Raw genomic sequence first — 60,948 nt, 5'->3', positions numbered from 1 at the left:
TGCATTGTCCTTGTGTCCATCTACCTAATCCATATTTTGCTGCTGCCAATGACATCCTGTACAGTGCAGGGTCCATGCTCAACCAGTGGCTAAACTTAAGGTTTTGGATGATCAACCTCTTGGCACAGTACAGTATCCACGTTTCAGCTCTTGACCTGCTGCCTTGTACCCTTCCGGTGCTCCTTTCCACCTTTTTACTGCAGCGAAAAGACTCTCTCAGTTGAAAGGAAGCTCTGGATCGAGGGGGCACAGGATGACGGTAAAAGGAGACAAACTCGGGAAATAAGACAGAGGAACGTGTGAGTGTAGAGCATCGTGGCTGTTATGTGGCCTATCCAGTCTACCCATCCAACATACCAACTATGACGTTCTACGTTCCTCCGTATCTGAATTGCAGACAGTATGGGACAAGCACAGTCATCATCTCCACCAGGAGGCCATTCTATGAATTCACCACCCTTTCCATAAAGAAGTATTTCCTGTCTCCTTTTATCTTCAACCTCTGGCCCCTTGCTCCAGAGCTTCCTTTCAATTATGCTTCGCCTCCGGTGCATGTACACCATGGAGAAATGTAAACATCTCTATCGTATCTCCCCTCGTGCATTAATGCCTCAGATGTATTTAAATATCTCTATCATTTCTCCCACCTCCTGTGCATTTATACCTCGGAGGTAATTAAATAGCTCCCCCTGTGGGAAGATGCTCAGTCATCTTGATAATCATGGCTAATGCCAGCAGCAAGATCTCCAATTCATAATATTGCCTGATAGCTGTGGTCATTCTGTTGTGATTAAAATTTTTGCATGACTTCAGGTGTTCTCTTTGCCACCATGTCACTGGACAGAGGGAGGTAAGCATTCAGCTGGGTGTATAACTAACGTAAATGTTTTCAGATCATACCTATATTCAGTGATGCTGCCATTCAGTTTATCTGTTTACCAGCTGAATATCATGACTTAAATGAGCAAATTATAAATCTAAGAGCTGCTGCCCCTGGAATGTCCCTTTTCAGATGAATAAGTTAAATCATATAAACACCCCAGATTCTCTGCCCAAGGTCCCAGACTTCTTTTAAAGCACTGATGCCCTGATTTCATAAGTGCTTTTGAAATATTAGCCTCAGGCTATCTGGTGACCTCTGTTTGGCCAAGACTCCATCCCAGCCAGCAGCTAAAAATAGTGTGAGGCAGCTGTCATTCAGGATGCTTCCTTCCGCAGATTATTGAAGACCCATCTTTTTGAAAAAATTTACGGAAAGAAACAAAACACATAAAGTCCACACTTACTGTTCACTAATGCATCATACATTCACCTCTGAACTCCCATTCCCGTATTATCACATCACTCATACCTTTACTCACAGAAAGATATATACGATACGCCTTCATGCCTTTTTATCGCCCTCTAAGCTCCCATTGTTTCCTTCCAAAGTTGCAATGCCTATGTTCCATTATTACATTCCTTAACGACACCTCAATTGTTTCGCTTAACCCTGCACAATGTAATCTATAACTATCTGTAACAAATTGTATTTCCAACATTCAACTCATATTGTAAGCCACACTGAACCCGCAAAAAGGTGGGAAAATGTGGGATACAAATGCAATAAATAAATGTGGGGTTTTGGCTGGAGGTATTCGAAATGTTGTAACAGCATCTGCAAACATCCAGAGACAGCACCCACTCACTCACCCACCCACCCCTCACCTTCCAAATAACCAGTCAGATCTCTCTTCATGTGATAATACTGTTTATTATCCTATGACAGGCGTCCTACATATATATACTCAGGGACTCTCATGGGTTTCCAGCACAAGAAGTCACCAATTTACAAATCCCAGCACAAAACATCAAGAAAGCTTTAAATTATAAAGAAAGTTACTTATACCAAGCAAAGATTTCCAGAGAACTGTTATATAAACTAAGGCTTTGGGGTACATTTCTTTTTTGATTTAGATTTGCCTGGAAAGGAAATGAAAAGTGGAGGCACCGAACCAGGGTGAAAGGAATGTAGCACATAAATTAAAGGTGCCTGCTAGTCCAGAATCCTTCCAAAACTTTCAAGGGATTATATAGAGAGATGCTGCAGTTTCTTAGCAGAAGGGTCTCAGATCCTGCCAGCCCATGTGGTGCCTTGTGTTACCCAGAGAGCGTCAAAGAACAGCAGGAGCTGGCTAGGATTAAACCTCTAAGCTTCAGTCCCAGCAAACACATTTAAACCACCCTGCAGCAAGCAGAGAGACCGGCACAGAGACATGGCTTGGGCTAGAGAAAGTTCTAGAAGATTCATTCTTCCCAGCAGCCCTTCTGTGCCCTGCTGAATGCTTTCCACAGAGGGACCACTTCCAAGGAAAAAAGTGCAACTTACGCAAGACAATCACACAGGAAACTGCAGGCAGAGGGACACCTGGGACAGAAACCATACAGGAAGCAAAACGGGAGTGCTAGGTTCCATGGAGAGGAGGGGGTTCCTTGTATATACTGAAGCCACAGACTGGTCCAGTGTGACATCATAAGGACTGAGCAGAGACCAGCACGAGGGCAATGACCCAGAAGTGGGAGCGTGGCAAAACAGTCTGCGTGGCCAAATCCCGCCTAGAATCCAGGGCTGGTTGTGAACTTATTCGGAGAAAGGCTGAAGTAAACCCTTCCCTCGGAGTGCTTGCGCCATTCTTAACGGGAATGTACTCAGAAGGACCGGCTGGGAGCTCAGTGGCAGTCCTGTGTGCTGCCATGTGCAGGGACCTGGGTTGAATTCCTGCTTCTTGGGCAAGATGGGGCTGTCGAGGCCTTGGGAGGGAAATCCCACTTGTCGTGCGAAGGCGACACCTGTGGATCAGACTTGGGTTCCGTCAGGAGTCCTGACGGGTGGCCCTTAACTTAGGCTTCTTGTTGAAATGGTGATGCAGGAACTTGAGAGGGTAATAAAATTGGGGAAGAAATCCAGATAGTTGCGAAAGAGTTTCATGGCACCAGAGCTGAATAGAAGCCTGGTCTGACTGAACCGAATGCCCCAAAGGAGCAGGGGGAATCTGTTACAGCAAAAGTAAAAAGATGAAGTGAAGCTGTAACCAGGAAGGATATAAATGAGCAGAGATAGAGAACAGGTGTAGAAACATGTCCATGTGCAAACACACGTGTGAATGTCATCAGACCACAGAAGATGGAATGCAAACTGACCTGACGCTATTAGTACAGAGCGCAAAAGCCAACAGCAGTTGGCAAAGAGACTGTGCAAACGGCAGAACAGTGGCTAAGGAAACACTGCAATAAAATGGGCCCAGTGTGAAAGAGAAACGATAGCAAAATTCAGGTCCCAGACTGCGGATCCATCTCTGTACATCATCACCAGTTCATCAAAGAAAGTACACAGGGATCCTGGTCACCCTTCTGCAGGTGATCATGAATCTCAGGTCTACAGAGGTTTTGCAGTGAAATGAAGAAAATGTCATTCCAACCAATATCCTAATAAGTCATTTTGGATCAGATGCTCCCGGAAGCCTGGTTACTTGTGGGCAATAGTAAAATCAGAGATCAGTATATGAATCTTAGGTTGAGACCAGCTGAAAGGAGAAAGAAAATGGAAGGATGACTGGATAGGGGGCTGGAGAGGGTCCCACCGTGAGGACCACTCCCTCAGGCAAGAGGAACCTGGTAGCCAGCTACACAGGATGAAAGACTAGAGCCCTCCTCACTCCCTCTAAATTCTGCAAACATGGCTTCTGATTCTCTGGGTAGACTATGAGGGTGGGGTAGGCCGAAAATCCATAGCACACCCTCCATTCTTAGAACATATGAATGTAGTAGATCAGAGAGATGGTTCCACACCAATCCTAACCCAAACCTCTTCCTTAAGTGCAGAGATACTAATTATTTTCAGTCAAGTGGACCTGTATCCCACTTGGGTCACTGCAGGGTCATGCTGTTTCCAGGAAGTGATGTCAGAGCTGGAGCGGTCTTGCTTCTGGTGGCTTTGTCTATGGGAGTCAGGAAGGCAGGAGTTGGACTTATGGATCCTCAATGTCAAGGAACTCCTGTTTGGGTGGAGAAGACCCACGATACCAGGCACAGGACCCATCGCTTCTCTTGATGCACGCATAGTGCTTGGCTTGTCGCCCATTAATACTCTTCTCCGTCACCCAATCTGTCCACAGGCACTCGTCCGGGGAGGAGACATAACAGGGGATCATAGGGCAGCGAGAAATCTGTAGATAGAGAGACAGAGACCATTACTGAGCTAAAAAAAAAAAACAAAAAGAGACGGGTATGAGGAGGAGGATTTCAAAGCGCTTCCCACAGGTTAAAAGCATTTATTTCTTTAACTGACCATCCTCAGTCTGCTAAAAGTCATGCACTGTACTGTGGGTGATAAAACCAACAGGCAGATCTTGTGAAGATCATATTTTTTATTAATAAATTAAAAGCTCCCAGACAGTGCCTGACATGGCCATGTTTCGACAGAATTACAGGCTGCATCAGGGGCCATGGTTACTGCAAATATAAAATTACAAAAAAAAACCACTCAGACATTAGCCATAAGAGTAAAATATAAACATGAATCAAATAATTAAGAGGAACTCCTTCAAAAAAAACATCTTAAAATATGCACATAAGCACTGCCATGCTGGGAAAGACCAAAGGTCCATCAAGCCCAGCACTCTGTCTCCGACAGCGGCCAATCCAGGCCCCAAGAACCTGGCAAAAACCCAAAATTTAATAACGATCAATGGACTTTTCCTTCAGGAATCTGTCCAGACCCCCTTTAAACTCAGCAAGGCCAGCTGCCGTCACTACCTTCTCAACTCAACATTAAACCAGAACATCTAAATAATAGATGGTATAAAACAAGTACTCTTCAGCTTAAAGAGAAGGGACTGTGAAAATTTCATAAAAACAGTCTCCACATCCTGGACAGCAGAATGCGGAGTCCCACAAGGTTCACCACTATCTCCTCTACTGTTCAATATAATGATGACGCCCTCCCCCCAACACATTTGTGAAAAACAGCTACAATCATCTACGCCAACGATGTCACAATCTATATCCCATTCGAAAAAAATATTTCAGAAATCAAACACAGAATCCAATCAGGCATAAACATCATGGAAATCTGGACCTCAGCCTTCAAACAAACTCAACACAGACAAAACCCAATGCCTACTATTAACCTCACACCACCGCAAAGACACCACACCATCAATTGATCCGGAAGGACTAAGACTAGCGATAGCCGATCACTTGGAAATCCTTGGAGTCATTGCTGAAAGTCACAAGTTCTGAAAGTCACAAAAAGCATGTTTAATATGATGTGGAAACTAAAATGAGTAAGAAACTGTTTTCCTACATCCATCTTCCATACACTAACTCAGACTATGGTATGGACCCACATGGATTACTGCAATGGCTGTAAAGATTCAATCCTCAACATCTACAAATAGCCTAAAACACTGCCGCAAAACACATCTATGGCTAACCCAAATTCGAAAGAGACCACCCATTGTTAAATGCTCTCCAATGGCGCCCTATCAAAGCATGGATATCATTCAAAGTATGCATGCTAGTCTACAGAATAATCTATGGCTGAGAGTCAAATTACATGACAACTCTAATCAACCTTCCAACATGGAACGCAAAACAAGACACATGTAACTACCTGACTCTTCACCCCCCATAATACCAAGGTAGCAATACAAAACCACACACGCTTTGAACTTCACCTACCTAGGCTCACAACTCTGGAACACGCTACCTAAAGATCTAAGAAACACAACCAATTATATAAAATTCCGGGAACATCTAAAGACCTTCTTTAAAAACCACTTCCAGGAAGATGCCACATAAATGAACAATTGAATCAGCCAATCCTAACCGACCAACCAGAGGCCGCATCCATTTAGATCTATGACTATTTGAAGACCCCCAACAGCAATAATATATCATTTGTTGATCCGTCACTTCACTATTTCCATTTCAAACTGTATCTTTTATCTGTAAGCCACATTGAAACAATGAACTGTTGTATAATGTAGGGTATTAATGACACAATAAATATATTTAAAAAAGGAGTGAGAGCCTTACCCAGCTGCTGTACAACTTCAAAAGTCACCTGGGCTGGTCCAACTGAGAAAACGTGTTGAACTCCTGGGAGCTTTTAATTTACTAATAATGACTGTGGTCTTCACAAGGCCTGCCTTTGGGTTTTTATCTTCCACGTTGGATTTGGTGGACTGCCTGCTTTGTTTTCTGTACTGAGACTGTACATCCACTGCACTGACTGAGGCGATCTTGGGGGAATGTTTATTTATTTGTTGCATTTTCATCCCACATTTTCCCACCTATTTGCAGGCTTAATGTGGCTTACATTATGCCGTAATGGCAATCGCCATTTCCGGGAAATATGAGCAGAACTTGCATTTTCAATCTATGTGTTTACTATTTTAGTAAAATATTACCCATACAAATACAGGAGCTGTGCCTCATACCCAGAGCAATTTTCAAAGCAAAAGTTCTTGCATACTCCTCTTTTGAAAACGAGTGCAAAGCTTGATGCATGCATGGCCTTTTTGTGTCAATGAGGAAAGACTGAAAATTGCAATATTCATACAGAGCTCCTGATACAAACTATGTAGTGTTTTTCTTTCTTGCATTTAGTGCTGACGAATTGATGCATCTTTGCCAGACAGCTCAATATTCCAGTCAAATTTCATCTTTTGGATTTAGGAGGAACGAGAGACGTTCCAGGGATTGGGCCAAAATTTATCTGTTTAAGCGGAATGCACAAATACTAGTTCTAACTTTTTACACAGGTAAAAACCATTTCAGCAGTGCACATCAGCTTTTGGCCAGTGTTTAACAGGAGGGACCCCAGGACCTGTTTCAGTTGGGGCTGACAAACACATTACTGCATTACATTCAGTATTTAGCTGCTTCTATTGTGTACAGCAAAGTGATGTAAACATAACAGTAAGAAATATGTCACTGGTTCAAAGAGGGACTTGAAACAGGGCACAGCTCTCAGGTAATGTGACAGAGCAGCACCCATGGCATTTTTAATTCACAGGGAATGAGAAAAGGCCCCCTTAGGAGGGGAAGGGAAATGGGACTTGATATACCGCCTTTCTGAGGTTTTTGCAACTACATTCAAAGCGGTTTACATATATTCAGGTACTTATTTTGTACCAGGGGCAATGGAGGGTTAAGTGACTTGCCCAGAGTCACAAGGAGCTTCAGTGGGAATCAAACTCGGTTCCCCAGTATCAAAGTCCACTGCACTAACCACTAGGCTACTCCTCCAACCAAGGAAGACAAAGTAAACGTACTTCCAGCAAGTTCGGAAGGGAAGGCAAGTACATACTTTCACTTTCAAACTGGGGAGAAAATCCACGGGATAAACATTGCTCAAATGCAGTGTGAAAATCACACTGGGGAAGACGCTAGGGGACAAGATGAAGTGGTGAAGGATCCCATCACATCTCTGACTCCTTCTCACGGTCTGCAGCGATCTACTGCGGAAAATAACAGATACGAAAGAAGCCGCAAAACGAAGACCTACCTTGCACTCACACCCCATTTGATATCGCTGAGTAAGGCTCTTTTTCTGGGTAGCACTTAGTGACTCCCAGGGCATGATGAAGTCACACAATGTCACGTGCATTTTGCCATTTCCTTCTGATTTTCCTGTTTAGAAATAAGACACAAGACAGCAGTTACGGAGAGTAATATGGGTCTGCAGGAGGAGACAGATTTACAGTGTGGACTATAGCTTGCAAATATACCCGGATGGCTAAATACACGGACAAGTGCAGAAACTGTTGTACCTGCAATGAGATATTCCTTTTTCCCTCCCGTTTCTAGTGTCACTCCACACACGGCTGAGGAGGGGGCTGTGGAGATGAATTCTATGTCTGTGTCAGGTCCTTTGAACATCTACGGAGTGAGAAAAAAAATTATTTAACCTGAGTAAGATCCCTGGAAAATCAAGGCATTGAGGTGCGGAAGCCCACGGAGTGCACTGATAACCCAGAGTCACTTTAACAATGCTGGGTGAAACTGTGTGTGTGGGGGGGTCCTTCTGGGCTTCTGTGGCAGGAGGGGGTCTGTAAAATATCTGTGGCTTGCCCTCCACCCCCTCAAAAAAAGATTGCTTAGGTAAGCCAGTGGCAACCTCATAGAAACCCTTCCAGACTCTTGAACCACAGCCAGACCTCATGAGCTAAAGACATGGAAACAGAAAGTCACGGCCAGATCCCACCTGCCAGAGCCACGAAATAAAAAAAAATACAGGCTCTGTTCTGTTCCCTGACAGCCTTGCACTAGTTCATAACGTGATCCTAAAATGTGAGTAATGTCTTTACTGTTATTCTCATTTCTAAGAACTCTCGCTGCTGCAGTCTCTCATTGTAAAGATATATGAGCAATGCACTGTGGGTAATGTAGTTCACAGGCAATGCAACCACACTTGTTTGGCTGTGTAAGAACTGCTATCACTGGTTGTGAGGCTGCTCAGACCTTCTCTCTCTCCCTCTCCCTCTGCCAAGCTTGGCTCTTTTGTCTTCCTGTTCAGTCTTACTATCAGAGGTCAGCCAGGTATGACCCTTCCCTTCTATCTCTAGGACTACCCCTTGCTATCCGATAGCAGGCTCTGTCCCCCATTGGTCTCTGTCTGCTCCTCCCTGTATGAAGCCCCACCACTTCCTTGTCCTTTCAGCCACGTGGGGCTTCTTCCTCCATTATAGCCAGGGCATGGAGCCCACCACCATCTCGCTCCAGACAGCTCTGTCCTGCTGAAAATCCCTGTAACGTCTAAGCCCTCGCACTCCCTGTAACGAACCTGGATTTTTTACCCTGTAAATATCTTCTTCCAAATGAGATATTGCACATTGCAGTCACCCAGCTTTGGACTATTTCTACCTGTTCAACTACTTTCCCCTCCCCCTGCAATACAACTACCTCTCTTCAGATCTCCACCTCCCACAGCCTCCAGATTCAGAAGTCTCTGTATCCTGAACATCTATCTGTGAGTAAATTATCTGTGATTTATTCAATAAAAGAGACTTTACAAAATAATAGAGACTTCAGGTGATTGCTGTGCCAGGGTTATGCTCCATGATATTGGGGCTTCTTATTATCAAGCCCCGAGAGTCATGACAGGCTCCGCCCCTGAAAATGACATTGAACAAAAAGTTACACACAAAATCCATTTGCTAGTGGCACTGAACAAAAAACAAATCACAGGAAAACCCCTTTTTCTGGTGGGCTCCAGTTTTATGGAATCAACTTCCATTGGAGTTGACAGCATAACCTGCTTTTAAACAATTTAAGAGTTAAGCTTAAGGCTTTTTTTTTATGCTTCTGGGATTATTTGCTGATGGGATTTTATCGAAGGGTCTGAGGCTTTTAGAAGTGTGAATGGAGGGCGGGTGTCTTGCTTGAGTTCCTTTTCCTGGCTTATTTATCATGTATTTACTATTGTAAACCATATTTGACTGATTATGAAAATGGTATATCAAGATGAATAAACTGGTAAATTATTTAATTATCAGCTAGAAACACTGAACAGTAAATCTCAGACAAAACCAATCTGCTAGTGACACTGAACAGATGGTGGTGAATCATCCCAGTGAGTGAGATTTACTGTCCCAATGAGTGAGACTGAGGGCCAGAAAATGATTTCTCAGGAGCTACATGAAAGGTATACAACACATGGGCCCAGAGGCTAAGTTTTGTGTCCTCAGTATCCCCAAATCCAACTAACCAGGACCCCCTGCACCCAGAGGCTGTTTCATGTCCTCAGTATCCCCAAATCCAACTAACCAAGTCTACCTGTGCCCAGAGGTTGAGTGTCCCCAGTGTCCCCAAATCCAACTAACCAGGTCTACCTGCGCCCAGAGGCTGAGTGTCCCCAGTATCCCCAAATCCAACTAACCAGGTGAGTTTAGTATCCTCAGCATCCCCAAACCCAACTAACCAGGTCTACCTGTGCCCAGAGGTTGAGTGCCGTGTCCCCAGTATCCCCAAATCCAACTAACCAGGTGAGTTTAGTGTCCCCAGTATCCCCAAATCCAACTAACCAGGTCTACCTGCACCCAGAGGCTGAGTGTCCCTAGTATCCCCAAATCCAACTAACCAGGACTCCCTGACCCAGAGGCTGAGTGTCCCCAGTATCCCCAAATCCAACTAACCAGGTGAGTTTTGTGTCCCCAGTATCCCCAAATCCAACTAACCAGGTGAGTTTAGTATCCTCAGCATCCCCAAACCCAACTAACCAGGTCTACCTGTGCCCAGAGGTTGAGTGCCGTGTCCCTAGTATCCCCAAATCCAACTAACCAGGTGAGTTTTGTGTCCCCAGTATCCCCAAATCCAAGTAACCAGGTAAGTTTAGTATCCTCAGCATCCCCAAACCCAACTAACCAGGTCTACCTGTGCCCAGAGGTTGAGTGCCGTGTCCCCCGCGTCCCAATTTCAGCTGACCAGAGCAGCAGAAGATCTGAGCTGGGAACCAAACCAAGGTCTTATTCTACATAAATGTTTTTAACACAGATTTGATATTACATGTTTAACACTTGGCAGCTGAAATAGCAGCTTTGTATTCTGTGATATTTCAGAACTGCAGCTTTTGTTCTTTGGCATTTATTGAGGGGATAAGGGGTCATTTGCACCGTCCTCCCTCCTCCACCCAAATTCTATGTGTCTCCTTTAATTTCCCAATCCAAGGTTGTGCTGTGGAGGAAACCCTCCACCCCCCATTTATACAGAGATCTATCACTAAGGGAGGGGCAAAGGACACAAGAAAGAAAAGAGGAAATTAATGAAAATTAGACTGAAAAGGGAAGTTTAGGAGAGTTGCAAAGGGGAGGAGGGAGTGAGAGGAGAGAGAGAAGAGAAAGGAGTCCAGGAGACCATGAACCCCCTTCTCCAGCCAGTGGAAATGGTCCAGGTCCTCACCTTTATCTGTTTGATCTCATACTGGATCCTTTTAATTGGGTTTCCATAAATATCATTCCCAGAATCCACCTCTTTTCCGATAACAGCCTTTGCTCTGATCACTGGAATGGAGAAATCAGAAAGACAAGAATCAGGAAGCCCTCAGGACACCGCAGAGCTGAAGAGATGAAATTCTTACTGTCACTGTGGCAGCCATGAATGAGTCACATAGGATACATGGAGGAGGGGGGGGGGGGACACAGCTATTCAAATACCATCTCCATTTCCCCAAAGTAACACCTGTTTCACAAAAATACTGTAACTGAGCTTCCTGCCCGGGTCCTTCACAGGACTGTCCAGGTGTTACTGGCTACAGCGGTCAGCCAGCCCACCCCCAACAGCCAGAACCAGAAAAGCTGCAATGGTCAGACACAGGTTCACTGGCTCTGTCCCATGATAGGAATGGGTTCAAGTTCTGCCCAGGCTACGTCTCCTGAGTCCATCAAAGTCAAGAACCTCCTTACTGCCCAGGGGCCAAAAAGCCACATGAGCAGAGCAGGAACAAGGAAGTATGGGACCTGCAAGGGACACCTGTCACTGCTGCAACCTCAGGACACATTCCATCCCTAATCCATAAGAACTTTCTGGCAAAATGTTCACACAGCCCTGGGAGCTTTAAAGTCCACGAGTAACATAGTAACATAGTAGATGACGGCAGAAAAACACCTGCACGGTCCATCCAGTCTGCCCAACAAGACAACTCATCTGTGCTACTTTTTGTGTATACCCTACTTTGATTTGTACCTGTCCTTTTCAGGGCACAGACCGTATAAGTCTGCCCAGCATTATCCCCGCCTCCCAACCACCGGCTCTGGCACAGACCATATAAGTCTGCCCAGCACTATCCCCGCCTCCCACCACCGGCTCTGGCACAGACCATATAAGTCTGCCCAGCATGGGTCCAGGGCAGGAATTAGGGGAGCAGGGGGTCCCGTCCTTATTTGCCCATGTAACACGCATGGAGAGGCAGGTACAACTCTGACGGCTTTGCTGGGCAGACTGGATGGACCACACAGGTCCATTTATCTGCCATCATTTACTTTACTATGACATTAACCATGAGCACTTTCCCTTTTAACTTCTTCCTCACTATTTTCTGGTTTTCTTTTCTCTCTTCACTTTCTATCTATCTATAACCTTTTTATTTTGCAATTTCCTTTCCTTCTTCTAATTGTAATATTTTGTACATTGAGCAGTAGGTATCAGATGTGCAATGTGTGATATATGAAGCACTGTGAAGACAATTTAAAAAAAATGAAAAAAAAAAAGTAAATACCCCCCTCTTTCCCACCCACCCACCCACTCACACACTTTTCACCTGCTGAGAAACATGTGTCCATTTAAAAGCCCAGCCTAAGCCGGATATTTCCCTTGCCTGCCCTTGGCAAGGCAACACTTCACACGAATGTCCAGAAACGGAAGAGAAATGTTTGTAAAAACCCCAAATCCAAAAGGACACGGAGATGTCGGGAGAGGCCTCAAAACCCATTGCAGCAGCATCATCTGAACCGGAACAAAATGGACAAATGCCAGAAAACTGTACATTCGGCATAAACGGGGTGAAGACTCTTGATGTAGGGTCGTTAAAAGGAAAAGCTGGGGGGGGGGGACATTTCTTTGAAAACAGCTCACAGAGCTGCAGTACAGGGTAGCCTGGGCCTGGTCACAGACAGAGGCGGGGGGGGGGGGGGGAGACACTGATCCCAGATTCCTGTGGAAAGGAGGTACTTAGGGGACTAAGTTGCTGTGAATGAAATTTCTCGCACAATTTAATGAAAGCTGCAGAGGAACCAGGAGTTATTTAAAAAAAAAAATCAGTGAATATTTTTCTCAGCTTAGTACTTCAGCCCTTTCTGCTGTACTGAAACATGAACTTGTGCAGCTTTTCAGTGCTAGCTCTAGGAGGTATTAATTTATTTGGATTTTGCTCACACCTTTTCAGTAGTAACTCAAGGTGAGTTACTACATTCAGGTACTCTGGATATTTCTCTGTCCCAGGAGGGCTCACAATCTAAGTTTGTACCTGAGGCAATGGAGGGTTAAGTGACTTGCCCAAGATCACAAGGAGCAGCAACTGGGCACCTTTGGATGTCAAACCCGCTGCTCCAACCACTAGGCCACTCCCCCACTCTGCATTGGGGCATGTCCCCTGCTCACCGGACCCCTCATGCTATCTGTCCGCTTAACAAAAACATTTTCCAGGTATTTGGGAACACGGCAACCTGCTCCCAGACATAGCTGAGACACCAGTCCAAGCCCAGCTGAAAGCACTAGAAAGGGCCTTCAGCTCTCTTTCTGCCCTTTCAAGCACTGAAGACAGAGATAGAAGGGTCACAAATCAGAGTTCAGCCACCACCTGACATTTTTCTCACAATTACCAAAAAAGAGATTTTCCCATGACACAGCTCAGGAATCCATGTTTATCATTTGCAGTGCATTTTTTCTAGCAAAAAAGGTGCCGGTACTCAAATGCTAGGCCACCCTTCAGGGGTGGGGTGATCACTGAGGGACTCATCCCACAATAGCCAGGCCCCCTGGAACCAGTCACGGAATCTATGACAAGGCAGAATTGGTGTGTAGAGCCTGATCTCTTTCATTAAAACTTGGGGTCCAATAGGTCAATCTTAGCAGACAATGGAAAAGGTGCCGGTACTCAGTAACATAGTAAATGACGGCAGAAAAAGACCTGTACGGTCCATCCAGTCTGCCCAACAAGATAAACTCATATGTGCTACTTTATGTGTATATCTTACCTTGATTTGTATCTGCCATTTTCAGGGCACAGACCATAGAAGTCTACCCAGCAGCAGCCCCGCCTCCCAAACACTAGCCCCGCCTCCCCCACCGGCTCTGCCACCCAATCTCCGCTAAGCTCCTTAGGATCCATTCCTTCTGCACAGGATTCCTTTATGTTTATCCCACGCATGTTTGAATTCCGTTACCGTTTTCATCTCCACCACCTCTCGCGGGAGGGCATTCCAAGTATCCTCCACTCTCTCCGTGAAAAATTACTTCCTGACATTATTCTTGAGTCTGCCCCCCTTCAACCTCATTTCATGTCCTCTAGTTCTACCGCCTTCCCATCTCCGGAAAAGGTTCATTTGCGGATTACGGGACAAGATGAGTTAAGTCACTTTACTCTTTTGTCTACTGAATATCAGCTTGCAGGAGGGAAGATGGTTCACTTAATAATAATGAAATTATCTAGAAAACGAAAAGAACTCAAGAAACACAATCATTCTACAGTAGAAGTACAGGAAGCCGAACAGAAACCAGGAAATGTCGTTACAAAAAAGGAGATGTAATACTGAGATGTGTAAAAGGGGGTTTCCTTGCAGACATTGTTATTACATAGGTGCTGATCGTGCAGCACTGAGGTGTGTAAAAGGGGGGGGGGGGATTCCTTATAGACATCATTATTATATAAGCACTACCCGTGTAACACTCAAGTTTGTACGGTGGGGGGGGGGGGGGTTCCTTACAAATGTTGTTACTACACAAGCAGTGATCATGCAGCATTGAGTTCTATAAAAGGGGGGTGGTCCTTACAGACATTTTCCCACCTATTTGTAGGCTCAATGTGACTTACATAGTACCGGAAAGGCGTTTGCAGGCTCCAGTGTGAACAAATACAGGGTGATGTTGTGATAAGATCAAGTTCATGTGGTACAGCCACACTAGGGAATCGGAGAACGGAAGAGTTGCGTTATGTCCATTACGTGCTTTAGTTTGGTTGTGTTGCAGAGATTAGGCATTTAAGTTGGATCGGTAGGGTATGCCTTTTTAAACAGGTTGGTTTTTAGTGTTTTCCAGAAGTTTAGGTGGTCATACGTCGTTTTCAAGGCTTTTGGTAATGCGTTCTACAGTTGTGTGCTTATGTAGGAAAAACTGGACGCGTAAGTTGATTTGTATTTGAGTCCTTTGCAGCTTGGGTAGTGCAGATTTCGGTACGTTCGTGTTGATTCTGATGTGTTTCTAGTTGGTAGGTTGATCAAGTCTGTCATGTATCCCGGAGCTTCACCGTAGATAATTTTGTTATTACATAGGCGCTACCTGTGTAACACTCAGGTGTGTAAAGGGGGAGGGGTACTTTCAGAGATTAGGAAAGCTGGCAAATTGGGTAACACTATAATAATGGGTGATTTCAATTACCCCGATATTGACTGGATAAATGTTACACCAGGGAGGGCCAGGGAGATAAAATTTCTAGATGTAATTAATGACTGCTTCTTGGAGCAACTGGTCCAGGAACTGACGAGAGAGGATCTGGTCCTTGGTGGGGTGGAGTGCAAGGCATAGTGTGAGAGGTGGCGGTGTTGGGTCCCCTGGGAAACAGTGATCATAACATGACCAAGTTTCAGCTACTATCTGGCATGAACCCGCAACGGAAATCTACTGTAGCTGCATTTAATTTTCAAAAGGGCGACTATAATAAAATGAGGAAAATGGTTAAAAGAAACTAAAAGGGTTGGCTACTAAGGTTAAGACACTAAATCAGGTGTGGACGTTATTAAAAAAATACCATTTTGGAAGCCCAATCCAGATGCATTCCACATATAAAAAAGAGAAAACGACAGCCAGCATGGCTAAAAGGTGAAGTCAAAGGGGCCATTACAGCCAAAAGATTGTCCTTCAAAGAATGGAAAAAGGACCCAAATGAAGAAAATAAGAAGCAACAAAAGCACTGGCAAGTCAGATGCAAAGCATTAATAAAGAAGGCTAAAAGAAAATATGAAAAGAAACTTGCCTCAGAGGCTAAAACTCACAGTAACAACTTTTTCAGGTACATCAGAAGCGGAAAGCTTGCGAGGGAATCCGTGGGACTATTACATCACAAAGGAGCAAAACGGGTGCCTGGAGGAACTGAATCCAATCTCAGTTTTCCTGGAAGATGTACTGAGACAAACTGACAAATTAAAGAGTAGTAAATCACCTGGACCGGATGGCATACATCCAAGGGTACTCAAAGCATGAAACTGCTAATCTGCTGTTAGTAATATGTAACTTGTTGTTAAAATTGTCCTTAATACTTGAAGATTAGAGGGTGACCAATATGTGACCGATTTTTAAAAAGGGTTCTAGGGGGATCCGGGAAATTATAGACCGGTAAGCCTGATGTCGGTGCCGGGCAAAATAGTGGAAACTATTATAAAGAATAAAATTACAGAACATGTAGACAAACGTGGTTTAATGGGACAGAGTCAGCAGGGGTTCAGCCAAGGGAATCTTGCCTCACCAATCTGCTTCATTTCTTTGAAGGTGTGAATAAACATGTGGATAAAGATGAGGCAGTTGATGTAGTGTATCTAGATTTTCAGAAAGCTTTTGGTAAAGTTCCTCATGAGAGACTCCTGAGAAAATTAAAGAGTCATGGGATAGGAGGCACTGTCCTTCTGTGGATTAGGAATTAGCTATTGGACAGAAAACAGAGGTAAGGTTAAATGGTCATTTCTCTCAATGGAGGAGGGTGAACAGTGGAATGCCACAGGGATCTATATTTGGACCGGTGCTATTTAACATATTTATAAATGATATGGAAATTGGAATGACGAGTGAGATGGTTAAATTTGCAGATTAAACAAAACCATTCAAGGTTGTTAAAACACGTGCGGACTGTGAAATATTGCAGGAAGACCTTAGGAAATTGGAAGACTGGGCGTCCAAATGGCAGATGAAATTTAATGTGGACAAATGCAAGGTGATGCACATTGGAAAGAATAATCTAAATCAAAGTTAGCTGATGCTAGGGTCCATCTTGGGGGTCAGCACTCAAGAAAAAGATCTAGATGATGTTGTAGAAAATACGCTGAAATCTTCTGCTCAGTGTGAGGCAGTGGCCAAGAAAGCAAATGCTAGGAATTATTAGGAAAGGGATTGTGAATAAATCCGAAAATACTATAATGCCTTCGTATCACTCCATGGTGCAACAGTACCTCGAGTATTGCGTTCAGTTCTGGTCGCAGTATCTCAAAAAAGATATAGCAGAATTAGAAAAACGGGGATGAAACTCCTCTCGTATGAGGAAAGGAAAAAGAGGTTAGGGCTCTCTTCAGCTTGGAAAAGAGACGGATGAGGGGAGATATGACTGAGGTCTACAAAATCCTGAGAGGTGTAGAACGAGTAGAAGTAAATCGATTTTTTACTCGTTGCGAAAGTACAAAGACTAGGGGGGACACTCAAGGAATTTACACGGAAATATTTTAAAAACAAATAGGATGATTTTTTTTTCACTCAATGAATAGTTAAGCTCTGGAACTCTTTGCCAGAGGATGTAGTAACAGCGGTTAGTGTATCCGGGTTTTAAAAAGTTTTGAGCAAGTCCATAGTCTGCTATTAAGACAGACACATGGGGAAGCTACTGCTTACGGTAGCATGGAATGTTGCTGCTAATTGGGTTTCTGCAGGTACTTGTGACCTGGCTTGGCCACTGTTGGAAACAGGATACTGGGCTAGATGGACCATTGGTCTGACCCAGTATGGCTACTCTTATGTTCTTATCATTATTACATAGGCGCTACCTGTGTAACACAGGCATTGATCAGGCATGACCGAGGTGTGTAAAAGGTGGGAGGGGTTCCTTACAGATATCGTTATTACATAGGTGCTGATTGGCCATCACTGAGGTGTATAAAAGTGTGGGGAGGGGCTTCCTTACACTGTAAGACAGGAATCTGGTGCCCCCTTCTGCTTACATCTAGTATTACTGTTATTACTAAACTCTCGGAGGTTTATGGATAAGTTATGAGGGTGATTGTCAAAGGGGAGCTGGGATGCTGCGTGCTGAGTACAGATTCTACAATGGCAACTGCGCAGAACTGCCGCAATACAAGCGTAAGTTAGGCAGCAGCACTTATGCAGTCACATGCTGGGAGGCCATTAGACACATAAAGGCAGGTATAACCCGCCCGTGGAACTGCCAAACACACCCCTGACCTGCCCAAGCCCCCTCCCTCTTTGCAGTTGCGTTGCCTTATTAAGTTACGTGTGTAAGTGACCCTTTTTCATGAACTGTGGGTGTAACTCTGCAGGCTGGTCTGAAAGGTGGGCGAACGGCTTTCCGAGATCTGACTGGCACGAAGACGTTGTACCTGTAGCTACTAAATGTCACGGTTACTACTACTACTATAAATCATTTTTATAGCGCTACCAGTCGTACACAGCGCTTCAGAATTGAAGATGAAGAAAAGACAGTCCCTGCTCAAAAGAGCTTACAATCTAAATCAGGACTGACAGACAGGCCCAATAAGGGATAAGGGTTGGACAGACAGAAGGACACATTGGGAAAGGGTATATAGCCCCACCGATATTTTGCCTAACACAGCATCGGCTACTAAGCTCGTGGGCGGGGCTGCAGATTAGTGTGTTTGGCCTCTCCAACCAAAGATGTTCCACTGTCCCTGCCTGCCACAGGGGGTCTCAATTTATAGAAGAAATAGTTTACACGTGCTTGGGACCCCTGAGCCCGACAGCAACGTCAATTCTGGCATTTATCAAATGGATTGGGATCCTCGACTTCAACACCTGAAGGAAAAAGCGAGGCAACGCAAGGAATCAAGACCAAGGCAGCCTTAATCTACCAGAAGATCCCATAGACTACGGCTATCTGCTTATAGTTGCCAAGCTTCCTCTCCCGCCAGCCTTTATTTCTGACACTCTCAATCGCAAAGAACCGGATAAGTCTGGCCTTGCTCCTCGATCAACTCTTCCTCATCATGACATATAACTGTAGCCTATATTGCCTCATATGGACACAATGTTATCTGTTGAAAACTGTGGGAAATTCTTATACAGCCAGCAGTCAATGTTAACCATAAAAAGAGTTTTGGAAAATCAACCCCAGAATGTTTGCAGCCATTAGAAGAAAATAATCAAAACACTGACTGGATCTGAGCTTCCCAAACCTTTGCCAATGGAGACCCTATCCAAGCGCTCAAAACTACCCCCGACCCCAGTCCCTCTCTCTGTTCCATTTCTACACTTCCTTCTTGCCCTGCCTCAGTTCCAGGCCAGTCACAGCCCCTCCCTCACCCCATTAAGAGGCAGATGCAGCAACCAAACGTAAAAAAATCTAAATCGTTAAAGTCCCTAACGATTTTAAAATAACGAAAAATGCACCAAAAAAAAAAGTCACACATGCTGAGATCGGTATTGAAACGTACAATGTATTAAAGAATCACAATACACATCGTTAATCGGCCCCCAAATCATGCGCAGAGCAGCCAAGCGTTATGTTAGCTGCTCTGCGCATGCCACAAACAGTCAAAACACAGTCAAATCACAAGCACATGGCTCCCAAATCAAAACAAAAATAAAAAAAAAGGGTCGGGAGGGGGCAAGGGCGCTCATCAGGAGCGTCCTGTACGGACGGCCTTGCCCCCCCCCCCCCCGCTGCTCCCCACTTTCCGCCGCTCCCCCCCCCCCCGAAAAAGCAAAATTCTAGCAGCCCCTGCCCCCTCCCTTCCTCACTACTCTGTCTCACCTCAGCTCCGCCTCCCGACATCCTCCGCCCTGTGCCCCGCCCCCTCTTGGGGTCGTCGCCGCCATTCCCCTCCTCCATCGGGCCCCCCTCCCTCTTACCGGGCCCGTGCAGCGCCTCTCTCCTCTGTCCGAAGGCGCTGCAAGGGCAAGAAGAAAGCTGATGCCTGCCTTCGCCCAGTTTCTGTCGCGCGTCTCTCTCCTCCTGGGCCCGCCCCTGTCTGACGTCGGTAACCTACGTAGGGCCCGCCCCTGTCTGACGTCGGTAACCTATGTAGGTTACTGACGTCAGACAGGGGCGGGCGCAGGAGGAGAGAGACGCGTGACAGAAGCTGGGCGAAGGCAGGCATCAGCTTTCTTCTTGCCCGTGCAGCGCCTTCGGACAGAGGAGAGAGGCGCTGCACGGGCCCGGTAAGAGGGAGGCGGGCCCGATGGAGGAGGGGAATGGCGGCGACGACCCCAACAGGGGGCAGGGCACAGGGCGGAGGATGTCGGGAGGCGGAGCTGAGGGGAGACAGAGTAGTGAGAAAGGGAGGGGGGCCGGGGCTGCTAGAATTTTGCTTTTTCGGGGGGGGGGAGCAGCGGAAAGTGGGGAGCAGCGGGGGGGGGCAAGGCCGTCCATACAGGACGCTCCTGATGAGCGCCCTTGCCCCCTCCCGATCCTTTTTTAATTTTTTTTATTTGATGTGTTTTCTGACTTCCTTTGGACCAATCACAGCGCTTTTAGCTCTGCTAATGCGCTGGGATTGGCTCAAAGTTTGTTTATTTTTTCACTTAATGATTTTTCCTGGCACAGAGCTGTCCTAACGAGAGGTCCAGACCTCTCGTTAGATTTCCTGCCTTTTTCCTGCGTAAAGGCAATCGGAAAAGGTTAGTGCATGTCGTTTCAATGGGGTTTTCACACTAATTGCTCATCTCCATTCCGTTTTCGTTAGCTGCTGGCTTCCTCGGTAAAAGCCCTTTGATGCATGCAACGGATCAAATTTTCCTCGTTGGAGAGTCATTAAAGGCTCATTTAGCTTTAGTGCATCTGCCTCTAAGTCATGCCCACCAGATTGCTGCATCAGCCTGGCCTGCTCGGTTTTCTTACAGATGTGGGCATGAACCCACATGAGGCTTTTTTTGACCGTTGCAACCCAGTTTGGGCCAGATAATACCATTATTCAGGGCAATTTACAAAGGATTCCTTCCCCCTTTTGTGGGAAACAGGGTGGGGTGAGTATTTTGACATCTCTATGCACCATTCTCTGGCTTGCACTTTGTACGTGGTATAGAGCAGGTGCAAAATGCATGGGTACAGAGCAATTAAACTCTGGAATTTGTTGCCAGATAATTTGGTAAAAGCAGTTAGCTTAGCAGGGTTTAAAAAAAGGTTTGGATAACTTCCTAAAAGAAAATCCATAAGCCATTATTAAACTTGGGAAAATCCATTGTGTGTTCTGGGATAAGCAGTATAAAGTCTGGTTTGCTGTTCTGGGATCTTGCCAAGTACCCATGACCTGGACTGGCCACTGTTGGAAACAGGAAACTGGCTTGATGGACCTTCAGTCTGTCCCAGTATGGCAATGCTTATATTCTTATGAAAGCTCCATGGGGAGTGTCTCTTTCAAAATGTGCAAAGTATCCACAGGCCTGCACCCCAGATGGGTTAACAAACATCTAATTAGGACCAGCGTCCGAAAAGACACAACACAGTCAATAACACAGAAATTTCCCTTCCATTGCTCATGTGTGAGGGAGACAGGGTTCAGCTTAGAAGCTTGTTACTGGGCCCAAGGAAATGACGAATAGGCCCTGAGAGAAGAGAGCGGGATGGAGATTCATACCTGGCTCATCCCTCTGGAGTAACCAGGGCTCCTGTGAGCAGCAGTGGGCTCAGATGATATCTCTGTTAGTAAGAGTGATTAGCTCAGCGGGCTCCACCATTTCCACTCACGTGCTGTTGAATCACTTGAAAAAAATGTACCCAAATTGTGTGCGGATTTGTTCTGAACAGTGCAGCTTTGTGGAAGGAACTGCAACACTGCAGTTTCTTCGCCAAAATACTGGTAAGGAAGCCAAACTCTGCTCTGTAAACTCAAAAAGAGAAAGAAAAGGCCACATGAAGAACAGGAGAGAGGATGGGGAGAAAGAGAAAGATGAAATGAGGAGGAAGAGATGGAAGAAGAAGAAGAGAGGGGGGGGGGGGGGACAAAGAGGGAGAGGAAGAGATGGAAGCAGAGATAGAGAAAGTGATAGTCCAAAGAGAACAGGCTCAACTGAGTCTCTCCTTTCCACCATTGCTCAGACTTATGGGGGGGGGGGGGGTCCTGAGTCTCTCTTTCTCTCCTTTTCCTCAGAGCTTACACTCTCTTCCTTTCCTTTGTGCTAGCTTAGACTGAGTGGAGGGGGTGTCTCCTGAGTATTCCTCTGTTTTTCCTCAGCACATAAACTTGGGGTGTGGGGAATCCTCTCTTTCCCTTTCCTCAGAGCTTAAACTGGAGGGTCTCCTGAGTGTTTTTATTCTCAGCATTTACATTTGGGGGGGGGGGGGGGCTGAGTACCTCTCTTTTCTTTTCCTCTGTGCTTAAACTGGTGGGGGGGGGGGAGTGGGGACTCCTCTTCCTCCCTCTTCTATGAGCTTAGACTGAGAGGGGCTGTTCTCTCTTCCCTTTTCTCTGAGCTTACTGGGGAGGGGGGGGCTCCTCTCTCTCCCTTTAGACTGAGGGGAAGTGGTGTGTTCTGAGTATTTCTCTCTTTTTCCTCAGCACTTAAACTGGGGAGGGGGGCTCCTCTCTCTCTCTTTCCTCAGTGCTTAGACTGGGAGGGGGGGCTCCTGACTCTTTCTCTCCCCCTTTCCTCAGAGCATAGACTGGGGGGAGGAGAGTTTATCTGCTGAGTTTCTGAGGTCCTCAGTAGCTGTTGATGTTTCCTTCCAAGGAATGTGGGATGCTTTCCAAGGACATTGGATAATCAAATCAGTGCCGAAGCAACTCATACTAAGGCTGACAGCAGGGCACCCACCCGCCTCCTCCCTCCTTTCCCCCCCTTATGCAAACAAGAATCCAAGTAGTGGAAATTTACAGCCGGCAATCATTAGCTAATTATCCGCACTTGGCCTTTTGTAAAAGAAGGTGAGGGTGGGATAGAGGCCTCTTGTACCTACCATTCCTGCCCATCCTCTGTCCTGCATCTTTCTCCCTTCACAAAGTTACAGAATGACCTTTCTTTTTCCTCTTCTCTGCTTTGACCTTCTTTCCTTCTATCACATACGGATAGATCAAAGCATCATTTTCAAAGCCATTTGCATAGATAAAATAAGAAGAAAGAAACTACACTGACTCCCACTTAAAGAACGTATCGCGTTCAAGATCTGCACGACCGTCCATAAAATCATTTACGGAGATGCTCCAACCTACATGCTAGACCTCGTGGACCTACCACCCAGAAATGCTAAAAGATCTTCCCGCACCTTTCTCAACCTCCACTTCCCCAGCTGCAAAGGATTAAAATACATTTAACACACGCTTCTCCTATATGAGTACGCAGCTATGGAACGCACTACCAACTCACTTGAAAGCGATCAACAAATTAACTAACTTCCGCAAATCTCTGAAAACCTATCTCTTCAACAAAGCCTACCATGAAAATACATAACCAACATAACCTAACCACCTTTATTCACATTATACCTCTCTATAACAAGCTAACTAAATCTGCCTGTTTTTCCTTGACATCTCTGTAACAACAATTGTACTCTCTACTCTGGCATGGCGACGCCATAACAGGTCTCTGTAAGCCACATTGAGCCTGCAAATAGGTGGGAAAATGTGGGATACAAATGCAACAAATAAATAAATAAATAAATAAATACCCTACGAAGGATTGCCAGGGATGCACAGCAATACTATATTGCTCAACGATAAACGGACCTATTTTTCTAAGCGGATCCGATAGGCGTCTAGTTCTACATAGCAATTATTCAAAGTTTTCAATGCTCTTACTACTATCCCTTCACATTCGGAACCTAGAGCCCAACTAACTGGCAAATTATTTTGTAACTAGACTCCAGTGTTTCCAGAGGACTTTTCTTCCACTCGCTCCTCTCCCAGACCCTACTTCCGCACTAACTCTTTAATCTGTTTGCGAGTCCTCTGGCCCTGCTTATACAATCTTTGAGAATTAGTTCGTACTCCTATGCATATGACTTCCTTTTCATTCTTTACACAGATCCATTGTGTGTGAATTTAAAGCATGTGGAAGTCTGGTTAAAGGACCATCATCTAGTCCTACATCCACAGAAAACAATAGCAAACTGGATTACCGGTTCAGTTCCCACCTCACATCCCTTTAATTTTGTTGGATAGGCCTATTCCTCCCGTTTCATCTTCTGGATTCCACATTGTCTTTTGCTCCCTGGATATCAGAGGTTGTCAAATTAAGTTTTTCTTTTCTTTCTACGTAGACTGAGAGCTATCCGCAATTTTATGCTCCTTGTTCTACGCTTTCCTTCATTCAAGGTACAACTATTGTAACATCATTTACACAGGGATTACTAAATACAATATTAAATATCGCGACCCATCTTCTTTGTCGAGCGTCTCGTTATGATTACGTCTAACCACTTCTTCAGCGGCTTCACTGGCTCCCTACTGAATTTAGGATTAAACTCAAGGTTGCAACATTAACTCATAAGGTTCTACACAGTGGTCTTTCTGCTTATCTCTCCTCCGTGGTGATTCCTACAACCCCTCCCATACTTTACGTTCACTGCACGACAACAGGTTGAGTCTCCTTCACCCCTCTAAAGTTCGATTAGAGTCTTCAAGATCGAGTGACTTCTACCTAATTTCGCCTGCATTACGGAATCCATTACCACAACATCTTCACCTTGACACTTCATCATTTAAAACATCTCTAAAAACATATTTTTTCCAACAGGTCCTATAGCACATGACCAGGTTGGTTTCTACAGCGGGGAATTGGTGGGGGGGGGGGGGGGGGGGGGTTGTAAATGTTTGCTACAAATGTTTTATCTTGGTTTGAATTCTGGTCTTTCCTATCTACTCGTTGGTGTTCCTTTCTGATTTTATGTAAACCGCTTTAATTTGTGTGCAAGGAAAGCGGTATATTAGATTTTTAATAAACGATATTTGAACAAATTAAAATGGAACCATTCCCTTAAGAAATCTAAAAACAATAGGACATAGCTTAAATAGAATTCTGAATTTGAAAGCCAGTGAAGCAAGATGAAAAAGGGAGTGACCCCCATCCCAGCTTCTGGTCCTAAAGTGAACCATAACCTGGTCAGGGACTTTTCGGTGAACCCTAAATATATATAAGTACATAAGTAATGCCATACTGGGAAAAGACCAAGGGTCCATCGAGCCCAGCATCCTGTCCACGACAGCGGCCAATCCAGGCCAAGGGCACCTGGTGAGCTTCCCAAACGTACAAACATTCTATACAATCAAGCCATTGTGACATCACTAATGAGGTTGGCTCTTATTGGTGGAATGAACCACTATGACATCACAATAGGTTAAATCACTGCTCTATGTAATAAAAGTGAGCCAAGTAGAGGACATAAGTACATAAGTAATGCCACACTGGGAAAAGACCAAGGGTCCATCGAGCCCAGCATCCTGTCCCCGACAGCGGCCAATCCAGGCCAAGGGCACCTGGTGAGCTTCCCAAACGTACAAACATTCTATACAATCAAGCCATTGTGACATCACTAATGAGGTTGGCTCTTATTGGTGGAATGAACCACTATGACATCACAATAGGTTAAATCACTGCTCTATGTAATAAAAGTGAGCCAAGTAGAGGACATAAGTACATAAGTAATGCCACACTGGGAAAAGACCAAGGGTCCATCGAGCCCAGCATCCTGTCCACGACAGTGGCCAATCCAGGCCAAGGGCACCTGGCAAGCTTCCCAAACGTACAAACAATTCTATACATGTTATTCCTGGAATGTGGATTTTTCCCGTCCATTTAGTAGCGGTTTATGGACTTGTCCTTTAGGAAACCGTCCAACCCCTTTTTAAACTCTGCTAAGCTAACCGCCTTCACCACCCATAGCCTGCATCTCCTGCTTGACTGGTCCAGTTTAATCTTTAAAGGGCATTTTTTTTTTTTTTAAACACTCTCTCTCATGATTGCATCAACGTCATCTTCCAGAAAAGGGAAGGAGGAAATGGGCCTGAGGGACAGGGAAAATTGCCAAATTATTGAGGTCGTGCACTTCAATTCACAGAAATATAGCTGAACAAAGAAGCAGTGGATTGGTGTATGAGGAAAAGTGTGACCAGAGGCTGTCTCTGTCCCTGAGCAGCAGCACTGGGAGGAAATGGAGGGTAACTCCAGCAGGAAGTGAACTCATGCAGCAAGAAAGAGAGCATACAAGAGCGACAAGACCCACACCGTCTCTTAGCTGCCCCCCAGCTATGGCCTATTTCTGTGCTGTGTCTGTCTCAGGAAACCCTCATCCACTGTTCTGTTAACCAGCTTTATTAGTTCAAGCAATTAAGGTGTGAAAGAGGCCACAGTTGTACAATTTAACCCCCATCAAACAGACGCCAGGGTCTTTCGAGACCCCACATAAACAGGAGGCACTGAATAAAAGAGGTTAAAGAGCTCTTTGGGCACCAGACAGGCTGCGTGTGAGCACACGTGTGAATACGTGTATGCATGTGGATGCCAGTGCAGAATGACACAGCAGTAAGGGAAAATGGAGCAAGTAAGAAAGAAAGGTCTGCAGACTGGTGGCTGTTTTATTCTCATCCACATCGTCTTTGTATATCCAAAAGAGGCAGAAATATGGACTAGAAGGCTCCGGGGGAAACCCAAAGTACAGCCGCTGCATCCGGCATATGGGGGCAGCTTGGGGGTTTCTAGACTCGCTCAGAAGACATGCAGGTGAGTCAGGGGAGAAAGCTGCGATGAACATGAGGACTGAATGAGAATATTTTAACATTAGTGAACACATTCCTGTTCGGCACTTCCAAAACACTCAACAAAATCTCTCCTGGAATATTTGTTGGGTTAAGCAGAGAAATGTCTCCCTCAGAAAACCAGACAGATGAAAAGACAGAGAAACACACAGTGAGCGAGTGCAGGAGAACAGACCTTCAGAGTTAAGTGCAATGTTTATACAATGGGAGGGGGCCAGCAAGATCCAGGTGGTAAAGGAGGATCCTTGGTTTCTTTGGTTTTGACATGATAATTGTACTGGGCTTATTGCATTGATATCTCAGAGCTTCAGGTACCCAGAGAATGCATCATAATTGAAGCAAGATTAACAATAACTCAACTCTTTGTTAACACCATGTAAGTAAGTCCTACACCCACTTCTTCATAACCAAAGACTGGGAGGTAAAATACAAACCAGACAAAGACCAAAGAGAAGCCTGAAACCAATGTAAAGAGGATCTGCAGCCAATCAAAGAAGAGCAGGATTACCATAAGGAATCAAAATACACTGACTACATAGTTTTTACCTTTAGAGTGTAAGCTCTCTTGAGCAGGGACTGTCCTTCCCCATGTTTAAACTTGTACAGCACTGCGTAACCCTGGCAGCGCTATAGAAATGCTAAGTAGTAGTAGTAGTAGTAGAAATAATGACATCAAAGGTCAACTCAAATAGAGGACGGATCAAGGAAAAGAAGCCCCAGGACAACAGAAAGAGGCCACAGGTCAATCCAAAAACAGTCATTGGAAAGAGACCCCATAACAGTGCAGAGAGGCCACTGGCCAATGCAGATAGGTAAATGGAAATAAGTTCTACATCAATGAAAAAAGACCCCAGGGCAGCATAAAAAAGCCACAAAGTGAACTCAAGATTAGTACAAAAAGGTTCTCTGTCAATAGAAAAATGTTCTGGGTCAATAAAAAGAGGCCACAAGTCATAAAGAAGAAATAAAGTGAACGTTAAACCCCCACAAAATTAAGCCAATGTTGGCAACTGTCAGCTGAAGTAGAAATAACAGTGGAGCTGCTGAGAGGCAGGATGTACAGGCCTCGCTGGGAAGAAGCAGTGAAGACATCACAGTGGCCCCACCTAGAGTCTTGCATTGAAGGCCCACGATTGCATCACAGTTGACTGAGGACTCCCGTAACTGGAAGGGATAGAAAATAGAGGAACAATTCCTGGGTGTTTACAAATGAAACCTTATGTGGCCAGATTTCAGCCCTGGTTCCAACTGAGCTGGAAGCCCAAATGCAGAGAAGGAATGTTAGGATTGTTAAGAAAGTAACAGAGAACACATAATGCCTTTGTATCGCTCAACGGTGTAACCATACCTCGAATACTGTGTGCAATTCTGGTCACCACATCTCAAAAAAAAGATATAGAAATTAGAAAAGGGCGACGAAAATGATAAAGGGGATGGGATGATTTCCCTATGAGGAAAGGCTAAAGAGGCCAAGGGAAGTTTTGCCTCACCGACTTGCTTCGTTTCTTTGAAGGAATGAATATACACATGTGGATAAAGGTGAGCCGGTTGATGTAGTGTATCTAGATTTTCAGAAGGCGTTTGAGAAAGTTCCTCATGAAAGACTCCTGAGGAAATTGGAGAGTCATGGGATAGGAGGCAATATTCTGTTGTGGATTAGAAATTGGTTATTGGACAGAAAACAGAGGGTAGGGTTAAATGGTCATTTCTCTCAGTGGAGGAGGGTGAATAGTGGAGTGCCGCAGGGATCTGTACTGGGACCGGTGCTATTTAACATATTTATAAATTATCTGGAAATTGGAATGATGAGTGAGGTGATTAAATTTGCAGATGACAAAACTATTCAAGGTTGTTAAAAACTATGTGGACTGTGAAACATTGCAGGAAGACCTTAGGAAACTGGAAGACTGGGCATCCAAATGGAATTTAATGTGGACAAATGCAAAGTGATGCACATTGGGAAGAACAATCCGAATCGTAGTTACCTGATGCTTGGGTCCACCTTGGAGGTCAGCACCCAAGAAAAAGATATAGGTGTTGTTATAGACAATACGCTGAAATCTTCTGCCCAATGTGCCTCAGTGACCAAAAAAGCAAATAGGATGCTAGGAATTATTAGGAAGGGGATGCTAAATAAGACTGAGAATATTATAATGCTTCTGTATCGTTCCATGGTGTGACCTCACCTTGAGTATTGTGTTCAGTTCTGTTTTGTCGTATCTCAAAAAAGATATACCAGAATTGGAAAACGTTCAAAGAAGAGCGACCAAAATGATAAAGGGGATGGAACTCCTCTCGTATGAGGAAAGACTAAAGTTGTTAGGGCTCTTCAGCTTGGAAAAGAAACAGCTAAGGGATGATATGATTGAGGTCTACAAAATCCTGAATGGTGTAGAACGAGTAAAAGTGAATTGATTTTGTACTTTTTCAAAAAGTACAAAGACTAGGGGACAGTATGGCTACTTATGTTCTTACAAAACTAAAGACTGTAATGGACACAGCTTAACCCTCATCCCCCCTCCCTAACTTCCCCCAATGTATCTACCAAACACGAACCTCTTTTACCACAATAAACACCTGTATTTGTTCATACTGCAACTGGCGAACGCTGTTACAGTACCATGTAAGCCACATTGAGCCTGCAAACAGGTGGGGAAATGTGGGATACAAATTAAACAAATAAATAAATAAATGTGCATTAGGTTAGAGCTCTTCAGCTTGGAGAAGAGACAGCTGAGGGGAGATATGATAGAGGTCTATAAAATAATGAATGGAGTGGAACGGGTAGACGTGAATCACTTGTTTATTGGTTCCAAAAATACTAGGATTAGGAGGCATGCAATGAAGCTACTAAGTAATACATTTAAAACAAATTGGACAAAATATTTCTTCACTCATTGTGAAATACTTTGGAATTCATTGCCAGATAATGTGGTAAAAGTTGTTTGTTTAGCAGGATTTAAAAAACATTTGGATAATTTCCTAAAAGAAAAGTCCGTAACCTGGGAAAATCCACTGCTTATTTTTAGGATAAGCAGCATAAAATCTGTTTTATTCTTTTGGGCTCTTTCCAGGTACTTGTGACCTGGATTGGCCACTGTTGGAAACAGGATACTGAGCTTGATGGACCTTTGGTCTGTCCCAGTATGGCAATGCTTATGTTCTTATGTAAGGATGTTTATGTTATGATATCTTATGTTTTATGATTTTTTTTTGTATACTGCTTTCCTTGGCATAATCCAACCCTAATTTCAATTGAGCTACCACTGCTCTCCCACATACGTCAGACCCTGGACCTTGAGAATACCAACTTTATTAAGATGGCGAGCACTAGGGCACCGTTGGCAGGGTGGGAAAATCTTTCTTAGGGGCTCTGTTTACTAAAATGAATTAAATCAATTTAGATACTGCAAGATTTACTAAGTAGGTAAAGCAGTATCGTGCAGCTGGTAATGTGCAAATGTGACCAGTGGCAGAAGATCCAGGTATTTTTGGTTCTGAAACATGTGTAAACATTTGGACCATTCTGAGGTGGCTATTCCTGAATGCCCCCACCCCCACCCCACTCAGTAGAATATATCCCCTAACAACTTTTCCTCCAAGCAGACCCTCCCTTGCAATGTATTCCCCTATATCAACGCAGAAACGCTTCTTACCGAACCTGAAAAAAGTCTTGGCACCCCGTTTTCTGGTCTGGCTCCCCATCTTCCCTCAGCTTCCCCAGAGATTCTTTCCCGGTCTCTTTTTGCCTTTAACCTTTTCTGATAACCCTGCTGCTTTCTCACCTCTTCCTTTTACGCAGTTCCTGACCAAGATTTGTTGCAAGCTGCAGATTATAAACTGCATGCCCCCCCCCCCCCCCCCCAAGAACACTTATATGCACGGCGCGCCTGTCTAGAAAAGCAGTGAGGGAACTTGTGCTCGTAGGTGTGCGGAAGTGCAGGGCACAGTTCCAGCAGTGCCCTCTAGGTGTCCTAGGAAAACCTTCACCCTGGCTTTCTACTCAATTAACCTTCAGGCTCCCCCCCCCCCCCCAATAGATTTAGATCATTAAACTCAACAGTTATGATTCCCCCCACCCCCAAACACAAGAGATCCTGTAAAAATGCAGAATTGAATATCATATCCGTAAACATTAAACTTTGTAACTGCTCCCTAATCTTAACTGGTTGCATCACCTTTGGCAGCAATAATTCAATCAATTGCTTCCTATAATTTGATATCGGTCTCTCACATTGCTGTTGAGGAATCTTAGCCCCCCCCCCCCCTCTTCTTTACAGAGCTGCTTTAACTCACACACATGCGTAGGTTTTCATGCATGAACTGTTTATTTCAGGTCCTGCGAGATGCATCTCTATTGGGTTCAAGTCAGGATTGACTACAAGCATCCGAACCTTTAATTTTGTTACTTTTCAGCCATTCAGATGTAGACTTGCTTTTGTATTTTGGATCATCGTCTTGCTGCAAAACCCAACTGCTCTTCAGCTTCAGCTCAGGGGCAGATAACAGGACTTTCTCCTTAAGAATTTACGATTCCCTCAATCAAAGCATCCCCAAAACCATCACACGGCACCACCATGTTTGACTGCTGGTATGTCGTCCTTCCTGTGGAACACTGTATTTGTTTTTACGCCAGACGTTTGTCCAAGGAGTTCCGCTCTTGACGGGTCTGTCCATAGACTATCATCCCAAAAGGCTTCGGGATCATCCGGGTGTGTTTTTGCAAATATGAGACAAGCTTTGATGATGTTACTCTAGAAAGCAGCGTTCTCTGCCTTGCTGCACTCCCATGAATCCCATTTTGCCTAGTGGAGTCATGAACACAGACGCTGGCTGAGACTAGAGAGGCTGCAGTTCTTTGGAGGTTCTTCCAGGATGGTTTGTGACATCCCAGGTGAATTGATGCTGAGCCCTTAAGAGTCATTTTGTCAGTCCGGCCAATCCTGGGACAATTCGCCACTGTTCCACGTCTTCTCCATTTAGAGATAATGGGGTTCAGTGGAGTCCCAGAGCTTTAGAAATAGCTTTGCAACTCTTTCCAGAATGATAAAGGTTTTTTTTATCTCATCTTGTCTGGAATTTCCTTGGATCATGGCCTAGCGTTTTTGTAGAACCTTTGGGTGACTACTTCACTCTCATGGTAAGATTCAATATATAACGAGGTTTCGATTCAACAGGACTGGCTGCAATCAAGCCTGACTGTGTTCAATTTGCTGAATCTAATTATCAATCAAATTCGGTCCGTTGGTTGATTAACTAAGGTGGCGGTTACTTTTTCACATAGATGATATGAGTGTGAGATGCCTTCTGTTCCTTAACTAAATGAAGTAATAATGTAAAAACTGTCTTATGAGTTTCCTCAGGTTCCCTTTTGTCTAAGATACCATTCTGTGGCATAAATACAGTAACAGGGAAAATCAGGAGGCAGCAAAACCTTTTTCACATCACTGTACCTCTGCTTCGCAAACTACCTCCGGCCAACCTTTGAATTTGCTCTTTGAGCACACATTCTTCTGGCCTAAAATATGCGCATATATTTACATTTTTGAAAATATGCATGCTAGAGCAAACTCCTCCTCGGCCTTCCTGCAGCCAAATTGCAGGTGTAGTGGAACTTTTAGCTTGTCCCATAAAACCAAAAATGCTGATCCCTGGTATTTGTGTTTCGGTACTAGAGATCAACCTGTACTAGAAGATGTTATGGTGGAAGCATTTGGACAACCTCATTTGGTTTTTGCCATATTGGGTTTTATTTATTTATTGCATTTGTATCCCACATTTTCCCACCTATTTGCAGGCTCAGTGTGGCTTACATTGTTCCATCATGGCGATCGCCATTTCCGGAGTGAGAGATACAAGTGGTATTACATTAAAGATCATGATTGACATAGTAGATTAAGCAGTCAACTGTAAAGAGTTCATATTCGGAATTGGAGATAGGGTAGTATTACGTTAGAGTTCATTGGTGGTAGGATAGTTGAGTAAACAGAGTTTGGTTTTATCTAGTACAGGCTTGAGTTTGGTTGTCTGGTAGTTAGGATGTATCGTTGTGGTACACCTTTTTGAACAGGCTGGTCTTCAGTGATCTCCAAAAGTTAGTTAAATCGCGGATTTTTCTCACGGCGAGTGGTAATGCATTCCATAGCTTTGTGCTTATGTAGGAGAGGCTGGATACATATGTTAATTTATATTTTAGACCTTTGAAGCTAGGGTACTGAAGGTTCAGGAATGTGCGTGCTGATCTTTTATGTCTTTTCTGTGTGTAAAGTTTTTAAAGATTAATTTATAGCGCTGTTACTACTGAAATCTTGTACCGCTTACTTTTTTTAATGAGTTTTTTGTTATTATTTACTAAGGGCCTTTTACTAAGGTGTGCGAAAAATCAGTGTGCACTAATGCTAGAGACACCCATATATTCCTATGGGTGTCTGTAGTGTTAGAATGCCCTAATTTTTAGTGTGAGCTAAAAAATGATAAAGGGGATGGAACTCCTCTCATGTGAGGAAAGGCTAAATAGGGCTCTTCAGCTTGGAAAAGAGATGGATGAGGGGAGATGTGATTGAGGTCTACAAAATCCTGAGTGGTGTAGAACGAGTAGAAGTAAATCGATCTTTTACTCGTTCCAAAAGTACAAAGACTAGGGGGCCACTCGAGGAAGTTACATGGAAATATTTTTAAAACAAATAGGAGGAAATATTTTATCACTCAATGAATAGTTAAGCTCTGGAACTCTTTGCCAGAAGATGTAGTAACAGCAGTTAGATAATCTGGGGTTAAAAAAAGGTTGGAACATGTTCCTGGAGGAAAAGTCCATAGTCTGCTGTTGAGACAGACATGGGGAAGGGATTAGGAGCATTGCCACTAATTGGGTTTCTGCCAGGTACTTGTGACCTGGCTTGGCCACTGTTGGAAGCAGGATACTGGCCTAGACGGACCATTGGACTGACCCAGTAAGGCTATTCCTATGTGTTTCTTCAAACTGATCCATAAATGTAAAAAATGAAATTGAAAAAAAAATGCTGTTTTACCCATAGAGATACCTTTGAAAGCTGCCCTGTTAGGGACGTATTTTAAAAGCGAGTAAAACAGTGTTTTCCATACAGAAATCAAGTGCTTATAGAAGAGTCCAGGGCAAAGGTGGGGTAGAATTACAATTTACATCCATGATTTATAAATGTGCACGGAGCTGCTAAACTTTGTCTGGGAGATTTGTGCAGGGTTAGAACAGGCAGAAAGCATGAGGAAGACCTTTCCAAAGAGCAGGTGGGAACATAAGCTCCCTTCATGAGCTGGGCTCAGCTTCTACGTCTTTCTGCCCCACAGGCTAGGTGGCCTGTTTATAAAATGCGCAGGTTTCTACATCCGGAAGAAAGCCTCTTCCCCGCAGGCACAATGAGGATGCTGAAAATCCGCTGCGGAGCATTTACCTAGGCCAGCGCTTCCCAATATTTTTGTGCCTGTGACCCCATGATTGCAGCCATATATAACTGAGTGACCCCCCTGAATGTATCTATGAAGAGCATACTTAGGTCATGATGCCACAAGCAGGTTCACTGACCCCCATTTGGAAGATCTGACCTAGGCTAAAGAGGTTAAAGCTTTTCAGCTCGGAGAAGAGACTGAGGGGAGATATGATAGAGGTTTTTAAATAATGAGAGGAGTTGGAACGGGTAGATGTGAATCACTTGTTTACTCTTTTCAAAAATACTAAGACTAGGGGGCAGGCGATGAAGCTACAAAGCAGTAAATTTAAAACACACCGGAACAAATATTTCTTCACTCGACGTGTAATTAAACTCTGGAATTTGTTGCCAGAGAATGTGGAAAAAGCAGTTAGCTTAGCAGGATTAAAAAAAGGTTTGGACAAGTTCCTACAAGAAAAGCCAATAAACCGTTATTAAGATGGACTTAGGAAAATTCACTGCTTATTCATGGGATAAGCAGCAGAAAATCTGTTTTTTCTCTTTTGGGTTCTTGCCAGGTACTTGTGACCTGGATTAGCCACTGCTTGATGGACCTTCAGTCTGTCCCAGTATGGCAACGCTTATGTAATTCTATATCCGTTCTGCCCATGTAAACCTTGTTTGTACTGGCATCGTTCCCGATGAGATGTTAGAGAACTTAAATAATGAATAGAGAGGAGAACGGTAACAGAGACATTCAAGTACTTCAGAAGTCTAAATAATGCATTGTAAGTAACATATTTTTTTAATTTAAAGGAAATCCTAGAACAAGAGGCTGTAGAAAGAGAGGCAAAAGTAACATTATGAAAGGGTGATGGCTGCATGGAACAATCTCAACATGGAGGCGATAGATGCAAAAAACAGTAACAGAATTCAAGAAAGTCTGAGACAGGCACAGATGACCCCTAGTGCCAGGGGAGGGTGGGTAAAGTCTGGAACAGGCACAGAGGATCCCTAGTGCCAGGGGAGGGTGGGTAAAGTCTGGAACAGGCACAGAGGATCCCTAGTGCCAGGGGAGGGTGGGTAAAGTCTGAGACAGGCACAGAGGATCCCTAGTGCCAGGGGAGGGTGGGTAAAGTCTGGGACAGGTACAGAGGATCCCTAGTGCCAGGGGAGGGTGGGTAAAGTCTGAGACAGGCACAGAGGATCCCTAGTGCCAGGGGATGTTGGGTAATGACTGGGACAGGTACAGAGGATTCCCAGTGTCGAGAGAGGGAGGGTAAAGCTTGGGGCAGACACAGAGGATCCTTAGTGCCAGGATAGGGCGAGTAAAGTCTGAGACAGGCACAGAGGATCCCTAGTGCTGAAGAAGGGCGGGTAAAGCCTGGGGCACGGCAGAAAAAGACATACCCTGGGGCTGGGGGAAGGTGGATAAAGTCTGGGACAAGTACAGAGGACCCCTAGTGCCAGGGGAGGGTGGGTAAAGCTTGGGGCAGGCACAGAGGATCCCCAGTGGCAGGATAGGGGGGTAAAGTCTGGGACAGGTACAGATGACCCCTAGTGCCAGGGGAGGGTGGGTAAAGTCTGGGACAGGCACAGAGGATCCCTAGTGCCAGGGGAGGGTGGGTAAAGTCTGAGAGGCACAGAGGATCCCCAGCTGTGGAGTTGTCTGTATGTAACAGGTGCAAAGACAGTAACCCCCATCAGAGATTCCTAAGCCTGCCCTGTTCCTCCCACGATCCCTGTAGGGTGGTACATGTACCTACTCCAAACGGGATGGGGAGGAAGGTGAGGGCTGTCAGAAAAAGAGGAATTCGTTGGGGTACAGAGCTCAGATAAAAAGTGCATGAAAATTACTTAACGAGATGAGGGCGGAAGCTGCTAAGACAGACAGACAGAAACCGAGTTAAAGTAGGGACATTTAGACTTTTTTCAATATACCTTTTCCTGATATTTGGATTTACTATTTTTAATCCGCCGTTGTCTAAGGCAGCTTACAAAAATACATACATAAAATCTTGTAAATAAATACACAACACCATTATAGACAGTTATACCAAACAATAACATCCAGGCCCTTTAGGCGATCCAAAGAATTCGTATCAGCAAAAGCATGATATGCCAGGCCGAACGTACCGAAAAGTAATCAAAAAGGAAACATCATTAGATGTATAATATACCAGGCATAACAAACAATTTTTCAGCTGGTGTTTAAATGCCACTGCATTCTCAATTAGAACACCAGCCGCAGGAGATGCAACAGAATCCGATCAAAATATGCTCAGAGGAGATCCAACGTGTCAGATGCACATTATCTTCAATGACGGACCGTGGCAAAGGGATTTGCTGCATTTGGCAGATCACTGACAAACGTTTAGAAATGGATTCCATCTCTCGTCTTTCCCTACAAAACCAGTCACTGAAGGACACGTCTAACTAGATTCTCCATTTCACTGCTATGACGCAGGCCGTTCACTTCTCTTTCAGCAGGGTGAACACTTTTAGTCGGGAGAGACCTTACAGGAATATTTCTGGAATTAATGGGACCGGTTTTAGATCTAATGATGCGAATTTTAACCAGAATCTCTCCAGAAGGTATGAAGAACTGGACGGAAGCCCCTAATGAGTATAAAGCTAATACCTGGCCCCCATTTCCTGCAAATAAACCAGACTCTAATTCTCATCCTAACTGACCTTAACAACTTTCTAATAACTTCAAATCAGTTTCCTAGCATTGTCAGGAAATACACAGCCACGAGCACCTCGTTTTACCAAGAGACAGGTTCAGAAAAGGGAGCGGCATTGCTGCGGCTCTGCAGGGGAGATATGATAGAGGTCTATTAAAAAATGAGTGGAGTGGAACGGGCAGACATGAATCGTTTGTTTACTCTTTCCAAAAATACTAGAACTAGGGGGCATGCGATGAAGCTACAAAGTAGTAAATTTAATACGAACCAGAGAAAATCTTTCTTCACTCAACGTGTAATTAAACTGTGGAATTCGTTGCCAGAGAATGTGGTAAAGGCGGTTAGCTTAGCAGGGTTTTAAAAAAGTCTGGATGGGTCCCTAAAGGAAAAGTCCATAGACCATTATTAAATTCACTTGGGGGAAAATCCACTGCTATTTCTAGGATAAGCAGCATAAAACGTATTGAACTTTTTCAGGATCTTGCCAGGTATTTGTGACCTGGATTGGCCACTGTTGGAAACAGGATGCTGGGCTTGATGGACCTTTGGTCTGTCCCAGTGTGGCAATACTTATGTACTTATATGCATGTGTATAAACTGCCACTTATACACACTAACAGGATTTGATAAAACTTCCGCTATCCAAGGGGAGGCAGTTATGAACATAAAACTGGATCAGACCGATTGTCCATCAAGCCCAGTATCCTGTATCCAACAGTGGCCAACCCAGGTCACAAGTACCTGGCAGAGTCCTAAAGAATAGCAAGATTTAATGCTTCCAGCCCCAAGGATAAGAAGTGGCGTTCCCAAAATCTATTTTAATGACAGTTTATAGACTTTTCCTCCAGGAATTTGTCCAAACCTTTTATAAACTCAGTTATTCTGTTTTCTACATCCTCCAGCAATCAAGGAGCCGAATTTGTGATTTTTTTAAAGTTGTGATACGTAGAATCGCCCCTCCATCACTCTTACAAACAAGCCCTTTGCTGGTGTAAACGTTATCCTCTATCTTCTGTAAAAGTACAGTTGCATCACTATTACAAAATAGGAACTACAGACATAGTTTTCAGGCCTGCAGAAACCATGCCCAGAACCCACCCCTTTCAGAACTGTGCAGACCCATATGCACACATGTAAATAGCAGCTTTTCTAAACACGGACATTTGCATGTGTAAATAGCCCTATTTGCATATGCAAATGTCATCCTTTATCAGCTGAACCAAGGAATTAGTACATTAACAAGATTTAAGGAGATTTGCAGATGGCATTTTGTCACCTGGATCTTTGGATGGGGAGAGGCTGAGGACTTTGGACAGGGAGGGGCGGTCAGAGGGAGTTTTGCTTTGGGAGGTGATGATTCTGGCTGTGAAGGGTAGTCAGATGGATTTTTGGGTGGACGAGGATTGCAGAAAACTGTTTTGCTCAGTGAGAGGGCTTCTTGCACGGGGAGGGCCCTCACACGAGGATTTCGGATGGGGGGGGGGGGTGGTGCTGTCAGAAGAAGTTTTTGACGGGAAGGGGTTGTCTTATGAAGATTCTGGATGGGGGACTGTTGAAAGTCACGCATCGCTTCCCCTAAGTATTTGCGGGGGGGGGGGGGGGGTGAGGGTCCTTACCTACGTCCGCATTGCAAAAGGCCTGCTGGGGGTGCACCGGGGAGCAGCTGCAGGCTTCCGAGAGGCGATCGCCCGGCCAGACAAGCAGCAGCAGGGCCACCCAGGCCAGGACACTGCGCATCGCCCCCATGGGCGTCTTCTGCGGACCAGGGGCGAGCTGGCGGGGCTGCACGGGCGGAGGCGCTGCGGGACTGACTCGCCTCTTTGTCTCTCGGTGGCTGTTTTCTTCTGCTCCTCAGCCTCGCTCGGCTCAGCTAACGGGCTCCAGGGATTTCCTGCCCCTCCTCCCGTGGCACCGAGCCAGCCCGATCGGCTCTGGCGTTCAGGCCCCGGCCCCCGAGCAGGGGCTGGTGTGAGACTGCAGGGAGGGGGCGGCGCCGTGTGCGCCTTTTAATTTAGAAGATGGGGAGGCGAGGCCGTGTGCGCGTGTAATTTAGAAGATAGCCGAACGCTGCGGGGAGGAGGCGGCGCCGCCCTGTGCGCGTGTAATTTAGAAGATGGGGAGGCAGCGTCGTGTGCGCGTGTAATTTAGAAGCTAGCCGCGCAGTTCTGCTGCCATCGGGTTCATTTGTACGAGTGGGCAGTAGCCTAGTGGTCAAAGCACCAGACTTTCTAGGTCGCTTAAGCCTTTGATGCCTCGGGTACAGATTTAGGTGGTGAGCCCTCGGGAGACAGGGCATTACCTGGTGCTGCCAATAGAACTCAAACAAAATAAAACATGGAAAAGAAAATAAGATGATACCTTTTTCATTGGACATAACTTAATACATTTCTTGATTAGCTTTCCAAGTGCTGCCAGAATTACTGCTAAAAAAGGTGTGAGCTAAATGCAAAGAACTAATGCCCCAGGCAGAAATTTGGGAGGGGCTGTGCCTGCTTCACATTTGGGACACTTGGGGCCCCCACTGCTGGTCCTGGTCAGGATGAGATTGACATTTCCCAAAGTCTGGTCACCAACTTGTATTGTTTTGTTTTGGCTGCAGGTTCCTCTTGGCCACCCCCACCCCCACCCCCACCCCACCCCCAGCCGTTTCATAGCAGTCTCCCATTTGCTCCTGGACCCTGCTTTCTGCCCCATCTCTTTACATGATAAGAATAGCCATACTGGGTCCATCTAGCCCAGTATCCCGCTTCCAGCGGTCGCCACCGCTCCAGAAACGGTTACCATAGGTCCCTCCTTTAGGACTTCTTCAGGGTTTTTTAATTGTTAGGAAAATATCCTCTTTTGCTTTTATGTGCCTCTGACCTACATAATAAGAGAAATCATAAGAACATAAAAGTAGCCATACTGGGACAGACCAAAAGTCCATCCAGCCCAGTATCCTGTTTCCAACAGTGGCCAATCCAGGTCACAAATACCTGGCAGAAACCTAAATAGTAGCAACATTCCATGTAGAACCCCAAAGAGTAGCAAGGTTCTAGAATTCTAAATAACAAGATTCCATTCAGAATCCCAAGCACATAAGTACATAAGTGTTGCCACATTGGGACAGACTGAAGGTCCATCAAGCCCAGCGTTCTAACAGTGGCCAATCCAGGTCACAAGTACCTGGCAGAAGTCCAGTTAGTAGCAACATTCCATGCTACCAATCCTGGGGCAAGCAGTGGCTTCCCCATGTCTATCTCAATAGCAGACTATGGACTTTTCCTCCAAGAACTTGTCCAATCCTTTTTTAAACCTAGATACTTTGACCACCGTTAGCACATCCTCCAGCAGCGAAAAGTATTTGCATGTAATTTCATTGAGTGTCTCCTGGTCTTTATACTTTTTGAATGAGTGAAAAGTTGATTCACTTCCACACCACTCAGGATTTTGTAGACCTCAATCATATCCCCTGACAGCTGTCTCTTTTCCAAGCTGAAGAGCCCTAACCTCTTAATCCTTTCCTCATGTGGGAGCAGTTCCATCCCCCTCAATCTATTTATTTATTTGTATTTTGCTCACACTTGTTCGGTAGTAGCACAAGGTGAGTTACATTCAGGTACACTGGGTATTTCCCTGTCCCTGGAGGGACCTGAGGCAATGGAGGGTTAAATGACTTGCCCAAGATCACAAGGAGCAGCAGTGGGATTTGAACTGGCCACCTCTGGATTGCAAGACTGGTGCTCTAACCACTAGGCCACTCCTGCACCCCATAGAATCTTGTTATTCTTTAGAATTCTAGAATCTTTATTTAGATTTTGCTCACACCTTTTTCAGTGGTAGCTCAAGGTGAGTTACATTCAGGTACTCTGGATATTTCTCTGTCCCAGGAGGGCTCACAATCTAAGTTTGTACCTGAGGCAATGGAGGGTTAAGTGACTCACCCAAGATCACAAGGAGCAGCAGTGAGATTTGAACTAGAGAGTTGCACGGGGACAGAAATCTTACCCATCCCCGCCCATCCCTGCTAGATTCTCACCCATCCCCACCGGAATCTTACCCATCCCCGCAAAAATTTAACCCATCCCAACCCATCCCCGCAAGAATTTAATGGTACTTAAAAGAAAATTCTGGTCAGCTCCCTCAGTCTCTCTCTGGATTTGAGCCACATCACTGTAGGCAAGGAAGGAATGGAAGCTGAAACTTAGAACACTCTGGTGTGCACATATAAGATTTGTCTCTGATTTCTGGCACTGTGTGCTGAGAGGTCACCACATGCATGTGCCAGTAGGTTAGGTGTCAGACATGAGGTCTGCGCATCAGCCCGGGAGCAAAGAGGATTAATTGTAACATAGTAAGTGACAGCAAATAAAGACCTGAACGGTTCATCCAGTCTGCCCAATAGTCACACTCATTATCAATTCATGATTAAATCAACGAGTGTGATATTATATACTTTCTTTCGTGTTTCTGGAACATAGATCATAGAAGTCTATCTTGCCCTATCCTTATGTTCCAACTGCTGGAGTTCTCGTTGAAGCCCACTCCAGTCTATTCGTCTTCTCATTTGTGGGATACAGACCGTAAAAATCTGACCAGCACTGTCCTTATGTTCCAGCCACTGAAGTTGCTGTTTAAGCCCTTTCTAGTCCATCCTAAACCAGACTGGCTGTGATTAACTAGGGCCGATACCGGGCAGACTTGTATGGTCTGTGTCTAATATATGGCAGAGTCGCCATCTAAGCGTCACTTGACACATCCACACACATGCAGCCATTTAAGGTTAGGATTTTTATAACTTCCATTTTCTAGTTAGAGATCCTCTGTGCTCATCCCAAGCCTTTTTGAATTCCATCATCATTTGTGTCTCTACCACCTCCTTAACTGAAGACTTTCCACATTTGTGCTGTTAAAGCAAGGAGGAGGAGGAGACAGCACTCAAGGTACTCGGTAGATGAGATGCTGATGCAGTGCAGCTTACACTTCCACGGGAACCCTGCAGAACTGTTTCCATCCCCACGGGAACCCCGCAGAACTGCTTCCGTCCCTGTGGGAATCCCACGGGTTCTGCAGGATTCCCGCGAACCCCGTTCCCGTGCAGCTCTCTAATTTGAACTGACCGCCTCTGGATGTCAAGACCGGTGCTCTAACCACTAGGCCACTCCTCCACCCCAAAGAATCTTGTTACTCTTTGGGGGGTTCTACATGGAATGTTGCTACACTTTGAAATTCTGCATGGAATCTTGTTATTCTTTAGAATTCTAGAATCTTTATTTATTTAGATTTTGCTCACACCTTTTTCAGTAGTAGGTCAAGGTGAGTTACATTCAGGTACTCTGGATATTTCTCTGTCCCAGGAGGGCTCACAATCTAAGTTTGTACCTGAGGCAATGGAGGGTTAAGTGACTCGCCCAAGATCACAAGGAGCAGCAGTGGGATTTGAACTGACCGGTTCTGGATTGCAAGACCGGTGCTCTAACCACTAGGCCACTCCTACACTCCTTTTGAAGGTGTAGAGAAAGGGTCATGAATTTGATATACTACCTTCCTTTTTGTGGTACAACCAAAGCAGTTTACATTTCTTATATGCTGGTACTTTCTCTCCCTAGTGGGCTCACAATCTTAAGTTTGTACCTGGGGTAATGGAGGGTTAAGTGACTTGCCCAAGATCACAAGGAGCAGCAGTGGGATTTGAACTGACCGGTTCTACATTGCAAGACTGGTGCTCAAACCACTAGGCCACTCCTCCACTCCATCATTTTGATTGCGCTTCTTTGAACCTTTTCTAATTCTGCTATGACTTTTTTGAGATACGGCAACCAGACTTGAATACAATACTCAAGGTGAGATCACACCATGGAGCGATACAGAGGCATTATAATATTTTTGCTCTTGCATTCCTTTCCTAATACTTCCTAGCATCCTGTTTGCTTTTTTGGCTACTGACACACACTGGGCAGAAGAGTTAAGCGCAGGGCCACTGGGGGAGGGGGGCAAAATTCCTCAGGGCCTGGCCTCCAAGGGGGACCGGGCACCTGCCCGGCGCTACCATGACTCTTCTGCTCCTGTGTGCCCCAGAGCAGAGTTATTATCGTGTTAACTCTGCTGGCCACAGGTCCTTCTTCCTGCCGTTCCCCACCTCCTGTGTAAAGTATTTCCTGTTTGGACGCAGCAGAGTGGAACCAGCAGGAGAGAAGACAAGCAAGTAAACAGGTGGGGGGGGGGGGGGGGCATTCACCCCAGGCCTGCCTCTGTCTCTTGATGGCCCTGGTTAAGCGTATTGTCTACAATGACACCTAGGTCTTTTTCTTGAGTTCTGACTCACAAGGTGGACCCTAGCATCAGGTAACTATGATTCTGATTATTCTTCCCCATGTGCATCACTTTGCATTTGTCTATATTAAATTTAATCTGCCCTTTGGATGCCCAGTCTTCCAGTTTCCTAAGGTCTTCCTGCAATTTTTCATAGTCCACATGTATTTTAACAACCTCGAATAGTTTTGTGTCATCTGCAAATTTAATCACCTCACTCATCATTCCAATTTCCAGATAATTTTAAAATATGTTAAATAGCACCGGTCCCAGTACAGATCCCTGCGGCACTCCACTGTGCACCCTCCTCCGTTGAGAGAAATGGCTATTTAGCCCTATCCTCAGTTTTCTGTCCATCTCTGGCCTATTAGTCAGTCTGGACACATGGGGGCGCTAGAGAGAGAAAGTCATTGCTGATCTGTTTTCCTGCTGGTTGAATCCGTCAAAGGAATTTTGTTTGTGCAGGCACAACTTTAAGCATTTGTCATGCAAAGACTTTTACACGTATCTCAGAAGCCAGCCAAAGTTATTGAGGCAATATCCAGTCTTCTGATGCTTATATATACTTGGGTTCAGACTCAGTCAAACTCAGATCCGGAAGGTCTGCAAAAGTAGATTGTAGTTTACTGCTGTACTGTAAGGCAGTCACTGTTTGATGTCTGCTCATTACAGATTTGCTACAATTAAATATTTCTTTAGCAAAGGTAACAACCATTTTTATTTTTTTTTGCATCCTCTTTTCTTTGTCTTCCCAGATATGCTAACCATACCCAGAAGTGTCCCAAAGAATAATGCTTAATGTAAAACCAATTATACCTGCCTCTTGTGAACCATGACAAGAATGAAAGGAGCAGCATTAAGCTAACATCAGAGAAGCTGAGCGAAAGAACAGCAGAGCTGGTGAAGGGAAATGGGGGGGGGGGGGGGGGGGACGGGACGGGGAGAAACCCAGGCCCACATTCTGGGCAAGAGGCTACTCCAGAGTTTAGCTCCAAAGGGTCACTGGAAAAGAAAGGCTTCAACATAGGCCCTGAATTTCCAGTAGGATGTTTCCAGATGAAGGAAGTAAGAGAAGGTGCTGGATCGTGGAGTCTAGTTGGGTGCAGGGGGAATTGTCAGGCCGAAGTCCAGTGATGAATGCAGAAAGCAAGATGGGCTTTATGGAGTAATCACAGAGGCCAACCTGAGTGCAAGGCTGGATGGGCAAGAGTAAATTTTACAGTGGATACAATACAATGCTGATACAATAATGGAGTTATGTGTTCAGATTTGCAAACATGATATACGATCCAAACAGTTGAATTTTTAAAGGAAAGCTAAACATCAAAAGAACCTGTTGAACAGGTTGGCCTAAGAGTAAAAGGGCGACTGAGGGACGAACAGAATGACCAGTGACCCATGCTCAGGACTAGTTGACTCAGGTCAGGTTTTTGGGGCTCCATATATTGACGTAGTACCAGGCGTAAATTCTGAATCAAGTTCACCAGGGGACTGAGCAAAACGTTGAAAAGCAGGGTTGTGAACATGGAACCTTGAGGGATAAGGGAAATACTGAGAGTTCTGAGAGATGGTAAGCAAAATGACCGCTTAGAAAACAGAAGACCAAGGCAGATAAAGACCAGCATGGCCCATCCAGTCTGCCCTGAAAGGCGACTCCATACGTTACCTTCCCTTTGTCTTTAGGGTTCTAACTGTTAGCCAGAGAAAGAAGATGATGATCCTGGTCCCAGATGTGGTGGTGAGCTCAAGGGAGACCATCGGCAGAATTCTGCCGTTATTTATCTATTTGTTATATTTGTACCCCACATTTTCCCACCTATTTGCAGGCTCAATGTGGCTTACACAGTACCGTAAAGGCGTTTGCCAAGTCCGGTAGAGAACAAATACAAGGTTATGTTGTGTTCGAATAAGGTAGGTGTATTCCAGGCACCATTAGGGTCGAAAGGAGGGAGGTTGTATATTTTCCAGTACGATCATTGGTTTTGTTGTGTGGCCGGGTGTGGGGATTTACGTTGCATCTGTAGTGTAGGCCGTTTTGAAGAGGTTGGTTTTTAGTGATTTTCTGAAGTTTAGGTGGTCGTGGATTGTTTTCACAGCTTTTGGGAGTGCGTTCCATATTTGTGCGCTTATATAGGAGAAACTTGATGCATAGGTTGTTTTGTATTTGAGTCCTTTGCAAGTTGGGTAATGGAGGTTTAGGTATGTACAAGATGATCTGGTTCTGTTTCTGGTTGGTAGGTCTATACGGTCTGTCATGTATCCTGGGACTACACCGTAGATAATTTTGTGGACCAGGGTGCAGATTTTGAAGATGATCCGTTCTTTGATTAGAAGCACTTTCGAATCGTGTTTTACCAAATATCAGCCTGGCTGCTGTGTTTTGGACGGTCTGGAGGGGTTTTTTTCAGTTGTACTTTACATCCCGCATAGATTCCGTTGCAATAATCTACATGGCTTAGAACCATTGATTGTATTAGGTTTCTAAATATTTCCCTCAGGAAGAAAGGTTTTTGCGCGTTTACGTTTCCACATTGAGTAGAACATTTTCTTTGTTACGGAGTTTACTTGGCTCTCAAGAGTAAGGTTGCGGTCGATTGTGACACCCAGTATTTTTAGGCTGTCTGAGATAGGAAGGGTGTGTTTTGGGGTGTTTATGGTTGTGGGTTTGTTCTTGTTGTGTTAAGATGAGAGGATGAGGCAGTATGTTTTTTCAGTGTTCAGTTTCAATGAGTTTGCCCATGAGTCCATGGTGTTCAGGCCTGCCTTGATTTCATTGATTATTTCTGACAAATCATGTCTGAAGGGAATGTAGATTGTAACATCGTCTCCATAGATGAACGGGTTGAGGCCTTGATTGGATAAGGACTTTGCCAGTGGGATCATCAATTTGTTGAAGAGTATTGGTGATAGTGGAGATCCTTGAGGTACTCCGCAGACTGCTTTCCACGGTGATGATATGTTTGAATTTGATTTAACTTGGTATGTTCTGGTGGTTAGAAAACCCTTGATCCAATTGAGTATATTTCCACCAATCCCGAAGTGGTCAAGGAGTCTTATTAGTATATTGTGGTTTACCATGTCGAATGCGCTCGACATGTCGAATTGGAGGAGAAGTATGCTTTTACCTGTAGCTATTTCCTGCTTGAATTTGGCCAGGAGAGTGACTAGGACAGTTTCAGTACTATGGTGGGAACGGAATCCTGATTGTGAGTCGTGTAGTATTGAGAATTTGTCCATGTAGTCGGTAAGCTGTTTGGTCACCAAGCTCTCCATCAGTTTGACTACTAGTGGGATAGATGCAACTGGGCGGTAGTTGGTGAGGTCATTTGTGTTTTTCTTGGTGTCTTTTGGTATTGGGGTGAGTAGGATGTTACCATATTCCTCGGGGAAGAGACCTTGTTGTAGCATGAAGTTTAGGTTGGATGTGAGGTCTGCTATGAAGTGGTCAGGGGAGGATTTAAGTAGATAGCTGGGGCAGGTATCCAGTTTGCAGTGGGTGTTGTCGAACCTATGAGTTGCTTGTGTAACTGATTCAGTGATGAGGGGAGTAAATGTTGTCCAGGTATGGTCAGCTGGGCATCCACCAGGGGTTAGGTCCAGACCATTGATGAAGTTTTCGAAGTTGGTGTTGTGCTGAGGAAGTGTACTGCGTAATTTTCTTATTTTTTCATTAAAGTAATTAGCAAGTTTGTCTGCGGATGGGATGTCTGTGTTGGTTGTGCTGATTGGAGTGGTTTGAAATAGTTTCTTCAGGTCTTTATAATCCGGTCCTATTTTAGTTTTGTAGTAGGACCTTTTGGTTTGTCTTATTGCATATTTGTATTTTCTGTGTATTTGTTTCCATGTGTTGAGTGTATGTTCATCTTCTCTCTTTTTCCATGCTCGTTCAAGTTTCCTGGATTGTGTTTTAAGTTTTTTTAAATCGTCGTTGAACCATGGTATCGAATTATCAAGAACAGGCATCATTTTCAAAACTCTGCTTCTCCTTTCTAAATCTAAGTCTCCAGCAACAGACTCCTTCTTCTCTCATAACAACCCAGCTTCGCCTGTCCGGTACCCGCCGCTCAGCATTCCATTACAGTGGGCCCAAATTCTGGAATGACCCTCCACTCTTACTTTTCTTATTGTGTAAACCACATAGATACCTTGTGTGCAGGTCTTGCAGCGGTGTATCAGGAACCAGAAATAAATAAATAAGTAAATTTGTAGTTTCTCTTTTACGTAGTAAGGTCAGTTTCAATGCTAAGGCCTGGACTGAAGCCTAATTCTCCAGGATGGAAAGCTCGTATTTGGTCAACGTGGAGAAGAAGCTGAAAAAAGAAAAGCTTCTCAGTAACTTTAGACAGATAAGCTGTAATTGAGAGGAACAGAGGAATCCAGACCTGGGCTTTGTAAGGGTGGCACAAACAACAGGCTTGCTTTCATAATTAAGAACAGCCATACTGGGTCAGACCAATGGTCCATCTATCACAGAATCCTGCTTCCAACAGTGGCCAATGCAGTTCACAAGTACCTGAAAAAATCCCAAATAGTAGCAACCTTCCATGCTACCAATCCCAGGGCAAGCAGTGGCTTCCCCATGTCTATCTCAATAGCAGACTATGGACTTTTCCTCCAGGAACTCGTCCAAACCTTTTTTTAGATATGCTAACCACTGTTACCACATCCTCCTGCAAAGAGTTCCAGAGCTTAACTATTCTTTGAGTGAAAAATATTTCCTCCTATTTGTTTTAAAAGTATTTCCATATAACTTCTTCGAGTGTCCCCTAGTGTTTGTACTTTTGGAATGAGTAAAATCGATTTACTTCTACTCGTTCTGCACAACTCAGGATTTTATAGACCTCTATCATGTTTTCCCTCGGCCATCTCTTTTCCAAGCTGAAGAGCCTAGTGGTTAGTGCAGTGGACTTTGATCCTGGGGAACTGAGTTTGATTCCCACTGCAGCTCCTTGTGACTCTAGGCAAGTCACTTAACCCTCCATTGCCCCTGGTACAAAACAAATACCTGAATATATGTAAACCGCTTTGAATGTAGTTGCAAAAAACCTCAGAAAGGCGGTATATTAAGTCCCATTTCCCTTCCCTAATCTCTTTAGCCTTTCCTTATAAGAGAGGAGTTATGTCCCCTTTAACATCTTGGTCACCTTTCTTTGAACCTTTTCTAATTTTGTTGTATTTTTTCTAAGATATGGCAACCAGAATTACACACAATACTCAAGATGAGGTCACACCATGGAGCGATACAGAGGCATAATTCCTAGCATGTTTGCTTTTTTGGCTGCCAACACACACTGGGCAGAAGATTTCGGCGTATTATCCATGATGACATCTAGATCTTTTTCTTGTGCGCTGACCCCCAAGGTGGACCCTAGCCTCAGGTAACCATGAGTCGGATTATTCTTCCCAATGTGCATCACTTACACTTGTTCACATTAAATGCCATTTAGATACCCGGTCTTCCAATTTCCTAAGGTCTTCCTGCAATTTTACATAGTCCACATAATAGTTTAATCACCTCACTCATCCTTCCCATTTCCAGATCATTAATAAATATATTAAATAGCACCAGTCCCAGTACAGATCCCTGTGGCATTCCACTATTTACCCTCCACTGAAAGAATTGGCCATTTAACCCTACCCTCTGTTTTCTATCCATTAATCAGTTCCCAATCCACAACAGAATATTGCTTCCTATCTCATGGGTTTTTGATTTTCTCAGGAGTCTCCCATGAGGAACTTTCTCAGTTGAAGAGAGATTGCTATTGATGAGCATGAGTGCCAGGGAGAGCAAGAATGCTGATCAGCATGACAGAATAGGATTGATAGGGCAGGTGGTATTTCTGCCTGCGGAGACCACTTTAGTTGGGAAGGAATTAGTAGCCAAATTAAAGGAGGACCAAGGTTGAGAAAGGGAGCCTAGTGAGGAATCAGGGAGGCATGATTGGGAAGGGAACCTGTTGAGGTATCAGAAAGGTAGGGGGTGAGAGGGGCTGAAGTGGATTTGGGGGAAAGCTGAGGAATGAAATTAGAATGGAAGTACACAGTGAGGTCATTGGAAGTTAGGCCAGTAGGAGCCCGAAACAAACTGTTGAAGACAGCAAAGAGTTGAAATCAGGGAGGAATAGGGAGCAGAAAAGAAGTAAGGTGTTGGGGTTGATCCCCGTGAACTGGTTTACTGGGTGAGAGAGGGGCTGATAGAGCACCAAGAACAGAGAGGCAGAAAGAAATCAGAGAACGAAGGAAAGTTAGAAGATTGTAGAGAAGGTGAAGACTTAGAAATAACAAGATGGAGAGTAGGTCTGACAGTGTAGGTGGGAAAGGGCATATATTGATTCAGGTCCAAGTCAGAAAGGATTTATCCTATGGCTGGAAAGAGTGGTCAACAAATATGTTAAAATCTCCTTTAACATAACAAGATCAGAATATTTCATTACCGTTTGGATAAGGTTAAAATTAAAACATCCCAAGATTTGAATCGTGAAGGAGGGCAGCAGAGAATTAACAGATGAACTGGAGGGGAGGAGTTCAGTCCTAATAAAAAGAGAGTCAGGATAAGGGAGGGGAGTTCAGTGCAAGGAATGGACATGGAAAAACTAAAAACCACACATAAGAACATAAGAATAGCCATACTGGGTCAGACCATTGGTCCATCTAGCCCAGTATCCTGCTTCCAACTGTATCCAAGCCAGGTCACATATCTGCTTCCTTCATATGCAAATCTATCACATGCTAATTCATCATGAATATCCTGAAAACCCACGGACTGGGTTGAGAATCATTGCTCTAGGCATATCCCTGCAGATACCATCACATGAGTGGCCATAGAGGATCAGATCAGTGGTCCATCTGGCCCAGTATCCTGTTTTCCCAAACAGTGGCCAAGCCAGGTCACAAGTACCTGGTAGAAACCCAAATCATGGCAACATTCCATGTAGAACCCCAAAGAATAGCAAGATTCTGGAATCCTAAAGAGTGACAAGATTCCATGCAGAATCTCAGAGTAGCAACATTCCATGTAGAACCCCAAAGAATAGCAAGATTCTGGAATCCTAGAGTAGCAACATTCCATGTAGAACCCCAAAGAATAGCAAGATTCTGGAATCCTAAAGAGTGACAAGATTCCATGCAGAAACTCAGAGTAGCAACATTCCATGTAGAACCCCAAAGAATAGCAAGATTCTGGAATCCTAAAGAGTAGCAACATTCCATGTAGAACCCCAAAGAATAGCAAGATTCTGGAATCCTAAAGAGTGACAAGATTCCATGCAGAAACTCAGAGTAGCAACATTCCATGTAGAACCCCAAAGAATAGCAAGATTCTGGAATCCTAAAGAGTGACAAGATTCCATGCAGAATCTCAGAGCAGCAACATTCCATGTAGAACCCCAAAGAACAGCAAGATTCTGGAATCCTAAAGAGTGACAAGATTCCATGCAGAATCTCAAAGAGTAGCAACATTCCATGTAGAACCCCAAAGAATAGCAAGATTCTGGAATCCTAAAGAGTAACAAGATTCCACGCAGAAACTCAAATAGTAGCAACATTCCATACTACAAATCTCAGGACAAGCAGTTGCTTCCCACGTTTGTCTCAATAGCAGACTATGGACTATTCCTCCAGGAATTTGTCCAAACCTATTTTAAACCCAGATACACTGTTACCACCTCCTCTGGCAAAGAGTTCCAGAGCGTAACAATTCTTTGAGTGAAAAAATATTTCCTCATTTATTTTAAAAGTATTTCCATGTAACTTCCTTGAGTGTCCCTAGTCTTTTTACTTCTGGAACGAGTAAAAAATCAGTTTGCTTCTACTCATTCTACACCACTCAGGATTTTGTAGACCTCAATCGTATCTCCCTTTGCCCGTCTCTTTTCCAAGCTGAAGAGCCCTAACCTCTTTAGCCTTTCCTCATACGAGAGGCGTTCCATCCCATTTATCATTTTATTCACTCTTCTTTTCGAATTTCGTTATATCTTTTTTGAGATACGGAGACCAGAACTGAACACAATACTCAAGGTGCGGACACATCATGGAGTGATACAAAGGCATTATAGTATTTTTGGTCTTATTCACCATCACTTTCCTAATAATTCCTAGCATCCTGTTTGACCACTGCACACTGAGCAGAAGATTTCAGCGTCTTCTCTACAATGACACCCACATCTTTTTCTTGAGTGCTGACCCCCAAGGTGGACCCTAGCACCCCCTCTGCTCCCCCAAATACCTCTGTGCAGATGACAATCTGTGCACCTGCGTCTTATACTACTACTACTACTACTTAACATTTCTAAAGCGCTACTAGGGTTACGCAGCGCTGTACAATTTAACATGGAAGGACAGTCCCTGCTCAAGGAGCTTACAATCTAAAAGACAGGTGTACAATCTAAAGACAAGTGTAGAGTCCGTCTGGTAGGTATACTCATAAGCAGATGCACGATGTCATAAAAACCCTCTGCGTACTTGCAGAAAAAGTTCTAGAAAACAACTCCCAGGGTGAGCAGCATCAGCAGAAGTCTTGGCATGGGCACAAGCAGCGAAGGGCCTTTTGAAGTCGAGGGAGGGGCACAGAGTATGACAGAGCACTAGAAGCATCTTAAGATCGTAGGACCAGCCCAGAGTATCAGAACAAGAGAGCACTTTTCCAAAATCTCACACTGGGCACAGAGTATCAAAATAGCAGAATGTCTTCTTTAGATTGTGGAATGCTTGTGAGTATCAGAGGGTACCGGGCTGCCTTTCTGATGTGTCGGTGTGGGCACCAAATGCCACAATGCAGCAGAGCATCTTTCTGAAAGATGCTAACAGCTAAATTCAGCTTTGAGTACATTTTTCCTTCCTTGCAAGCTAATTCTCTTATTAGCAGGGCTGTGCTTAAGATTTTAGACTGGCCAAGCACTCTGCTGTTCCTAAATGCCACAGATCCTTTAGTTGTACTGCCTGTTGGCTCTCTTCTTCTGGTGCAGCACCAGAGCCCGGTCCACACAGCTGGCAGCTGTAACTCATGTGTGCAGCTGGTTGTGAGTCCAGGGTTGGCTCTTAAAGGGACCCAGGGAGATGTAAAGATTCTTTGATATTCCCAGTCAATAGCAGGTTAATAGACATCTCCTGGACCAAGCTTGTTACCTCATGAGGCTGGAGCTTTTCAGGAAACTGTAGCACCAATATTGCTCAGATGTATTTTCAGATGCTGAAGATGTTAAATGTGCATATGGTTCATTTCCTGTTTGTGGCTTTGCCAACCAAACTTAAACAGAACCTGATGGCAAATAAATATCCAGGACACTGGCTGCAGACAATTTTCACATGGGTTGCCAAAGGAAATAGAAAGTTGCTCAACAAAATAAAAGAAAAACAAAATAGTAAAGCTGAGATAACGTGACTGAGGACAGTGACGAGGGACCTTAACTGGTTCTGCTGCCACTCCATTCTGAACCTGCTCAGCTTGGCAGGGTAAAAAGATTTGGCTGCAATTTCTCCTCTTCCCCCCAGGATTATTCAGAGATTCTGCTGCTCCTTCTTTTGGGAAGTCTGATTTTCCCTCTTTGTTTTGGGAAAAATCTTTGTATTTTGCATAGTGCAAAAGGAAACTCATTTCTTTGTTGCTCAGTTTTGCCTCATAAGGTTTCCAGTTCAGGTCTTGCCTGTCTATTTCTGTTTCCAATTTGCAGGTCATTATTCTGTGTTTGCTAAGAGCCTGCATTTGTAAACAATCCTGTAGCAATACTGAGAATTTGGCTCAGCATCTGGTTTTGCTTTCTCTTATCCAACTCTTTCTTAAAAACAGTATAAAAAAATCCCGGAAACTCATTGTACAACTCTTGCAGAAAGAGTCATGTGCACTGGAACAGAGCGTTATTGAAATCCAAGCCATGTTCAAATTCACATCAAAGAAAATTCTGGAAGACAGTCATTTGCTGCTGAGGATGCTGAGGTTGACGTTAGATAACTCACCCTTCACAGTGCGTCTGCAGGAGACAGGTTAGGCCTCACTTTTTCCATGACTCACTCAAGAGGGCGAAGGGGAGAAAACGCATAGCAGAATGGAGACGCAAGTCTGGGAAAGATGAGCAGAAAATTTGATGGAAGGTAGAAGACTTAAAAACAGTACATTACTCGACATTAGGAAGGTTAGAAGGACCCCGAGTGAGCAGGCTGCTCTGTATTACACAGAAACAGAGATAATGAAGACAGATTAAGACCTCGAATATTGTGTGCAATTCTGGTCACCACATCTGAAAAAAAGATATAGTGGAAATAGAAAAGGTACAGAGAAGGCCGACAAAAACGATAAAGGGGATGGGATGACTTCCCTATGAGGAAAGGCTAAAGTGGCTAGGGCTCTTCAGCTTGGAGAAAAGACGGCTGAAGGGAGATATGATAGAGGTCTATAAAATAATGCGTAGAGTGGAACGGTTAGACGTGAATCGCTTGTTTACTCTTTCCAAAAATACTAGGTCTAGGGGATACGCAATGAAGCTACAAAGTAGTAAATTTAAAATGAATCAGAGAAAATATTTCTTCACTCAATGTGTAATTAAACTCTGGAATTTGTTGCCAGAGAATGTAGTAAAAGCAGTTAGCTTAGCAGGGTTATAAAAAGGTTTGGATGACTTCCTAAAGGAAAAGTCCCTAGACCATTATTAAGATGGACTTGGGGAAAATTCACTGCTTATTTCTAGGATAAGCAGCATAAAATGTATTGTACTGTTTTCCTTTCCTATTAATACCTCACATTCTATTTGCACACTACCGGTAACATCCCTTTCCTCAGAGTGAGCTCCATTTACCATTAACCTTTGTCACTTTCCACTCAAGTAGTTCTTAACCCAGTCAGTTACTTTATGGCCTATACCAAGGACACTCAGTTTATTAGTCGTCTATGTGGAATTGTGTCAAAGGCTTTGCTAAAACCTAAATACTCTACATCTAGTGTTCTCCCTGGACCCAACTCTCTGATTACCGAGTCAAAGAAATTAATCAGATTTGTCTGACAAGACCTGCCTCTAGTGAAACCATGGATTTCAGAAACCTGACTATTCTCCGTTTTCTCAGTGTTTCCATTAATTTACTTACCATAGAGGTCAGACTGACCGTCCTGTAGTTCCCAACCTATGTCTTACTTCCACTTATGTGGAGAGGAACCACATTCACGCTTCTCCAATCCTCCAGGACCACTTCCAACTCTAGAGAAGCATTGAAAAAAATCAGATACTGGGCTGCCAGAACTTCCTTAAGTTCCTTCAGGACCCTTGGATGGATATATGCCATCTGACCCCATCGTTTTGTCCACCTTTAGTTTAGCCAGCTCCTCATCACCACAGTCCTCTGAAAATCATTCAAGGTCTACCACACTTCCATTTCTCTATGTTTTTGTCTTCTGTGCTTCTACTCCTGGCCCTTCATCTTTGTAGACGGAACAGAAATATTTGTTAAGCAATTCCACCTTATCATTATCGGCTTCTACAGATCCCCCCCTCCTTTCCCCCTTGAATCTCACAATGCCACTTTTGCACTATTCTTGACCTGGATTGGCCACTGTCGGTGACAGGATGCTGGGCTAGATGGACCTTTGGTCTTTCCCAGTATGGCACTACTTATGTACTTATGTACTATGTAACATACCATATTGACTATTTTTTTCTTCCATTTACATCTTTGCTTTGCTGACTACGCTACCAGCTTCTCGTAGCTTTTCCAGATATTGTCGCCAGTCTTTCTCTTTCTGTGAGGCTAACCTCTTTTTCCTTACTTTTTCAGCTACTGCCTTTGAGAACCAAAGAGGCCTCCTTTTCCTCTTACTTTTATTTACTTTCCTTACAAAAATATGTGTTGCCCTTAAAATAGCTCCTTTCAGTTTGCCCACTGCTTTCCTGCTATTCCCAGATGTTCCCATTCAACTAACAACTCCTTGATGTAATCTCCCATCTCATCAAAGTTAGTTTTTTTGAAGTCTAGAACCTTCACTTTTGAATGAACCTTCTCTATACCTATCTTAATATTAAACCACAGCATCTGGTGATCACTGGATGCCAGATGACCACCTACTATAACATCAGAAACACTCTCCCTATTAGTAAGTACTAAGTCCAGTATAACGACATCCAGCATGGGTTCCATTACCAACTGCTGGAATAGTTCCCCCTGTAGAGAATCCAGGCTCTCCCTGCTTCTAAAGGACCCTGAAATAGGGATACCCCAATCAACATCCTGCATACTAAAATCACCCTTTCACAGCTATATTTTGAATGTCTTCAATTAAATCTCTGTCCACTTCTTTTGCCTCTGATGTAAATAGAATTTCTTTTCCTTTTCCAGATTGAGCCCCTGTTCCTTACCCCATAAGTCCTGAAATTCTGTTGTGTTAATATTATCTTTGGTATAAAATGCCTCATAGGTCCCACGCTCACTGGCCTCCCACCCCTGTGCTGAGCTGTTCCCACCATCGTTACTCAAGGGCTCCCTCCTTTGCTGAGCCCTCCCCGGCATTGCAGCCTCATTGGTCCCTCACTCACTTTAAAAATGCTTTTCCTACTTGCTACTATTACGGTTTGGTGAGTCCTGCACAAACCTCATGACTCAGCTCTTTCTCTTTTCTGTCTACACTTCCTTCCTTTTCTCCATGATGTTATGCAGTTCCTACTATGCTACCTCTATTTCTTATCTATAGTTGTTAGTATTGTCTATAAGTTATTCTTTACTCTCCTTTTACATTGATGTACCCTCTGTTTTATTTTATTTTCTAAACTGCTCTGAAGGTCTCCCACCCTAGGGCAGTATATCAACGTTTTAATAAACTTGGCTGATCCCTCCCTGTTACTGCTGCCTCATGGGACCCTCGCTCACTATCCCCAGGCCAAGCCCTCCCTGGTACTGTAGCCTCACAGGACCCTCACTCACTATTCCCAGGCTGAGCCCTCCCTGGTACTGTAACCTCATGGGACCCTCACTATCCCCAGGCCGAGCCCTCCCTAGTACTGTAGCTTCATGGGACCCTCACTCACTATTGCCAAGCTGAGCCCTCACTGTTAATGTAGCTTCATGGGACCCTTACTCGCTATCCCCAGGCTGAACCTTCCCTGGTACTGTAGCCTCACAGGACCCTCACTCACTATTGCCAGGCTGAGCCCTCACTGTTACTATAGCATCACAGGACCCTTACTCACTATTCCCAGGTTGAGCCCTCCCTGGTACTGTAGCCTCATGGGACCCTCATTATCCCCAGGCCGAGCCCTCCCTAGTACTGTAGCTTCATGGGACCCTCACTCACTATTGCCAAGCTGAGCCCTCACTGTTAATGTAGCTTCATGGGACCCTTACTCGCTATCCCCAGGCTGAACCTTCCCTGGTACTGTAGCCTCACAGGACCCTCACTCACTATTGCCAGGCTGAGCCCTCACTGTTACTATAGCATCACAGGACCCTTACTCACTATTCCCAGGTTAAGCCCTCCCTGGTACTGTAGCCTCATGGGACCCTCACTATCCCCAGGCCGAGCCCTCCCTAGTACTGTAGCTTCATGGGACCCTCACTCACTATTGCCAAGCTGAGCCCTCACTGTTAAAGTAGCCTCATGGGACCCTTACTCGCTATCCCCAGGCTGAACCTTCCCTGGTACTGTAGCCTCATGGGACCCTCACTCACTACTACTACTACTACTTAACATTTCTAAAGCGCTACCCGGGTTACACAGCGCTGTACAATTTATCCCCAGGCTGAGCTCTCCTCAGGACTGTAACCTCGTGGGTCCCTCAGTCACTGTCCCCAGGCTGAGCCATTCCTGGTACTGTAGCCTCACAGGACCCTCAGTCGCTATTGCCAGGCTGAGCCCTCACTGTTACTATAGCATCACAGGACCCTTACTCACTATTCCCAGGTTGAGCCCTCCCTGGTACTGTAGCCTCATGGGACCCTCACTATCCCCAGGCCGAGCCCTCCCTAGTACTGTAGCTTCATGGGACCCTCACTCACTATTGCCAAGCTGAGCCCTCACTGTTAATGTAGCCTCATGGGACCCTTACTCGCTATCCCCAGGCTGAACCTTCCCTGGTACTGTAGCCTCATGGGACCCTCACTCACTACTACTACTACTTAACATTTCTAAAGCGCTACCCGGGTTACACAGCACTGTACAATTTAACTATCCCCAGGCTGAGCTCTCCTCAGGACTGTAACCTCGTGGGTCCCTCAGTCACTGTCCCCAGGCTGAGCCCTCCCTGGTACTGTAGCCTCACAGGACCCTCAGTCGCTATCCCTGGTCTGAGCCCTCCTCAGGACTATAACCTCATGGGCCCCTCCGTCGCTGAGTCCTCCCCAGTACTGCAGCTTTGTGGGACTGACTATTTACAAGAATAATATCTTGAAGCTCACTTATTTTTTGCTGTGCTGGGTTTCTCATAACAGCTTTTTCATGCGAAAGCTTTCTTTTCTTTACTATAGGAAGCTCTGCACAGAGGACAGTTTTCCTTCTCCAGACTCTGCTTTATTGTCCATCCCATCTGCAGTCAGAAACACTCTCTGTTGAGGGACAAAATTAGCTCGATGGTACAGAATGTCAGGAGATTGGATTCCATTCCTGGTGTCACAACCCTCCTTACAATCATGCAATTTATTTAGTGAGCCTATGAAATCATTGGAGCTGTCTGATGGTCCCATTTGGGCTCCAAAAAGTAGGAACGAATCAGGAATTACTGGGATCCTGTTGCCTTAAGTTACAAAAGGCGCCTTCTGCTTTCTTGTGTATGGAAATGTACCGACACTTGGAATGAATCAAAGATCCATAAATATGCCACTAATAACATGTAGAAACCAGGTAGGGGCAGTAGAACAGCTTTGTTTTGGGAGGGCCTGGCTCCCGTTTCTCTGGTTGCTGATGCTGTGTGGAGAAAAAATTTGGTAGGGCCACAGCCCCTGTAGCCCACCCCATTGTACTGCCTTTGCCTAGAAACGTCACCCACATGAGTGACATGCCCAATGAACCTTTCATTTGGTGAACCTAGGACCTTACTCTGAATACACACTATTATGTCAGGGCCATGGACTTTGCATGTGATCCATATCCTGTTATCATGTGAGTGATGTACACATGCAGTGGCATGTGAGTACTGCAGCCTGCTTTCAATCTGTTCCTCTAGCTTCCAAAATAGCACCATATGTTACTATGTACACTCTGGCTGACAGCAAGTGGAGCACTGCTGCCCTCTAGTGGCAGAGAAGATACCTACAACATACAGCATCAATGTGAAGCAGGATGTCAACATGGAACTCACGTGTAGGGTCACTGCACCCATAAGCAGCGGAATAGGGCATTCTAGAACAGCAAGAGCTTGAGGACAGAGCTAGAAATCGGTTTGTTTGGCCCCTTCAACTAAAAAGCTGTTCCACTGCTCCAGCCAAACACAAATAGAGGACCAGTCTTTCAAAATGGGAACAAGGAAGGAGGGAGTCTACTCGGTACTGAGTGTGTTCAAGCACCCACTGCAACCACAAGGTTGCAACCCATGAGCACAAATGCTCCAGAATGAAAATCTAGCTGGAGTTGGGCAGACTGGATGGACCGTTGGTCTTTATCTGCCATCACTTACTATGTTACAATGTAACATAGGTCAGTTTTTTTCCTCAGCCATTAAGAAAGGATAGTGCAGGAACTGCTGAAACAGCCACCCATCTTTAAACAGACTGCCAGTGCCAGACAGTCGCCGAGCTGTAACATCCCTTTCTATACTGGGAGGAGGGGAACAATCTAGTTGTTAGGCATAAAACAACCATCACCTACTATGTTACTAAAGGTATGTTGGGAGAGATAAGAAGAAAACCAGGAAAGAGCAGAGCCCTGCAATCCAAGTGAGGACAGCGTATCAAGGAGTAGGCTGTGATCAACAGTGTCAAAAGCAGCAGATAGATTGAGAAGGATGAGGATAGAATAGAGACCTTTGTATCTGGCCAGGAACAGATCATTGGAGACTTTAGCAAGCACTGTTTCAGTTGAATGAAGGGGGCGAAAGCCAGATTGAAGTGGATCAAGAATAGCTTGAGATGAAAGAAGGTCAAGGCAACGGCGGTGAACAGCACATTCAAGTATCTCGGATAGGAAAGGGAGGAGGGAGATGGGGTCCAATGAAGGTTTTTTAAGGAGTGGTGTGACTACGGCATATTGGAAGGCATCAGGAACAGTCGCAGTGGACAGTGAAAGATTGAGGATATGACAGATAAAAGGGATGACAGTAGGAGAGATAGTGCTAAGTAGATGGGTGGGAATAGGATCAGAGGAACAGGTAGTTAGTTTCGAGGAAGAAATAACATAGTAACATGGTAACATAGTAGATGACGACAGAAAATGACATGCACGGTCCATCCAGTCTGCCCAACAAGAGAAACTCATATGTGCTACTTTTTGTGTATACCTTACCTTGATTTGTATCTGTCATTTTCAGGGCACAGACCGTAGAACTCTGCCCAGCACTAGCCCCGCCTCCCACCACCGGCTCTGCCACCCAATCTCGGTTAAGCTCCTGAGGATCCCTTCCTTCTGAACAGGATTCCTTTTATGTTTATCCCACGCATGTTTGAATTCCGTTACCGTTTTCATCTCCACCACCTCCCGCGGGAGGGCATTCCAAGCGTCAGTCGTTGTCAGACAGAGGGCAGGAAGGAGGTGCGGTCAGAGGCTCTGAGGAAAGGGAGCCAGGCCTGGTCCCTTCCCCAGCTATGCGGAGGGGGCCTGGGGAGAGAGGCCCAGGAAACTCCCAGGCTATGGGGCCTACAAGGCCGAAGGATCTGAAGGCCCGGCGGAGTAGCTCTCAGCCAGTCCCTCCTCCAGCACGAAGGGAGCGTAGTCCCCTGGACCGTAAAGCGCCCAGGGCCAGGGAAGATTGTGGATCTGAAGCCTCCTCCATGACCCAGCGGCGTCCAGGTAAGGAGCCTGAAGATCATGGGGGAGGAAGGAGGAAGGTTGAGGCCCTAAAGGTGCAGACCCAGAAGGAGCAAGGACAAGAAGGAATGGAGGTGGGGCAGGAGGCCCAGTTGGGATTTGAGGCAGCCGGCAGTGAAGAAGAGTGGTCAGAAGAAGGGGAGGAGGCCGGTGAGTGGGAGAATATGGACCCAGGACAGTGTGCCAGAGAAACGGTGGAGCGGGTGAGGCACATCAAGTCTCTGGAGAAGGAAATAGAGGAGCTGGGGAAACGGTTGAAAATGACTAAAGCCATGAGTAGGCTTGCCCCAGCAGAGCATGGTCAAAAGTATAAGACGGAAGAAAAGCGCTTAACAAAGTTGCTGAAACAGAAGGAAAAAAGAATTGCTTGTTTAAAAACAGGCTCTGCAAATCCCTTGAGGGAGGTTTATGAGAATCAAGAGAGGATGCAGGCTGGTACATCTAAAACTATGAGCCAGGAGGTTTTTTCCCCAGCACAGGAATCTACCAGTTTAAGCTCAGGAACATTGTTTCACAAAAGGCAGTTGGTAACAGAGATTGTACAAAGTCCAAACAGTCAAAGTACATTGCAAACTATGAAAGCCCTGATGAGCCCAAGGGAAGAGGGAGTACTCAGGTTGGATACGGTTCCAGGAGAAGGGGGAGGGGCGGATTGTTTGACCTCAGGTATTCCGGTAGAACAGAAAGGAAAAGACACAAAGTTACAACACTTTCATATTATTGAAACGGATGGAGACAGGTTTTCCACCCAGGACACTTTTTTAGTACCCACTAGTGGGGAAGAAGAACAGGGTGTGGAAAAAAGTATTGAACTTACCTGTGTGGAGAGATTGCAAGAGAAGCAAAAACCAGCAGGCTTCCAACTGCAGGAGCACTCCAAAGGTGCTCTGATTGAGGCAGCAGTTTCTGGTGATCAATTATCATCAGCTGTGCAGCTTGGCTCAGAGCAGGTCTGCCCGCGAGGTCAGGACGGACAGGAGGAAGAATCAGGAGAGATCTCTGTTCAATCTGCAGCCAAGTTTGCAGGGGACCTGCTAGGGTATGGTGCCCAGGACATAGAGAATCAGCAGGAGAAAGAGGAACTGGAACAGGAGTTGCATGGAATGGAGCAGGACATTGGACCAATTGCTCAGACCAGAGTAGGCTCTGAAAGTGCACTAATTTTTAAAGCTCCTGATGTCCCAGTTGAAGGTCTGGGTTTGAACTGGTTGAGGGGGGGCTGTGTGCGAGGGGAGGGTGGGGGG

At 44.9% G+C, this 60,948-nt stretch overlaps 1 protein-coding gene across 1 annotated transcript; it reads right to left on the bottom strand.

Moving 5' to 3' along the window:
• Positions 1 to 1,733: 1,733 nt before the first annotated feature.
• TIMP2 (TIMP metallopeptidase inhibitor 2) lies at positions 1,734 to 38,392 on the bottom strand. Its single transcript, XM_030208628.1, has 5 exons — positions 38,103 to 38,392; positions 10,945 to 11,045; positions 7,818 to 7,926; positions 7,553 to 7,677; positions 1,734 to 4,205 (listed from the first exon to the last, which is right to left on the bottom strand). Exons 1-5 carry the CDS (start codon positions 38,230 to 38,232, stop codon positions 4,008 to 4,010), a joined length of 663 nt encoding a protein of 220 aa, XP_030064488.1. The 5' UTR covers positions 38,233 to 38,392; the 3' UTR covers positions 1,734 to 4,007.
• Positions 38,393 to 60,948: the final 22,556 nt, after the last annotated feature.

The sequence above is a fragment of the Microcaecilia unicolor genome, chromosome 6 (genome assembly GCF_901765095.1).
Source record: "Microcaecilia unicolor chromosome 6, aMicUni1.1, whole genome shotgun sequence".
In the NCBI taxonomy this organism is placed as follows: Eukaryota; Metazoa; Chordata; class Amphibia; order Gymnophiona; family Siphonopidae; genus Microcaecilia; species Microcaecilia unicolor.
The sequence above is the reverse complement of the archived record's forward strand: the minus strand, read 5'-3'. Positions and strand labels throughout refer to the sequence as shown.

What these genes read in the sequence shown, in the direction of transcription:
- TIMP2 (XM_030208628.1), bottom strand. Translation starts at nt 38,232, where the DNA reads ATGGGGGCGATGCGCAGTGTCCTGGCCTGGGTGGCCCTGCTGCTGCTT. An exon ending in CTTTTGCAATGCGGACGTAG is followed by an intron (nt 11,046 to 38,102) that starts GTAAGGACCCTC and finishes TCTCCATTCCAG; the next exon opens with TGATCAGAGCAAAGGCTGTT. An exon ending in AAATGGGGTGTGAGTGCAAG is followed by an intron (nt 4,206 to 7,552) that starts GTAGGTCTTCGT and finishes CTCTATCTACAG; the next exon opens with ATTTCTCGCTGCCCTATGAT.